At 42.5% G+C, this 72,089-nt stretch overlaps 1 long non-coding RNA gene across 1 annotated transcript; it reads right to left on the bottom strand.

Moving 5' to 3' along the window:
- Positions 1 to 31,049: 31,049 nt before the first annotated feature.
- LOC129049988 (uncharacterized) lies at positions 31,050 to 65,978 on the bottom strand. Its single transcript, XR_008513459.2, has 4 exons — positions 65,566 to 65,978; positions 61,829 to 61,947; positions 35,774 to 35,956; positions 31,050 to 34,094 (listed from the first exon to the last, which is right to left on the bottom strand). It is a non-coding gene; the product is annotated as an uncharacterized LOC129049988 (long non-coding RNA).
- Positions 65,979 to 72,089: the final 6,111 nt, after the last annotated feature.

The following is a 72,089-nucleotide window of genomic DNA, read 5'->3' as shown; positions in this document are numbered from 1 at the left end:
CCTCAAATATACTCTGTTTCACAAGAAAGGCACTTTGTCTGGTTATCCCCAGGTCCTAATGCTTGACACATAACTAGCACTTCACAAATATTTCTCAAAGGGATGAACTGATATTACTATTACTGCACTGCTTTCAAATACATTTGTCTTGTTCTGAAAAGAATTTAAGGGGGTTATAGAACTGAATAAAACGGAATAAGATTTGTAAAATACTAGCCTAGGAAATTAGGTTTTTTTAAGAAAGAGGGTAGGATACTTAGAAGAACTCTTAGCCTTGCATTGTCCCTGGGCTCAGCCCCGGGAGCGCCTCTTCTCCACCCTCATGCTACCCCCACCTAGCCTTTATTCTGTCATCTGCTCTAGGCCGTGGCTCCAAATACCAGCAATGTGTTTCTGTTCGGCCAGATGTCTACCTGAAACCCAAGCTCACTCATCTCCACTTGGGGTCTAACAGGCCCCTCACTCCTAGCGTGTTCAAATCTACTGCCCCAGAGTCCCTTCATGGGAGAGCATGTAGTTAAAGACACTCTATCCTTCCAATTTCTCAGGGTCATCCTTGGCCCCCTCCTGTCGTTCATACCCCACACTGTATCTGTCAACAAATCCTATTATCTAGGATGTGACCTCTTCTCATCTACTACCACACCAGCTCGGGACACCATCTCCTCTGAGTTCCTGCAGCGGTCTCCTGAGTGGTCTCCCAGGTTCTACCTTTGTCTCCTATGTCTGCTCTCAGCTCGTTAGCTAGAGGGACCCTTTGAAGTTATGCCACTCCTCTGCTCCAAACGCTCTAATGGCTTCTCATCTTACACAGTGTAAAGGCCCAAGTACAGCAAAGGCCTCCGAGGCTCGACAGGAGCTTGCTTCCGGTTACTTCTTGGACCCTATCGCTGCCTCACCCACTCCACTCCAGCCACGCCATCCTCCTTGCTGTTTCTTCAACATGCTGGGCACACTCCTGCCTCAGGGTTTTGAAATCCCTGTTTCCTATCTCTGGAATGCTTTTTTTTCCCCCAGGGATCTAGACAGCACAAGCCTCTCCTTCAGGCTTTGCTCAGATGACACCTTCTCAGTCAGTGCTTCTCAGACCTCTGCTCTATTTAAAATGTATTTTCAGAGTAGTATCTAGAACAGTGTTTGGTGGGTAGCAGGTACTCAGTAACCACTTGTTGCTTAATGAGTGCAGATGAAGAAGAGTGAGGCAAAGGCATGAAGCACACACTTCAAGGTCTTTATATTGCTTAGTGTTGAGCCACAAACTTGCTGCTCCACTTTCTAACAGTCAGCACACACATGAAAGCAGCTTCAGTTATGCGCATCACAGTACCCGTCTATAAAATCCAATCAAACTATTTGTTCAGGAAAAACATAATAACTCTTCCTGATACCGAGATCAGAGAGAAAGCTCTCCAATTGCTTTCTGAAGAGGTTGTAATATTGTGAGCAAAGTCCTCAGTTCAGAGCACTAGAAAGCTGCAGCAACAAGGAGCAGAGTGCTTCTAATTACATTTTCCAGTGTGGTTGATGCCTTATACCAGAGTATAATTAATGTAAAAGCAGGGCCAGAACAGTGTGGTGCCGAGATGCAGCTTTCTTTTGAACGGATCCAGGAACAGACCTAGAGTAGCAGGAACAGATCTATATTCCCAGAAACAAACCTGCAGTACCCAGGATCAGGCATGCTTTATGGCTCTTATCAGTGCCTCTCAATGAAGCTTGCATTTGCTGAGAAATTGGCAGGTAGTTTATGAGAATGGGTCATTCTTGGAGTGTCATGGAGATTGTACCAATATAGCTTTAGAAGCACGACCATGGTCCATGTACATGCATTCCCTGGAGTAATGCAGTGCACAACCTGTACAACTGAGCGAGGCATCCCCATTTATGACACTGGATAAGTGTAGAGACCTAGGCTTTAACTAGTAGCCAAAGCCAAAGGTGGCTTGCCACATATGTATAAAAGATGCAGTGCTAAAAAAGCATACATAATATCTCACGTACTGCAGAAATGGGCTAAAAGAACAGCAGTGGGCAGGGCCAAGATGCTCCATAGAAAGACCCTGGAGTTGGGCTATCAGAGAATGGCTACAAGAATACTGGGGTGAAAATGCTCAAAGCAGTTGAAACAAAATATACTCCCCCGTGCCAGCTATAAAAGATCTCAGCAGAGCTCCCGCTGACCCACTCACTTGAGCTGTGTGGTTTTTCTTCAGTGCACAATTGTGAAATAAACATTGAGGTAGGGCCGGGCACGGTGGCTCACGCCAGTAATTCCAAGACTTTGGGAGGCCAAGGCAAGCGGATCACGAGGTCAGGAGTTCCAGACCAGCCTGATAAACATGGTGAAATCCCTGTCTCTACTAAAAATACAAAAATTAACCAGGGGTGGTGGCGTACATCTGTAATCCCAGCTACTCAGGAGGCTGAGGCAGGAGAATTGCTTGAACCCGGGAGGCAGAGGTTGCAGTGAGCCAAGATTGCGCCACTGCACTCCAGGCTGGGCGACAGAATGAGACTCTATCTAAAAAAAAAAAAACCCAGGCACGGTGGCTCACACCTGTAATCCCAGCACTTTGGGAGGCCGAGGCGGGCAGATCACAGGGTCAGGAGATCAAGACCATCCTGGCTAACACAGTGAAACCCCGTCTCTACTGAAAATACAAAAAAAAAAATTAGCCAGGCGTGGTGGTGGGCACCTGTAGTCCCAGCTACTCGGGAGGCTAGGGCAGGAGAATGGTGTGAACCCAGGAGGCAGAGCTTGCAGTGAGCCGAGACTGCACCACTGCACTCCAGCCTGGGCGATAGAGCGAGACTCCGTCTCAAAAAACAAACAAACAAACAAAAAAAAAGCATCGAGGTAGATGGCTGAATTACATTGGTATTTGGGATTGCTAGCTGTAAACTATGAAATCAGGAGCAGTTACCAGAACTGATGACTGCAGTAAGGTTTCCCACTAGGAAATTTGATTCCATAAAATTTACAGTAATACAAATACAAATATTCACTCCACTGGGGTTCACACTCAGTTCTTCTGTCCAAGGGCTCCTAATTTGCACATAACAGGAAGATCAGTATTTCCCTGTGTCCATATGTAAGAAGTACATTTCTTGAATTTTTGTGGTAAGTCAAGGACTTCCATGAGAATTAATTTTCACATGCATACATCCCCCAAAGATATATTTTGTCTTTCGTTTATTGGAAGATATGAAGAAATTACATGATAATTAAGCTGAAAAATATGCAATGTGGCGATGACTAAGCAAACACCTCAGCTTTCATTATCACAGCTGACTGGAGTCCCCAGGAATGCATTCATTCAGAGTCAAACCCACGTTGAGAACCTACCATGTACCAAGCCCCATGCTAGGCATTTTTCTGAGGATGGGTTGGGAGTGGGGAGTGGAGATAAAGATCAAGAAGACATTACCCTTGACTTTAAGGAGATCCCAATTTAGTGGAGGAATCAAAACTTTCTCATCTGAAAGTTCATCTAGCCCTGCAAGGCAGTGCATGGTGAGCATGCATTTCAGGATGCACCTTGTATGATCTCTGTGGATGAGAGGGGTCTGGGGCCTCCAAGGGTGGTAGGCCTTGAGCTGGTCTTGAAGAAGATTAGAATATGGAAAACTGGGTCTCATAGAGGGGAGCCAATCACCAACCTCCTTCCTCTGATAGCTAATCAGAGAGAAATTAAATTTGTAGGGCTTGGTGGTACAGACCTGTAATCCTAGCACTCTGGGTAGCTGAGACAGGAGCCAGCCTTCCTTCCTTCCTTCCTTCCTTCCTTCCTTTCCTTCTCTCTCTCTCTCTCTCTTCTTACGAGACAGGGTTTTCCTCTGTTGCCCAAGCTGGAATGCAATGTTGCAATCATGGCTAACCGCAGTCTTGACTTCCAGGACTCCAACAACGCTCCCAACTCAGCCTCCCAAGTAGCTGGGACTACAGGCATGCACCTCCACACCTGACTAACTTAAATCATTATTATTATTATTTGTAGAGACAAGGTCTCACTATGTTGCCTAACTGATACACCTCTGGAGCAGCTCCTGGGGTTCCCTCCTCCTAACACATACAGCCCAACATGACTTAGCCAGCAAGAAGGAAGAAAAGGAGCCAATGACGAGAGCATGCTTATGATGAGCCAGGCATTCTTCTAATCACATTACCCACAACTCTAAACTCCCCCTGACTCTGCCAGGCAGGAGCAATTGCAATTGCTCACTTCTAGTAATGGTGGAGCAGAGGTGCAAAGATTTTCTAAGTCACACACAGTTAATAGGCAGCAAAGACCAACCACCCTGATAGGTCTGATGCTTTCTACTACTCACACACAACCAAGTGTGGACAAGGAGGGCCTCAGAGAACTGGATCAGGTGTCCTCATGGGTCTCTCTTCACTCCAGGAGGATAAGAGGAAGAATCTCCAGTGTTCTATTGAATCCAAGCAGGAGCAGATTATTTAGGGAAGCCTGGGGCGGCAGTCCTTTAGAACTGGAAGGAAACTTGAAAAATGTCCAGTTCAACCTTGTTTTACAGAAGAGGGAACTGAGGCCTAGAGAGGTAAAGTGATTTGTCCAAAGTTAAGTGATGCCTACATAGTTTATGGCTCTTCTCCCCGCAGTGTACTGCAAATCTTACATCCATGACCTTCATGGGCACCAGGCAAATTAGGATATGCCTTTTCTTGCAGGTCTTCTCTGTGTCTGTCTGGGTTCAAGAAGCAGGAAATGATGGGAAGTGCTCTGTGTTGACAAGGGACTTGTCCATTCTGGGTCCTTTGCTCTCCTCCAGGTCACAAACTCCCCACCTCATGTTCTCCCCTTTCATTCCCATTCTGCTTTCAGGAAAGGGTTGGACAGGTGACACCTTGGTAGGAATTTAAATCATATCATTGGGCACTATGTTCATTTAGGCTGTCTCTCCAATCATCAATGAAAAACTTCATCCTCATCAAAGAGACTTCAGGCTCAGCCACAGATTGGTTTTTTGGAAGGGTAGGGTGGGGAGGGGGCGGGTGGTGACAGCAAGGCTAGGAGGGAGGGGGTCATGGGTGAGATCTGATACGCTTAATAGAGCAGCAGTCACTCCAAGCAGCTTTGTACCCTGAGGATCCTATCCAAGTTGGTCTTCGTGTTGGAGCTCAACACTGCCTTACGGAAGATGTTTTGGTGATGAAATAAGAGCTTTCGTATCTGTTTAGGCAGCTCGCGCATTCCCGCAAGCCTCCTGACTTGAGCAGGCTGAGTCAGGGACAGGCCTATTTGTTAGATAAACTCAGAGAGTTACAGGTTTCTCAAGACTTTATAAATCCATCCCATGTGGGAGTACTTCCCTTTCCTTAAATGGATTATTAGAAAAGATTGGATGCAAATCAAGAATTCAATTTCTAACCAAGCAAATTTCCACCCACACAGAGAACTCATTTTAGCATAGCCAACTTCTAATAAATAAAAAGATTTTCTTCAACTCTGAGACTGACTTCTCATTAAAATGAGGTGAGACTCTACAGGGGTCCTTTAAGGGTCCCTGTCTGGGTGGTGAAATCCAACATGTCATAGTTTAAAAGCACCGTAGACACACCAAATGAACCTATGTACTCTCATTTGCTGCTCACACCTTCCCTGGGATGAAGGCTGCTGAGCGAGCTCTACGCTTGGCAAGGAAATGTGGAGCAGGTTGTACCCGAGAATGTCCATAATTCCCACCTCTGATCAGACAGGTGTGGCATCAAATCCTGGCCCAGACACAAAAGCTGTATGACTTTGGGCAACATACTTAATCTCCCTGAGCCTGGGACTCTTCTAGGTCTTGAAAACAGGGGCGCTAACACCCACCTCCCAGTGCTGCTGTGAAGACCACACAAGATACTTGTAAAGCCCCTGGATATAGAAATCAGTGTTTCTTGCTAGCAATTATTATGTAAGGAACTTTTCTAAACATGCTTTCTCTTTTCACATGAGGTTTTTTCCTGATCATGTGGAAAACTATGATGGTAGATGTTTTGGAAAACACAGAAAGCCATAAAAAGGAAAATAAAAATTGTCTGTGTTCCCAACACTCAAAAAGAATCACTATTAACATTTTGATATACTTTAATTTCATAACATCCACACACATGCACACGTACTTCTATATAGTCACACACATATAATTTTGTGGTTGAGAATGTATACTGTGTTTTCTTTTTTCACCTAACATTATATTTTGAGCATTTTCTTATATCATTAAAAATTCTTAAAAACATCATCTTCAACAGTTTCAAAATAATAATAGTTTTTTCTGTCTTAATTTCACTGTATACAATTCTCTGTGTTTCTGATTATTTCATATTTTTCTTTTTATTCCTAATTTTGCAGATGAATCAACTAATCAAAGCACATGAACTTTTTAAAAAAGAGTATCTAATAAATTTACTCACATAAAGAAAGCTTAAATTATACAGAACTGAAAATATTAGAAATCTATATCTAATTAAATGTGTATAAATTAGCCAACTCCATAGACATTTCTAGTTAAGCATTCGTAAAAATATATATTAATTCTTTCCTTTTATGTAGAGATAACACATGCCTACACGACATGATGACCCTGGCCAAAAAAAAATCAGATGCTAAATACATTCTCAAGTTGTAAAAATGATGTGAAAAACATTTCAGTGACAACATTCTTCATGAATATAAACCTCTGATTTAATTCCTCTGATTTACCTTTGAACATGCAGAAGCATGATGGTTTTAAATTTTTTTTTAATGTGGTGGTCAGGATTATCATCAAACAAATATTTTACAGATATTGATATCATAGCACCTCGGCTTATTAACATTTAAGGCTTTTTGCATGCACAATATCTCATTGTGAGAAAAACAATTTTAATATTGGTTATTTGCCATAATTTTTTAAACTTTCAAACCCTTTTCAACATAAGAGAATAGCTGCACACATTTTCTTATAAAACATAATCTTTAAAAAATTAACTAAGATTGGTTTTTATGGTTCCTAGTAATAAGCACTTGTCTTATTTTTTCATGTAGTATAAATTATACGCTTATGTAATATGCAGGACTGCATTAAGACCCAGTAGTTCCTAAACCATGTTACCAAATAACCACATAAATCCCAAATGCACCAAAGTTCAAGTATCTTCGTAGTATCCTTCCACCTAATTGAAGTTGAAGCTGTTCCTTTTGGGTATTTTTCTACTTCAGTATGAAGTATATTATTAGAATTTCATTAGTGGGTTCATTATGTGGCTTTTTAAAGACAAAAGTGGTTTTGATTTCTCCGATAGTTCACAATTCTGACGAGACATTTTCTTGGAAGTCACAAAGTCAAGAGATGTTTTGAATAACCAAACACTCTTTAGTAGCTGTAATCTCTCAATGCCACTGTTACAAATAAGTGTTTATATCCTTGGGTATAATAGCAATATTTCCCAGATGGTTTACCTGTTCCCACAATACACTTCATTGTTTTAAAATCTGAATATTTCCATTATTATAATTTGTTTGATTATAATCCTGACCACCATATTTTAATGACTGATTGAATCCAGTTTAAACCAATTATTACATATTTTCTTCAAATTTGCTTTTAAGTAGTGACTTTGCTAGTGGTACCAAATCTATACAGCAGCCATGTAAGGTGTATTGCTTTTCTTCCTGTAAACTATTGGTGAGCACAAGAAGGCAATCCACCAAACTCCAAGATCTCCTATCCTCACCAAATAAGGTACAAATTCACTCACACATCTTTTTCTGCAAAAAGTGAAAGCTACTTTTAATGTCAAATTCATGTTCAGCAGAACTTGTGCAACTGTTTCATGGTCCTGGGAAACCTTAGGGAAAGCCCGCCATATTTTGATAATAGGCTGTCTAAAAAATCAGAATCACTGGAGTTAACCAGATATATTTAACTATCATGGTGTAATTTTTCCAGCAGGTGGCCTGCACAAGCCAGTTAATTTTCTTTACTTGTCATGCCCATAGCCCCCACTTGAAGAGGAATGAAAGATTTGAGATTTGGAAAAAAATGATGAACTTTCTTTCTGCAATAGGTGCCCTTACATAGTTTATGTGGGCATTTCCTAGCTTGTCCAATTGTTCTAGTTACGTAAGCAGCCAACTGTCTTGGAAATTTCTTAAGCTCCTTCATGTTCTTATTAGTCAAAGTAGAGATCCTTTTTCTAAGACCATCAATGAAATGATCCTCAGTAATATTAGAAAATTCCCATTTTTAACATTGGGGTTTCAGATGCTGTAGTTCCTAAACATCAGTGCCTCAGGTTACCGCAGCTGTTCAGCCCAGTCCTGCATCCACCAGGCAGCTCTCTCAGGCCTGTGCAAGACCTGCTAGGAGAGCGCCCCTTGGGCAAGGTGGGGGCACTTCCCTTACTCCGCCCAGTGCTGGTTCTGCCCTTTTCCGGTGGGTCGGTGGGTCGTGAAGGACCTGAAGGCGGGGGAAGAGCTACAGTCTATGAGCTATTAAGGCAGTAGTGGAAATTTGCTGTCCAGAAAATTTGTACCAACTCAACTTCCATCAGCAGGGGAGAAAAGTAAAGCTTTGGGAACCTTTGCAACTTTCCCATGCCTGATCTTATTTGCTCCTATGGCAATTAACAGTGAAAGCCAAAAAGACAAGGGGGTCTGTGAAAGATGTCAGAGAACCAGAAAGGGGAGATTGGGAAGTTGGTCCTCATTTCCGGGCTCTGGAAAGCAATAGCAGGAAATTGAATAGATGATAAAAGTTTACAAAGGCCTGAGGGATAGAAGAAAGAGGGATGTGGGGATGGCAAGGAGGTGCCTCTTGGTGTATATTTTCACCCCTGGAGGACACAGAATGTCCTTGGGGCAAGGTGGCAGCCCTGCTCCTTTGCACTGAGTTCTAAGTGCAGTGCTGGGCACACTATGGAGCCCAGGAAGTACCATGTAATGATGGGCTCCCATGAGCCTGGAGGAGGACATGGAAAGTGAATTTTTTAAATGGTCATCTGCAAGAAAAATCCAGAGTAGAATTCTTGTGTCTGGTCAGCTCTATGGACAATTAGGAGCTAGTGTTGCGTGGAAGAGACATAGGTGCCTTTAGACCAGCTCTCTACCTCTGACTCACTCTTTTGGTTTGGTTTCATTTGGTTGGTTTAATTTTTATTTTATTTTTTAATTAACAAATAACAACTGTACATATTCACAGAGTATGTAGTGATGCTTCTATACATATAATAAATGGTGACAGATCAGGGTAATCAGCATGTCCATATCTCAAACATTTATCATTTCTTTGTGTTGGGAACATTCAATATCCTCCTTCTAGCTATTTGAAGCTATATAATGTGTACTGTTAGCTAGGTCATCCTACAGTGGTATTGAACACCAAAACTTATTCCTCCTAGCTAGCTATAATTTTGTACCTTTTAACAAATGTCTCCCAATCCCTCCTTTCCCCCTACCCTTTCCAGCCTCTACTATATGCTGTTCTACTTTTTACTCCTTTGAGACAGCTTTATTTATTTATTAAGCTTCCATATATGAATAAGCACATGTGGTGTTCAACTTTCTGGTCCTGGCTTACTTCACTTAACGTAATGTCCTGTAGCTCCATCCATGTTGCTGGGAATGACAGGACTTCATTCTTTTTTATGGCTGAATAGTATTCCATAGGGCTTGTTCTTAACAGACTATGTGCAGGAGGTGATCATCCAGGCTTTTTGGTCTTATAAAACTTAATCCGGCAGGGCACAGTGGCTCATGCCTGTAATCCCAGCACTTTGGGAGGCTGAGGTGGGTGGATCACGAGGTCAGGAGAGCGAGACCATCCTGGCTAACACGGTGAAACCCTGTCTCTACTAAAAATACAAAAAATTAGCCGGGTGTGGTGGTGTGTGCTTGTAGTCCCAGCTACTCGAGAGGCTGAGGCAGGAGAATGGTGTGAACCCGGGAGGCAGAGCTTGCAGGGAGCCAAGATAGCACCATTGCACTCCAGCCTGGGCGACAGAGCAAGACTCCCCCTCAAAAAAAAAAAAAAAAAAAAAAAACACACACACACAAAAATTAGCTGGGCTTGGTGGCATGTGTCTGTAATCCCAGCTATTCAGGAGGCTGAGGCAGGAGAATTGCTTCAACCCGGGAGGTGAAGGTTGCAGTGAGCTGAGATTGCACCACTGCAACTTGCTCAGCTCTGGCCTGGGCAACAGAGCAAGACTCTGTCTCAAAAAAACAAAAACCAAACAAACCTATCCCACTTTCCATCAATCCATCAACCAGCTTTCACCGAGCACCCCTTTAATGCTCTGCACTTTTGCACTTGGGCTGAGCCCTGCAGGGTCACACATGAAGTGGAAGCCATAGTACCTGCCTATGAGGATACGGTGTTGGTGAGGAGGCCAGACCAGCACCCATGAACGCATCACAAACCACAAAAGACCATAGAAAAGCAAGCATCAGACTGTGCATGGAGTGCAAGCTGGTGCAGTGGGAATCCCAAGGACAGGAGGTGGACAGGACAGGGGCTTCAGCACAGAGGTGAGGCTTGAGCTTTAGAGATCCCAGGGGTGGCCTTGAGATCTACATGCTCCCTCGAGTGTAAAGGGCTGATCCTTCTGAGAGGAGGAAAGGCAACACCCCTCACTTTCTGGGTTCTCTGCTCCTTGCAGGACCACCTGCACAACACCACGGTGCTCACGGGCTATCAGTGAAGGGAAAGGGAAGAAAGGAACAAATGGCCTGTGGCAGGGTAAAAAACAACTCCAGCTCTTCCTACCAGGCCAACTTTTGTGGCTGGCTCCCAGGCTGCCTTGCCTCTGGGGTTCAAGGGAGGCTTGTCTTCTGAGAGTCGGTAGGATTAGACAAAAACTCCAGCTCTGTTCCAAGGGTCTATCAATATCCTCATAGCTGGGTATGTTAAGTGCTGGCATATTTACCCTGTTTAATCATGGTTCCACCCCTCTGAGGAAAAAGCTGATTACAGCCACTTGAGGAGAGAGAAATAACAGTGACCTTCTGTAGAACCAACGATAACTTATTCCTTATAAGGAGTGGATAAACAAAATGCCCCACACTCATCACTCAGGAATGTGCACCTCTTTGTGTGTTCTTCCTAACAGTACCTAGTAATTGGGCTCAACACCTCAGTGCAGCATTTCCTGTCATCTCTGGGACAGCAGAGTGGAGGTGACCTCCCTTCCCACTCATTGGAGAGAACATTAATTGCTAGAGGTAATCCTAACCATAAAGTTTCTGGATCAGAGTTGCAATTGTATTGAATAGGAATAAAAGGCAGTTAAAAGGAAGATTTCTATTACCAGAGAAGTCAAACTTTCTAGCAGCTATAACACCTGTTCACAATGGGTTTTTATTCAACCCCCATTAAAAGAAGTCAAAAGTTACAGGAATCAAAGCCAAAGTCCCTCCAGAAGCTAACATAGTAATAAAACCATCAGTAATTTTAATGATTGTTTACATATAGTGCCTCCTCTAGGTCAGGCACTTTACTTATGATCTGTTAATTCCTGTATTAACCTAGTAATTATACCCAATTTTAGAAGAGCGAGTATTAAAGCTCAAGGAGAGATTACGTCATTTGCCAGAGTTCACACAGCTAACAAGTGGAAAAACAGAGATTTGAACCTGTTTTCCTGACTCCAAAGCCAGCAAAGTTCTTTCAACTGGAGCCAGAAATACCCTAATGCCCATGGGTGACCAGGGTCCCTTCTAGGCCATGTGGTGTGGAGAATGAGTCTGACCACTCCAACTTGTCTTGTTCCTCAAGAGGATTTCCCAGACCTTCAAGGAATAAAATAATGTTGCATTTTCTCCTAAACTAGTTTTCATCCAAATCTTGTGTTGCTCAGAAAAACATGGAGCCAGAAAGCCAAATTCCAGAGTCCTCTCTGTGCTCATCCTGGGAGGGGCCCAGGCAGCAGGGTTATCCTAGGCCTATTCATGAGATGCTCCAAGGTGAGCCTCCCTCTCCCCGGTTGGCCTGGCAGCCTGTTCACTGGCTGCTCTCACAAGCCACCTAGACTGCGTCCCTCCAGCTCCCATCGCTAGTCAGCTGGGCCAGACCCCACCCCTGTATTCAGTGTGGTTGCCAGACATGCAGCCCCACCATGATCCCCATTCTTCATTCAACCAATATTATGTACCCATTATACATGCAAGGCACAGTCATAAGCTCTTGGGGGACGAGACAGAGATAATCCATGACCTCGGCGAGTGGTCATTCAGGAATATGCAGTGAATACTCAACCAGTTACTCAACTAATTGCTTAATTACAATTGTATAAATCCTTCAGAAGTTGCCAAGTTGCTAAGGGAGTGTGCAACTGGGGTGGGGATGGGGGGCTTGACTAGGACTGAGGGATGAAGAAAAGCCTCTCCTAGGAAGAAGACAAGAGGGCTGAAGCACACAGAAAGAGGGGTCAGTGGTACAAAATGAGGCCAGAGTGGTCAGCAAGGCTCCATCTTGAGGGCCTTTATAGTGCTGGAATTTATCTTAAGAACAAGGAGACTCCACTGAAGGGTTCAGGTTGTGAATGCTACATGTGTATGGATCAGGGAAGAAAAGAATGATATGTATGCCAAAAAATTCTGAATTGTGCTGAGAATTAACAACTGTCTTTTTAGCCTTTGGTCTCCCTAAAATAGTAAGTTTCCAGTAACTCACAGGTTGACAATTAAAGGGGTTGTAATAGATGTCCTTTTAAAAATATAATTTTTTTATAGACAAGGTCTTGCCTGTTGCCCAGGCTGGAGTGCAGTGGCACAATCAAAGCTCTCTGCAGCCTCAAACTCCTGGGCTTAAGCAATCCTCCTGCCTCAGCCTCCTGAGTGGCCTGGACTAGAGGCGTGAACCACCACACCCGCTAATTTTATTTTTTGCAGAGACTTGTTCTCCCTGTGTTGCCCAGGCTGGTCTCAAACTACTAACCTCAAGCAATCCTCCTGTCTTAGCCTCCCAAAGTGCTGGGATTACAGGTGTGAGCCACCATGCCCGGCCCAATAAGTGTTCATGATAATGTGGATTTGTTCTTGACAATGAGGACTCAAGCCCAGGCAATCTTCTCCAAGTCAGAGTATTCACCCACCCCTGCATCAGTCTGAATCTGGAATCCTCTTCTGGCACAGCCACGTTTCAGTGAGTAGGCCCACCCTGCCGCATTCAGACGGGTGGATTTGAAAAGGCACTTAAGGCCAGTCTGGAGGAAAGAGACAAGGCAAAGAGTAGGATGGTGCCGAGACCTCAAGGACTGATTCCTTTTATCAGCGTTGTCCACATGGGTTGCTCTTCTGGGCCCTGGGAAAGCATTAGAGACCCCCAGACATGATTCTCAGAGTCTGCCCTGACATGTCACCCCAGAAGATCGAGGTCTTTGGTCCTTGAGCCCTTTACTTTGAACACGAGAAGTGTTTGCTCGCAGAGATCTACCCAAGTCTTTTTTTTTTTTTCTGGAGATGGAGTCTCGCTCTGTCACGCAGGCTGGAGTGCAATGGCACAATCTCAGCTCACTGCAAACTCTGACTCCCAGTTCAAGCGATTGTCCTGCTTCAGCCTCCCAAGTAGCTGGGATTACCGATGCCCGCCACCAGGCCTGGCTAATTTTTGTATTTTTAGTAGAGATGGGGTTTCACCAGTTTGGCCAGGCTAGTCTTGAACTCCTGACCTCAGGTGATCCACCCCCTCTGGCCTCCCAAAGTGCTGGGATTACAGGCATGAGCCACCGTGCCCAGTCTCAAGTCTTTTCTGATCCTAACATTCTGGGACCTAATCACTTCAAAGGGGACATGCCATTTCTGGCTGAGGCCCCAAGAAGAATGTTTTATGGTGGACAACTTTGAGGGCTGGCATGGGGCCTGGAGAGGGAATGGAAAGGAAGAAGGGAGCTGATGGGAGGTCCACAAGGACTTTTGTTGAATGGTGGGGAGGGGGCAAGGCAGAAAGCAACTTATGGCATGATTCTACCCAGCCTTTGAAAACTTGACTCGCCCAGAGTGAGAAAGATTTAAACAACACACACACACCCACACACAAACCCACATACGCCCCCCCTGCATCATATGTATATTCCATGCATTTCTTAATTAATGGAATGCTAAAATTTCTTTAAAGTACAATTCTTAAAATGATATTTGGAGACCACATTCTTTAACTTGTGAGAATATACCTCCAACCTCTTAATAAAATTGTGATTTAAAAAAAACTTTCTCAAATTGTGACTAAATTTGACATCACTGATTAAAATGTATGCCAATTTGCAACATTAATAACCTTGTTGTTATGCCTGTTCTGCCAAAACCCTTTTCCTAGTATTTCTTACATCACCACACATCTGAAAAAGTTTCCACTGGGCTTCTCCCCTCCAAAGAGTTCCTGGGATGGCGTTGGGAACCACATGGTGGGATCGGCCCACAGGTGGGGGAGGGGGAGGGGCTCTTCACCTGTGTTGCATCAGCAGTGTGAGCTGCTGCTATCATGTGTTGAAAAGAATGTGAGACAAAAAGAGATAATATTTGAAATGGAAAAAAAATAGTATTACTAAGCCAAGTGATCAAATATTGCCAATTTTGCTTGCCAGCTACCATGAACTGATAACAAATTAGCAAAAGGCCAAACTTACATGGACGAAGTTGTCCTGAGCAGTGGCCAGATCCAGACATAACACATGTCTCTAGATATCATTCATGGCTTACAAGCTTTGTAGTCTTTGCCCTGTGATGAGGCTATCCTCCCAGCGGGGTAGGAGGAAATGATTCCTTGCGCTCTAGCTGGATGTAGTGGCTTATACTCTGGCCAGGAGGTCAGAAAACTCACAGAACCAACTCTGCTCATTATTTGCTGTGTGCTTTGGCCAAGTCTCCTAACTCATTGGAGTCTGTATTTCTTTATCTCTGAAATGACAGCAACACTCAACACACGTTGATTGAGGACAGACTGTATGCTAGTCTGAACTATGTGTGAGTGAACACATAGTCATCACTTCCATGAGAGTGGAATAGTGGATATAAGACTAAGTACCACATGTGAGTGACTCCAAATATTACAGCATCCTCATTTGCTAAATGAACTCTTAAGAAAAGGTTTTTACTTTTATATTTATTGATATTAAAATATATCAGGATGTTAATGAAATAGACAAATGTCTGTGCATAATAATGTGTTATTTTAATTACTTACAGGTAAAATCACATGCTATTCATTAATTTGTAAATCTTGATTAAAATGTTGAGTTTTCATTATATATTTAAAAATCACAGCTGGGCACAGTGGCTCACGCCTGTAATCCCAGGACTTTGGGAGGCCAAAGCAGACGGGTCACCTGAGGTCAGGAGGTCGAGACCAGCCTGGCCAACATGGTGAAACCCCGTCTCTACTAAAAATATTTTTTTAAAAATTAGCCAGACATGGTGGTGGGGACCTGTAATCCCAGCTACTCAGGAGGCTGAGGCAGAAGAATTGCTTGAACCCAGGAGATGGAGGTTGCAGTGAGCTGACACAGTGCCACTGCACTCCAGTCTGGTTGACAGAGTGAGACTCCGTCACAAAAAAAAAAAAAAAAAATCATGTTTCTAATGCAGAAATACTGCCTTTACCCACTGACAATGCAATACTTTTAATCAAATTCTTCCAGTGCACTTTTGATATCAGTGTTTTGACGTTCCCCACGGCCAGTCTTCAAGCCCATTTTTCAGAACACAGCATCTTCATATTCATCTGGATTGCTTGAGATTCAGCACTTCTTGAATCTAAATATGACGTTGTCATTGAAAATTGTACCTCATGCCATGATAGTTTTTTCCCTGTTTGTGATCTCATAAGATAACTGTCAGGCCTCTGAGCCCGAGCTAAGCCATCATATCCCCAATGACCTGCACGTATACATCCAGATGGCCTGAAGCAACTGAAGATCCACAAAAGAAGTGAAAATAGCCTCAACTGATGACATTCCACCATTGTGATTTGTTTCTGCCCCACCCTAACTGATAAATGTACTTTGTAATCTCCCCAACCCTTAAGAAGATTCTTTGTAATTCTCCCCACCTTTAAGAAGGTTCTTTGTAATTCTCCCCACCCTTGAGAATGTACTTTGTGAGATCTACCCCGTGCCCCCAAAACACTGGTCTTAACTCCACCGCCTATCCCAAAACCTATAAAAACTAATGATAATCCCACCACTCTTTGCTGACTGTCTTTTCAGACTCAGCCCACCTGCACCCAGGTGAAATAAACAGCCTTTTTGCTCACACAAAGCCTGTTTCTATGCAGCCACAAAAAACAGTGAGTTCAGATCCTTTGTAGGGACATGGATGAAGCTGGAAACCATCATTCTCAGCAAACTATTGCAAGGACAAAAAACCAAACACCGCATGTTCTCACTCATAGGTGGGAATTGAACAATAAGAACACATGGACACAGGAAAGGGAACATCACACACCGGGGACTGTTGTGTGGGGTGGGGGGAGGGGGGAGGGATAGCATTAGGAGATATACCTAATGCTAAATGATGAGTTAATGGGTGCAGCACACCAACATGGCACATGTATACATATGTAACTATATGTAACTAACCTGCACGTTGTGCACATGTACCCTAAAACTTAAAGTATAATAATAATAAAATAAAATTTAAAAAAAAAGCCTGTTTGGTGGCCTCTTCACACGGACACATGAGACAATAACCACATATCCTTCAAGTATGGTATATTAGTAATGTTGACTTTTAATATGATCTTTATATGGTTTGTTTACCGTGACCTCCAACACTCAACAACTGAGAGGTCAGATCCTCAGGAATAATTGCCAAATGTGTGAGATTTCTTTGCCACTTTTTTTCCTGTATTACCAGTAGTCTTCCATAAGATTCCACATTAGCATTACTTTAGATGGTTTAAGACTAACATATGTTCATCAAAAAGAAGGTTGCTGTCTGAAATAAAGTGATTGAATGCTTTGTGTTCTGTAAAGACTCTACTATAAGATGACTCCAACAGATAATTTTGAGGAGAAAGGCATAATTATATGTGATAATTATAATAAAGGCTAGAGGGCATTAACAGCTCTAATGAAAAGTGTTCAGAGATAACAGAGGGTATAGACTAGCTATATGATTAATCATTGAGTTGTTCATTTTTCTTAACCTCTTTACCTAGAAAATAAGGCCAATCAACAATACCTCAAAATGTTGCTGGGAGGAGTAAATGAGTTTATAAATTCTAGCATAGTGCCTGGCTTGAAGGTGTACCTAGGGTGAGGGCCATCATTCCCTGAGTTCTTCCAGCTCTGCTCCCACTTGTGACTCTATGGGATGTTAAAGGAAAAGGAACAGGGGCAGGACAAGACAAGAACAAAGTATCTTTGCCCATTGTTCAGCTGAGACAGATTAGAGTTTTTCCAAAGGTGCTTTACCAAGAACCAAAGGAAAACTAAGAACTAAAGACACAAAGACTGTAGTTACAGAGCCCCTCCCCAGATCTCAGTGTCATTGTTCCTTTCTGCATCCTTCAGTCCTGTGGCATTTTCCTCTGCTAGTCTCGCTTGTACATGCAGCCACTATGGAATGCTGGGGCCGTGTGAGAGGAGGGGATTTGCATAACAGTAGAAAACCATTGAGATTTGGAGGAGGGTGAACTGGGTTTAAGTCAGCCTCTACCTTTCACTGGCTTTAAGATTTTGCAAATGTCCATTTGCCTCTCCAAGTCTCAGTTTCTTCATCCTTATGTAAACAAAAAAGTATCTGAGACAGGTCTCAATCAATTTATTTTGTCAAGGTTAAGGACATTTGCGGAAGAAATAAAGACAGAGTCACAGGCCTTTCTCCAAAGATGATTTTGAGGGCTTCAATATTTAAAGGGGAAAAGTGGGCTGGAGGGGAAAGAGAGAGGGTATGGTAATCCAAGGGAGGGTATGGTAATTCAAGAGAAAAGGAACAGATAGGGGGATAGTCAATTATGTATTTGTTTTTTGCTCAGTAAATTGGCACTTTTCATAAGACAAGGCTAACACAGAGTAACTCTGTGGAGATATTTAACCTCTTATCTGTAGCTATCTGCTTAGGAACAAAAGGAAAGTCAGCTTCTTTCATAACTCAGCTTTCAGCTTAATTTTTTTCCTTTGGCATACTGAATTGAGATCTCGAATTTTTATTTTCCTTTCACATTTCTCCACCCTTTTCTTTTTAAAAGCTTTCAGAGAAAGCATTTTAGAAGAAAGTGAGCCTCTGGTATTGGGTTTTATCTGATGTCTCATGGCAAGGACAGTTTATTCCCAGACGGATAGGTCCCAAGTTGTTAGGCAAGCTCACCTTTAGTAAGTTGTGAAGTCTTACATCCCACAGAGGAAAAAAAACACAGGAGAGGGAAGAGAGAAAGAAAACAACAAACAAACAAAAAAGGAGAACAATCCTGGAAACCTGATATAGGCCATATTACTCTGAAGTCCATACATCAGTAGGCAGGTATGAAAGTGTTTTATGTATATAAATAGGATGCTATTATTTTCTTCCAAAGTTTAAGTTGTCTGGCTTCAGTTTGTATGGCATTTAAAAAAGCACAGCTTAGATTTTCGTGATTTTCAAATCAGGAAAAATGAGGAAAAAAGGAAAAGAAGGAAACATTGAAAACATTATTTTGGAGACTTGTAGCCAGAAAAAATTTTAGAATTCAGTTCAAATTGTAGAAAATAATAAAAACTAAAAAGCCTTAGGCAAGGTTAGAATCTAATAACAGGTGTACACAGTTTATTTGGAAACATAACTTTTCTCTCTCCAATTCCCCAATTTTATTAAAGACAAAATCGTAGTAGGACCAATTTATTTGTAAAATAAGATTTAGTTCTATTATACTTGCCTTAATTATTTGCATAAATTGCAGCAAGAATAATCACTTGTCATATAGGCGGTCTCTCTCTCTTTTTTTAAATTGGCTTTGCTGAAACCTTTTTCATAAGGAGTCTAAGATTAGACCTTCTTAAAAGCCTTGAGCCCAGCCTGCAGATACCTGTGTGAATTGGGTGAATTTCTCTCTTTTTGAGGTGGCAAGAAAACTTGGGGTTCCTAGGCCTGCCAGAAAGTGATATTCTTCACTTACCACAGGTCAGGACCCTGTAAAGAACAATGTATAAAGCCAGTTTTTCAAGGGGCTTTTATCAGCTCTGTAGGTCAGCCTCCTTTTCTCAAGGCAATCTGAAAATGCCATTTCAGTCAAAGCCTTGGTAAAACAACCAGTATCTCCAATTATGCCCTCTTATAAAAGAAAACAGATCCTTATTGAACTTATGCAAATAATTATATTGTCATAAATTAAGAATACTCAAAAAATAGTTTCCAAATTTTGGAGAAATTAGGTTGAGAGAAAGGATATGTTTTTAATTTTGTTCATAAGTGCATACTTTACTCAGTTATTAAAAGCTACAAATAGCTTAAAAGAAGAGAACATTTTCTTGACTTTGAAAAACAAAACAAAAAGAATCAGCAAATGTTTTAAACAAAAAGTCGTAAAAGATTATTTCAATCTTCAGTTAGTTCAGTCCATTCAATTAACTCCTGTTCTGCTCGATATTGGATCAACAATCCTCATGAATACATCAGACCTCCCTGAGAGTCCTGGAAGTTTTTCTCTATTCCAATGGCACAATCTCTCAATTTACCAGAAGCCTATATCTAAGAGTACTCCTCAGAATTCTACAGCTGATTATAAACTGCCCTATAAAAGGATCAAAGTAGGCCGGGCATGGTGGCTCACACCTGTAATCCCAGCACTTCGGGAGGCCGAGGTGGGTGGATCGCCTGAGGTTGGGAGTTCGAGACCAGCCTGACCAATATGGAGAAACCCTGTCTCTACTAAAAATACAAAATTAGCCGGGCATGGTGGTGCATGCCTGTAATCCCAGCTACTTGGGAGGCTGAGGCAGGAGAAGCGCTTGAACCTGGGAGGCAGAGGTTGTGGTGAGCTGAGATCATGCCATTGCACTCCAGCCTGGGCAACAAGAGTGAACTCTGTCTCAAAAAAAAAAAAAAAAAAGGATCAAAGTAAAACAATCATAGATGACAAAAATCTTAGAATAGTCATGGTTAAAGACACAATTGGCAAAAAAATTGTTTACTTCTGTGGCATACAAAAGTTTTACATAATCATCATAATTACTACTACTGATAACATATACTAAGACATATCAGAATCACAGGATTCTCATATAATTTTGGAACAAACAATAATAGCACATTTATTTAAATATAATCCAGAGAAGATTAAATACCATTTTATATCTGACAATGCTTCCTTTATTATTTTATTGTACCAAATAAACCAAATACATTTCTTTTGGACTTCATGAGACCTAATATCAAAACATTAATAAGGTCAAAAGGACTGAATTTAGAATATGATTTTGGAAAGTTTGCCAAATATCTAAAGTTTAAACACTTGATATCACAAAATAGGATCACAGGTCATTATAAAATCAGTCATTCATTTAGCCAAAGTGATAACTCAAAGATTTCAAAAAAAGTCAAAAACCTTTATTATTTGAGAGAGGTGACTTACTTCCCCAAACAATAAGCCCTGATAAAGAGAGTATGAGGCCAATTAAATGTCTCACAAATCTTATAGACACATCTATTAAATTTTAATCACTTGACTATAACATATAATTTCTATAAACTTTTTTATAACATTTTACAATTTTTTAAATTAAAGTGTTAGTTAATACTCCAAGAAAATCTTGTTAATCTGACACAGGGGCCCTGATGCTGGTCTTGTATCCATGTAACGTTGATATTAATGTTTAATTCACAGAGAAACTTTAAACTAATTTTATTTCTCAAAATCAGCCCTACAATCTCATGTGCCTATCTCTTCTGTGGTAGTCCCGGGGCCTAGAAGGGTTAAATAGTTCTAATTTCTGGCTCTGCGTCTCATGAACAGTTTATTTTGATAGTCGTCTTCTCCTGGGTTGGCAAATGAGGCTTTAACTGCTGTCAGTGTTTAAGATTTAACAGGATCTGGAGTCCTCTCTAGATCCAAAAGTAAAAGCCCCGTAACTTAACAGCACAGGACTTCAAAAGCAACACAGTAAGTTACACGGATATAATAACCTTAATGTTTTTAAATCTCAGTTTTCCTAGGACTTGCATTAGTTAGACATAGGAAGAGTAGGTCCTGGGTCATAAGTGAAAGTTTTCAATTTCATAGAAGAATTTAAAGCCAAGAGCACAGAATGTTATATTGGAAGAAAATATTTCCTTTAGACCATTTAGATAAAACATTTTTAGTATCAGGACACAATGGAAGTTAGAACCTGAGGGAAAAAATTACAAGAGCTGATGAAAAAGTTGAAGGAGAACATTATTGTCTCAGGCCTTCTCAAAGGAGAGAGAAAACTGAAAACAATGACATGCAATAAAAGTTGAACTTTTGGGTTAAAAAAGTTAAAAGCTCTTATAATTTTATTAAGATTGAATCAATACCTTCAGATAAATTTGTTCCAACCAACCCTTTAGTTTATTAGTGTATTGTTAAATATCAAAGCCCAACCTCTAGAAAGAATATTATAATTTCCTTTTAATTATAGCCAATTTGATCACATAAAGTTCTTTTTCATAAATTCTCTTTTTATAACCCTTATTTCAACTTGCACAAACATTTATGACATGCTTAGGCTTCCTGTCTTATCCTAAATATCACTCTTTCTTAAATAACCAGTTATTTTATTTTAGGTCAAAACATTTACCATAAAAGATCCTTTCTCATATAAAATGATTTTCCTTTTAATCTTTCTTACCCCAAATATCTCTTTATATGTATAACTTTCTTTACAGCTCTCTTATTTACTGGTTCCTTTTAGCTTGTTTTATAAACAATCTTTAAATAACCTTTGAATTAGACAAAAATTGTTTCCTTTTAATAAGAACACATTGTTTTTTAGAAAAATGATTTTCTATAATTTTTATTTAAAAAATTGGAAATGACCCAGGTATTTAATTAATATATATTATTTAATTTAACTTTAGGTTCTAAATTATATGACAAGTTTATTTAAAAGCATTTATTCTATTACATTTGCCTATTTAATTTGTTTAAATAGTTGATCTAGATTACATATGAAAACTGTGATGGTCATCATTTAGAGTTACTTCCCTGTTAACAATTTTTATAGGCTATGAATTTCAGGTGTTTACTTAAGTAAGAATATTAAGGTTAAATAAATGTTTTGGGTTTTTTTTTTCAATAACTCAGGATTTAGCTATTTTCATTAAACCAACAATATTAAATGCTTTATTTATCGAAAAGTTACACAAAGATAATTCTCTTTTGGGCTACATTTATAGCTTTACAACCCTCATGCCAAATCTTGACACCTTATAGTATTTAAGAGAAAAAAATATAAAATTGCTTGACCAATAAATCTAAACAATAATGTATGTTGGTGATTCTGAAGACATTTCTAATTTTATTTTACCAATAATTTTAAAGCCAGTTTATTTATTAAAACTCTATTTAAGTCACATTAACTTGAAAAGCAACTGGGCTTATTTACTGAATTTGTGAGTTTTCCTTTATTTTTAAGCCAGTTTGGTACCTTGTGACCATAAACATAACAATACACATGTAGGTACACATAAACACACCTAAGCACACACACACTCATACAAATAAAGATCCTATAGCTTTTACTTCAGAACTCTAGCCATGAGATACCAATACAAACTTAACCAGTTTACCAAAAAACAGCTGGATGTGAACACGGTTTTTCTCTCAACATCAGTAGAAAGGTCCTCTGAACTAGAAAAAAAATTTACATTTTCTTAAGCAAAAACCACATCCTCATGTTTTTATAAACTTCACCAAAAACACATCATACTATCCTACTAATCTAACTTTTAGTAACTCTAATTCCCAGTAAAAAACTTAGGATTACTTAATTTAACTTAACATGACTTTAAGATTTTAAATTATTGGAGAGGATTTTGAGACTAAATTTACCAAATTAATCTTACCAAAGATTACTAAAGTCATGTGAACTGAAAAGCCTCTGAGCTAGCCTCTATTAAGTTAATGAACACTGACTTTTCTTTAAGCCAATTAATGAGAGCTCTTTCACATAATTGATAGTGAAATATTATTTCCACATGAGACATAGGAAAATATAGACATAATAGACACCCAGACAGAGGCAGATCTTACAGATTTAAAAGTTCTCATTTGCCTGTTTTCAAAACTTTTCTCTATTTTAGACTGTTAATCTCATGATTATCTGTTCTATGTCCTGAACAATTGTTAATGAGGCAACTGTAAATTTGCATCTCAAAGACATGACTTAGGCGAAACAAGGTAGAAAATGTACATCTCAAACGCACACACTTAGATCTAAACAAAGGCAATGTCTGTTATGTGAACTTCAAGCCATTGTAGGGACCCAGAAGCTCTTACTAAGTGGAGATTTCCTGTAAAGATGTAAATTTCCTTTGCAAAGAATTTTATTAAAGTGACTCGGTTTGATAGGTGTTATTTTCAATTTAGCTTGATTAGATTACTAGCTTTATGGTAGATCTCTTTAAGGAATAGGTCCAAGAAAGCATGTGCAATTTTCTTAATTTAAATGTACAAAGAAATAAGTAGCCCCCTGTAGTAATGACCATTTCTTATAAACTGTCCTTAGCCATCCCTAAGATTGTGGTTCTCTGCCACCATTACACACACCAAGGCCAAATTCTCTCACAGTACAAGGTAATCTCTGGTATCCCCACCAAAGACAAAGATGTCAGGTAATGCAATACAAGAAAGCAGAGCTTTAGACCTGAGAAAAATCTGCTCATGACTTTTGAAACTCCACAAAGAAAGCAGGACACCCCCAAAAAGGGTGAGTGGCACCTTTATTCTGAGTTCTTTAAGGGGTCTGATTAGAAGCCTTCTCTATGTTTTGTTTTGTTTTGAATTTGCTTGGTACCAAAGATGGCAAAAGGGGAAGGAGGAATAGAATGGAAGAAAAGTAAACAAAAGAATAATCTTTTAAGAAAGGAAGTGAACAGCGAACCTGTTTGAGTAGGTAGTTAGGCAGACATAAGCAAGGCAGGGCAGTGCCCTACTCCTCAACCAGGACTGCCAGGAGACCGTCCGGTGATGGTCAGGCAGTTATTAAACTGTCTGTCTAAAACAATTGGTCGCAGCCAGCACCAGGGAAAGGTGGTCTCCCAATAGATAGAAAACACCTGAAGCTGGTGATCAGCTGCTATCAGTAGATCTCAGGAGCTGGGCGAGTGGACTCAAGCATGCGCATGCTAAGAAGCAAAATGTCAGAGTTTAACTGGGATATGACCTTCCTCTAGGAACACTCTACTGGTAAGGGAACAACGCCTCAAGTGAGCATGCGCAAAACTTCGGCAAACACACTGTGCCTGGGGCCCCTCCCAAGTTCTGGGAGGCCACTGCACATGTGGACATCCCATCTCAAAGGAAGAATCAGGGCAGAAGAGACACAAGAGCCCGGAAGCATGCCAACATAAAAAACCCAAGTTTACATTTGGATCTCTCAAGTTGTCCTCTTGGCCCTCTTCCAAGTATACTTTACTTCCTTTCATTCCTGCTCTAATACTTTTTAATAAACTTTCACTCTTGCTCTATAACTTGCTGTGGTCTCTCATTCTGCTTTATGCCCCTCAGATGAATTCTTTCCTCTGAGGAGGCAAGAATCAAGTTGCTGCATACTCATGTAGATTTGCTGCTGCTAACAAAACCAAGAGTATGATTTTTTCTTCTTTTTCACAGCTGTGAGGAGTTTTAGCCAATTCAAAAACATTGTTCACCATAACTTGAAATTCTCATTTGGATTTGACCAAGTCAGGTAGAGTTGGTCAAATCCAATGTGAGAAAGACTAAAATAACAACAACGAAACAACAAAACAACAACAACAACAACAAAACCAATGCGATTACTGAGCACTTTAGTGTTAAGAGGAAATTAAGATCAGCTGGTTGTCAATCTTAACTCTTAGTCATTAAGCAGGATTTTCAAGACAAAACTCCAATTCAGCTACTTACCTAGGAGTGGTGCCCAGGCTCAATACTGCTCTCTGCCATTTTAGAAGCAGTAAAAGACTCAAACTCACCTTCCCTGTTGGATACAAGCTGAAACTCCAGAAAGGAGTTGCCTGCCATCCATTGTCATGGAAACAGGAAAACTTGCCTTTTTTGTTGGAAGTGAGTAAAACTCCAGAAAAGTAGTTGTACTTCAAAATAAACCTTAGATCTCAACCAAATTTGGGGTGATCAGGGATTCTCCAGAGGGAGGAGCTCCCAGACCTCAGAAAATTGTCTTATCTTTGAGCAACAAAGATAACTTAAGCTGGTACCAAGTACTCGTAGGAGATTTGTCAAAGGTCAGGGGCACCTCCTCTCAGAGTCCCTTCCGTTGGCCGCCAATTTGTAAGCTAAAAAGTATCTGAGACAGGTATCAATCAATTTAGAAGTTTATTTTGTCAAGGTTAAGGACATGCCCAGAAGAAATAAAGACAGAGCCACAGAAATAGTCTGTGGTCTGTGCCTTTCTCCAAAGATGATTTTGAGGACATCAATATTTAAAGGGAAAAAGTGGACTGGAGGGGAAAGAGGAAGGGTATGGTAATTCCTATGTTGCAAGAGAAAAGGAGGAGGTAGAGGAATAGTCAATTATGTATTCATCTTGTGCTCAGTAAATCGGCACTTTTCATAAGATAAAGTGAACATAGACTAACTGCCTGTGGAGATATTTAACCTCTTATCTGTAGCTATCTGCTTAGAAACAAAAAGAAAGGCAGCTTCTTGCATGACTCACCTTTTAGCTTAATTTTTTTTCCTTTGGCATAGTGAATTGAGATCCTGAGTTTTTCTTTTCCTTTCACACATACAATGGAGATAAATGTCTTGGAGAAATTTTGAAGATTCTCTCTGAAGATTAGATTGATCATATATCCAAAGTATTCAGTACAGAGACTGTTTGGCCAGTAAACAACTGTTAAGTCCTTTCTATTCTTTTGTGTATTTCCTAGAGTGGGCAAAGAATGGAGGGGACAGGTGGTCCGTTTCCCTTTTTCTAGGGTAGCTTAGCAAGACACTAGTCATAGCAATAACTCTGAACCACTCCATTTCCTTTTCTCAGTGAAGGTCAAAGTTTTGTTTGAATTTTACTAAAAGAAATGCCTTGTCAAGGATGACTTCCAGAACTAGGGTTGGCTGCTTTGATTAGCATCTGCTCTGGAAAGAGCACCCACCTCAGTTCAAAGTCATTCATTGCTCTTTGGAGAAGATAAAGTAAGCACATGACTTCTCTCACCAGCACAAGGAAAACTTCTCCAGGTAGAGGAAGGATGAAGACCTCATCCTTCAATCTTTGCTTCTTGTACCACCTTCACAGATTTCACAGGGGCTAAAAAAGTCTATCTCCTCCCAGGTCAGCAAAGAAAAGCAGCATCCTTTCTCTTCTGTAGACAACCTTCATTCAGGCTTAATGGAGTGAAAAAATTATAACCCTGTTCTCAGAGAGGACTGTCTTTGTTAAAGAAAAGACCCTGATAAATATCTGGGGTTAGAAGGTGAGACCCTGAATCATGACTTAGCTGAAGACAAGCTCATTAGAAGATAATTGAACTTTTCTGAATTGGAATTCAGTGGAACTTGAACAGAAAAGATTCATTGGGGAGTGATGGAGAAAGAAGAAAGATGGCAAGCCACGTGGTTGAGAGGCCAAAAAACTGCTAAGAACAAGGAGGTCTGCTTCAGATTCCAAAGTCATTTGCTCTGCTCTGATGTAACTATCTCCACAGCTTCTTTACCCCTTCAGGACAGTCTGCTTTACCGGCATTCACATTGAGTACAAGTGGCTTTTTTAGTGGAAGTCAAGTGAATAGGCCAAGTCCCGCATGTGGGTCACTTTGATGTAAAACAAAGACAACATCTACAGACTGAAGAGCTGAGTCAGAAACTGAACTAATTCAGTGGAAGCAGGAACTCAAAAGCGAAGGCTGACCGCAAGCAACTCTTTTTAGAATTTGTGGATATTGTAGGGGTGATTTTTCTTGTCCACAGGTCTTTGAATTGGCATTTGAGCCCATCTTTATGCATCTTATAGGACAAGGTAGGATTCTCTGGGTGCCATGTATGTGGCATATCCTAGACAAACTCAGCTAGTTTATCCCAGCATCTTTAGGATCTGCCTTGCCTCAGGAGTATCTGCTCCTAACGCAGTGAGGCTCTCTACTGTGTAAGTGTGAAAATAACCATTATCTTGTTATAGAACCAAACTGGGGTCCATTGGCTCAGCACAGTAAGACCGGATACCCACACCAAGGTTTGTAGCAGGAAAAAGGAAGGTGTTTATTTGCAGGGCACCAGGCAAGGAGGATCGAGCAGCTAATGCTTAAGTCCCAGCCTTCCCCATATGACTTGTAGGTGAAGATTTTTAAAGGCAGGCATAAATTTCAGTAAAGCAGAAGTTACAGACAAAACCATAAATCAATACATGGAGGTTACATATTGATTTTGGCCTAAAAGCATGGGAGATCTTGAAGCAGGGGGCTTACAGGTCATAGTTAGATTCAAAGATGTTCTGTAATTGGTTAAAGAAGAGAAGTTTTGTTTAAAAATTTGGGGTCAGTACAAAAGAATGTTACTCTGGTTGGGTATGACTTCCTCCAGGCCTCTCAGAAAGAAATTTAGAACAAAGAATAGTGCTGAGTTCAGTCCCCAGTTCCCCCCTATCTGAGGTCTGCATGCAAGAAGATCCATTTGGTGGGGGTCCCAGTTTCTGAGAAGCAACTCAGAGACATGGTAAGATGTTATCTTTAGTTTTTGTAGGGGACCCAAACATTCTGTGATTCTAGCTTCCTTGGCTATTGTTTTAAGCTATGGTTACCTTCTTGCTTATCAAGTTGCTTATTTACTTATGGGAACTAGCTAGGTGCCTAGAATTTCCCTTGAAGGAAATCAGGATCTTCCTTTCTTTCCATGTTTGGGGGCGGGGGTAGGGAAGAGGCCCTTAAGAGGAATTCTCTAATCCATCTCAATCTTCTCCCATAGCCTGTCTCTCTCCCAGTTCAGAGTTTTAGGACCAGAAGGAGGAATTCTTCTCCAATTTCTCTTTCCTTCTTTCTGGGTCCCCAATCTTCCTCAGACTTTATGCCACCACTAGAGATGAAGGTAGCTCACCCCAGGTGGTGGTTCTCACTGCTGTCCACAGTGGGTGTTCAGAGACTTAGCTTCCACCTTCAAGATATACAGAAAGAGTCCCAGAGATGTTTAATGGCAGATCCCACTGAGGTGGCCCCAGGGCCTTTGCTGCCCATCTTTGGTGGGACCCACTCACCTCCACCCATTCTGTTCATGCTTCCCAGAGCCTCTCCCAGGATTGGATAGATCCTCCTGTTGACCACAGCATTCTCCCTTACCAGTTGGCCAAAAAAGCCTGTGGGATGTCTATAGGGCGGTCACCACTCTCCCCTGCCAGGGACAGTATCATCTGGCCTCTCCATATCAGATCGTATCTCCAATCAGATGCCTGATTCCTGACTAGGGCCTCTATTTCTTCCAGACATTCCAGTGGGTTGGCAGAAGTCACTATGTTGATTGTAGGAACTTCCGTCTTAGGCCCAGCCTTTGTCTTTTCTGTGGCCACTCCTGACCTCCCTTTATCAGTTGCTTTCTTTGAGGAATATTTAATAGAGAAGAGCCAGGGCCCCTCAGGCTCAGGGGCTCCATTTGCCTTGTCTCTCAGAGCCTTAGCTACCTCTCTTGGCTGCCAGTTTGGCCCCTTGTCAGTATCCTGCAGAATTTCTGCCTCCAAGGTCTTCTGACCTCCCCCGCTCTATTTTTCTGGGGTGTCTCCCAACCCCTGGCTTTCCTCATCAGGGCCTTTTGTTTTTTGGCTACACTATTGGTCTGAGCCATTGCTGGACTTAATGGGAACAAGAAGACAACAGGCGAGAAAGCCCTAGGTTTTAACTTCCCCCAGCAATGTATTCCCTCCATGCCAAGCCACCGGGCATTTGTAAAGTACCCAGAGCCTGGTCATGCCCTGGAACGCAACTTTCTGTCCTATATCCCATTTAGAAAAAAAAATCTGCAGCTAGCTCACTGCCAGCACTCATTTAATTTTACATAAACACGCTCCTTGAAGCTGAAGCAAATCTGACTGATTTTTCAATGTGAAAACAAAATATAAAAACTGTTCTTGGAGTTATTTCTAAACAGAACTTGTCTCTAATCCTAATATAACAGAAATGTATATGATGATCAGTATTTAATTTTATTTTTCATGTGGTAAATTTCAAAGCATGGGACAAAGGCAGAACATCACATTCTGCACAAAAATATTGTGTTTCTCTCCAGACCTTCTTGCCATCTTTATCATTGTGCACCAGCAAACTTTGCAGTGACCAGCTGGATTCCGTTTCCCTGATGTTGGTGGTATGCTCTTGGGGAAATGTCTTCCAGACAGGGAAGAAGTGTGACAGCATCAGAGCACGGACGACCTTGAAGATGTTGCTGCCCTGGCCTGTGATGCTTTTCCAGCATTCTTTCACTCAACGTCAGTCTGAAGTTTATATGGCTCATCGTGTGCTCAGGATTGTCCTTCCAGAACAGGTTGTAGGAGCTTAGCACTGCAATGTTTAGAGGGTGGCAAAAGAATCCCTTAGACCAGCTGGGCACAATGGCTCATGCCTGTAATCCCAGCACTTTGGGAGGCCTAGGCGGGTGGATCACCTGAGGTCAGGAGTTCGAGACCAACCTGACCAACATTGTAAAACCTGTCTCTACTGAAAATACAAAAATTGGCTGGGTGTGGTGGCGCACGCCTGTGGTCCAGCTATTCAGGAGGCTGAGGCAGGAGAATTACTTGAACCCGGAAGGTGGAGGTTGCAGTGAGCCGAGATTGCACCACTGCACTTCAGCCTGGGCGACAGAGCAAGACCCCCATCTCAAAAATAAAAAAAAGTATACGTATAATTAAGGCCAGGCGTGGTGGCTTACGCCTGTAATCCCAGCACTTTGGGAGGCCAAGGCAGGTGGATCACCTGAGGTCCGGAGTTAGAGACCAGCCTGACCAATGTGGAGAAACCACGTCTCTACTAAAAATACAAAAATTAGCTGGGCATGGTGGCACATGCCTGTAATTCCAACTACTCGGGAGGCTGAGGCAGCAGAACCACTTAAACCCAGGAGGCGGAGGTTGCGGTGAGCCAAGATCATGCCATTGCACTCCAGCCTGGGCGACAAAGCGAGATTCCATCTCAAAATAAATAAATAAATAAACAAAAAAGAATTTCTTAGACCAAAACTTGTGCCTTTTGTGCTCAGTTGGATAGGAAGTGAGCATCTGATCAGCCAGTCCACTGCTCCCACATTCTCGTGATAATCCACAATGACACATGACTTCTTAGTCTTCTTTCCATTTCTGTTGTTTACTTCAATCACAGTATCATTGTGGAACATTGACAACATTGTCACCTCCTTCTTGTCACACCATTTCAGTGCCATAAGCTCACCACAGAATTAACATCATGCGTAGAAATGCTACATTTTCTAGGATTTGACATTTTCAGTGATCAAGAATGACTATATTTTATAGATGGAAATACCACTACTAAAAACAGAATGCTATAAATAGAATGATGTATTTTGTTTCCAAAGTCAATATACTACAGCAATGCAAAAATAATAATAAAAGCGAAATATTCTGTGGCAAACTTTGGGGGTAAAGTTAGGACTGTAATCTGTGAGTTATCTTGGGGTAAACTCTGCAGCTGAAAGTGTTCCGGGGCAAATGGGAAATGGGTTAAGAAACCCCCTTCCCACTGCCTCTTTAGATTACATAATTCACTCTGGTTCTCCAGATGTCCTACTTTTAATAACACAAGCTAAAATTCATTGAGCACATCATATGGGCCAGGCACTGTGCTAAGCACTTAGCTTTCATTGAATCATTTAATTCCTACCATGACCCTGTAAAGCAGGAACTATTATTCCTTCACCTCAGAACTGAGGTGCTGAGAAGTTAGGTAACTTCCCTGCATAGCAAGAAAGTGACGGACTCATAATGAAGCCTGTGTTTTTTATCTCTATGCTCTACTGCATCTTACTGGGCCTTATTATGTCTGTCAGCCATTTCCTTTACCAAAGAGAATACCCTACTTCCTGCCCACCCAGTGAATAGATAAGTATGTTTGATCAGCTGTCCTTAGCTTGGCACATGTAATGGGTATCAAGTAGTGTTTGGGGGATGGATGGAGAGGTAGATGGGTAGGGGGATAGGTAGGGGGGATGGGTGGGTAGATAATGGGCAGACAGTTGGATGAATAAGTGAATGTATGGGTGGATGAATGGATGATGGGTGGATAGATGGGTGGATGAATAGATACATGGGTGAGTGGATCATAGGTGAATAGATGAGTGGATAGATGGATAGATTAATGAATAATTGGATGATAAATGGAGAGACGGGTAGATGAGTAGATGCGTGGATGAATGGATGATGAATGAATAGATGGAAGGATGAGTGGATGGATAGATTGATGGGCAGATGGACGGGTAGATGGACTGCCACATGATCAAGGGTCTTTTGTGAAGAAAAACATTTAGGAACACAAGAAGCCCAACTAATCTAGATCTACATATTCTCTGGCTGATTTGTTTCCTCTTTTCTCCAGATCCTATTGTCTATTCTGTTTGCAGGAGGAGGGCTTCCTCTAGGTATCTAGCCCCCACAGAAAAAATAGAGCAACTGTGTTCCCTCTAACAGTTGCTTCTGCCTATGTTTATTTTCATAGGTGCTTCACATTAACTTTGGAATTCAAAATGGATTTGCTCAGGGTGGCTTGGTTTTCAGTAAGGCTGGCTGTTCCTTGATTCTGGTGGGATCCTGTGGCCCAAACCTGACTCAGAAGCATTGGCCTGCGGGATGCATTGTTTATGTCTGGAGGTCTGAGGCACCCCTATTGTGCAGAAACAAGGAAATCCACATTTCCCAACACTTCAGCTACAAAACAGAGGCTAGGACTGAATATAGTGTGCTTTTTTAACTCTGAAAAAGTTCATGAAAAAGTCGAGCTTGCAGGATGGGGACAAACTCCCTTATCAGGCCTTTCCCCTTCACTTCCAGATTCCTGTCGACCCTCATCCTAACTCCCACACAACTCCCAGACTTCTCCTCTTGTTCCCCTGATTCCAGATGACAAACTCACTGTTGCTAAGGTGTTAGTGATTTACTTCTTTCTTTAGCATTAGAAAAAAATTTCTTCAATAAAAGCCATATTAAACTCAAAGCCAGAGTCACTCAAATTGCCCAAGCAAGTCATATCCACTGGGTCTGTCATTCACGCTATTAGTTTTATGTATTCTTTTTATTAACATTATATTTAAATCAAATTGATCAGAAAATAACTCAAGCCCCAGTTCATTTCCCATTGACTTTAGTGTTTCTAGAGAGGTTCTTCCTGTCCTCCTCAGGCTGAAGGTTTGGGGCACAAACATGCTAACCTTTCTCACCAATCCCGGGACCCTCAGCCCATGTCTCACTGCAAGGTATGCAATTCACCAGAAGTGGCCTGCCCTGCTCCTTACATAGGGCCTATTTGCCCCTTCGGAGTGACCAAGATGCTCTGGCCACGAGGCTGGGGCTGCAGTGCTCCTCTGGCAGTGTTCTATCATCGTCCTCAAGTACTAGGTTGGTGCAAATTTAATTACGGTGTTTGCCTTTTTTTTTTTTTTTAAAGACAAAAACTGCAATTACTTTTGCACCTACCTAATTGTTGTAGTACAGGAAGGTAGTACAGGATGGTAGAAGAAGCCGGGCATGAAGGTACAGGAAGGTAGAGTTACCTCCGCTGGAGAGTTTTCAAGATGTTGACCAATGCGTGCATTTTGACATGGGCATAAAAGAAAGGAAAGAAAAAATTGCATTTGCCCTCCTTTGGTCTCCCTCTAAGCTTTTTGATAAGCTCTACATGCCCAGCTCTAATCTTTTTGTCTGATTGTGAGCTAAGATTACAGGTAAACTCTGTGAACTTTCTGCATGAAAAGTTGTATATACAAAAAAGTTCCTTCTCTTGTGCTCTAAATCCTGTTTGCCATTCAAATAACAGTGGGAAATTGTTGTCGTATCCGATCAGCCTATTTAATGTGAAAGCAGATTAAGTCTTTATGTGCTGTGAACTCTGGACAAACCTGCCCATGACAGGTGTGTCCCAGCCCCTGGCAATCGTTCATGCTGAGGCCCCAAGCTCCTTTTATTTCTTCAGTTGGAGGGAAGGTGTGCTTTTGGCAGGGAGGAAGTAGTCACCGTGAAATTGGAGAAAGGCATCCAGTCTTCCAAGTGGACACAGTGTCCCAGCGCACGGCTAGCAAGCAGAGTGCAGGCTGATTTCAGCCCCCTCGGCCCCTCAGGGATAGTGTGTAAGGTGCCCCTGGCGCCTGGGGTTACCTGGCTTTGCTATGAGGATCTCTGGCTGCTCTGGAGAGAGTTAAAAGTGTCTTAACTTTTGGAATGCTTGCTACAGATTTGCCCGTAATAGACCTAAAAAGAGCAAGCGTGTCAGCGTTGGAGCAATGAGAGTATCTACAGTTGGCAGGCTGGCCAGGGGGCTGCATCACCCCTGCGAGTTCAGAGGCATTTCTCATCAATGCCCACTCAGCAAAAAGACGTTGAATCTCAACCCTGGCACATTGACAATTTCTTTGAAATTCTCAAGTCCAAACAGCTCTTAGATGTGCAAAGCATAATTGACAGAAACTTGAAGCTAGAAGCCTCCTTGAAAGGCCACCTATGCCAACCCCCAGGTTTTAGACAAAATCACCCTTTAACTATTCTAGAAAATACTCCTGGCAGCTGATGGAAAGATAGCTGGCTTGAAATTTCCTTTTGAAAATATGATAGATGAACTCCGAGGGCATCCCGAATCCTTGTCTTTTTATTTTTTAATTTTATTGTGTGATGAAAGAAAAATTCTCTGAAGTCAGACGTCAACAACCCACCCCCACCACTATTCACCTCCTCCTCCTCTTTGGTTGGTTCCCTGGGAGACCACCGTGAGACAAGATAAATGAGCAGCAAGGTTTTTGAAGCCAGTGCTCAGGAACAACACCTGTAAGAAAATAAAGGAAGCAGGACTGAGCTGCAGTACAACTGTCATGCAATCTGGGCAGCCTCAGTGTACCAACCCGGGCAGAAAGTACTTCTCTTTCTCTGCATCAAGGGATCAGTCTCAGGAAAGGACCGGGATTGGTGCAGATTGGGTCCCGTGCCCACTCCCTGGTCCAATCACTGTGGCCAGGGGATGAGTGATTATGATTGGCCAGCCCCAGGTCACATGGCCACAAATATCAGGGGAACGGAAAAGCTTTGTGGACAGACAAAAACAATAGGTACCACACACCTCTAAAACTACCTGTCAAAATTGTGAAAAGACGAGTGGAAGTATATATAACTGTTTGGGAGGCCCAGGCGGGCGGATCACCTGAGGTCAGGAGTTCAAGACCAGCCTGGGCAAAGTGGTGAAACCCCGTTCTACAAAAATACAAAAATTAGCCGGGCATGATGGCGGGTGCCTGCAATCCCAGCTACTCGGGAGGCTGAGGCGGGAGAATCGCTTAACCCTGGGAAGCAGAGGTTGCAGTAAGCCTAGATTGCGCCACTGCACTCCAGCCTGGGCGACAGAGCAAGACTCTGTCTCAATTAAAAAAAAAAAAAAAGTATACATAAATGCCTAACAGAGGATGTAATAGGACACACCCAATAAATGGTCATTGTTGTTTCCTCCAGCAGCACCATAAGAAGGAATACAAACAATCTTTCTTCTGCAGTCTTGGAGCAAACAGGTGCTGATAAAATCAACATTAGATCAAGCCTCACCCCCAAAGTTGAACTGAGCCTGAACCTTTCTGAAGAATGAAGAATGTTTAGCAAACATCCCCCTCCAGTGTGCCTAATCTTCATGTATCTTTGTACTTCCTCTGCCAGATGGGCCTGGACCACCAGAAACGTCCTAAGGATGTTTATCTCCCTGAAAACTTCGATGGTCCAAAAGTATTTCCGAAGAAAGACAGTCCCCAGTGTTTTTCTGACCTCTTCACAGAGCCAGAGCCAGGGCATTTGGATGAAGTGGGGAAAATTCCTGCGTCCGAACTGAATATCAGCGTCCTGCAACGTCTTGTTGCCAAGAATGGGTCATGTATGTCCTTCTCCTCCTCAAAACTATAAACCTCTCCAGAACCTCCTGAAGAATTAAGGACAGAGAGTTCTGGGCCCTCGGTGACAAGCCCACCACCCTGCTCCCCTGCTCCAATGCTATTCTGTGGCCAATCAGACGTCCCAAAGTTCCCCAAACTCCAGGGTCACCTGCCCTCTGCCTCCTTATCATGCTCACTGTTCCCTCTACGAGAACATGATCTTCCCATCTACCGCTCCCCTAACCCAACCTTCAAAATCCCACTCATTTTCAAGTCCCACCCCAAAGCCTTTCCTACCCTTTCAACCAACTATGGTCTTGACTACCTTTAGTCTCCTTATGGCATATATATTTTGCCTTATGCTATGTTAACTTGAATGATGATCTTCATAATTTATTTAAAGAACATTTATCAAGAACCTACTATGTATCTGTACTAGGCACTGGTGAGGAGATGCATGAGATAAAACGAACCCAGCCAATCTGGGGCTCTTAGCAGCCCAGGTGCAATGTATTTCAACTGATGATTTTCCAGCATTTTAAAATTCATTTGCTTGTCCTACCTAGCTCATGCATTAGATAATTCAGTCACTAACCTGCTCTGAGTTTTGGTGTCCCTCGATGACAAAATGAGAGCTTCAGGCTACATGGTCACTGAAGATCTCTTCCCACACAGCAGTGAATCTCTCATGTTCTGTTGTTGCCTTGTCGGCACTTCGTCGCTTTGCTCCTGTTTTTATCATCCAGCAATACAAGGTGTCCCTCTGAGCTTCAGAAAACTGGGAGCAGAAGTTTGGAATTAATACATAATAGCATATCTATGTCTGCTGAACATACACAGTGTGGTGGTCAAGTTGGTGAAAAGCCATAACCTCTTATCTGGACCACAATCTCTTCATCTGCAAAATGGGACAGTGGGAGTAAAGGTCACTAAGGCCCCTTCCAACTCTGATACTCTGTGATTCATAATCATCCCTTCTTTTGCTCCCACAAGAGCACATCATGTTCTGCAAGGAGATGGCTGCCAAACTACCTGGAAGAGGGAAGCAAACACTCATCCACCCCGAGCCTCACCCCAGGGAGACCAGCTGAGTTTGAAGAAAAGGCTGCAGTGGAGTCCAGAAGGCTTGGGTTTTAGCTGCTGGCCCCCATTCTCTGCATAAATTTGCTGTGGGAACCATTTGAACAACTTTAATCTCTGGAAAGAGCAACAGCCAACATTACTTGATTAAGTAACTCGCCCTCCTTAACTCATCTCCCAGCTCCCTTTTCCCAGGTTTGGTGCCTCCTGGGTCCTGACCACAGTCCCGTGGGTAGAATGAACCACTGTCTGCAGCACCATGTTGAAGACTCCAGCTTCAATCAAAGAAGTTGTTGGCCAGCTACCTGTCACTCAAATAACTTGATGGAAGATGAAAAATTTAGTCAACTAACACTGTTCCAAGCAGAGAAGAAGCTTTTTAAATGGATCTCCTTTTAGCCTACTATATTCTGTCTTTGTCCATTCTTGCAGCTGTAACAAAATACCTTAGACTGGGTGATTTATAAATAATAGAAATTTATTTCCCACAGTCTGAAGGCTGGGAAGCTCAAGACCATGGTGCCAGCAGATTTGGTGTTTGGTGAGATACTGTTCTCTGCTTCCAGGGTGGCTCCTGGTTGCTGTGTCTTCACATGGCAGAGGGACAAAAGGGGTGGTCTCTCTCCCTCAAGCTCTTTTATAAGGGTTCTAATCCCATCTGTGAGCACTCTGCCAAAGGTGCCACTTTTTAATACTATCTTAATTTGGGGGGCTAAGTTCTAACACATAAATTTTGGAGGGACATATACATTCAAACCATAGTATTTTTCATCTCCCTGTAAAATGTGCTGGCCAATGCCTCTCAGCATGAAGCCCACACCCTATGCTTTAGCTCCCACCAGCTGAGCTATATGAGCTATATGCTTACCAGGGAACAGCTGCACTTGTCCCCAAGCCTGTTTATGGCAACAGTCCTTTAATTGTAACCATGTAATTTACTTGAGTATCAAATAAACCAATGAAATACAAGTGCAAAAAGAGATCTATTGGTTATATAAAAAGAAAACTAAATTAAGGGGCAAATGAAGGTAAATTTCTAAAAATATTTGCAGTCAGTTTTGATGTTTGAAGTAAGTGGTGGTGTTTGATGAAAAATAATAAAAAACGTAGAAAGATTCTACACTCAGTCCTATAGTGTCTATATATTCTTATTTCCCTTTGAAGAAGCCAAAACAAAAAATTATAAATAAGACAGTGTATCTGTAGTTTATAAAACCCAAAAACAAAACACAAATGCCAATCAGAAGGACTCACACTGAAAGAAAAAAAGTCTTAACATCAAAACATTGACTAATCTTTTTTTTCTTTTTTTGAGATGAATTCTCACTCTGTTGTCCAGGCTGGAGTGCACTGGTGCAATCTCAGCTCACTGCAACCTCTGTCTACCAGGTTCAAGTGATTCTCCTGCCTCAGCCTCTCCAGTAGCTGGGATTAGGGGCATGCACCACTATGCCCAGCTAATTTTTTTGTATTTTTAGTATAAACGTGGTTTCACCATGTTGGCCAGGCTGGTCTCAAACTCCTGACCTCAAATGATCTGCCTGCCTTGGCCTCCCAAAGTGCTTCAATTACAGGCATGAGCCACTGTGCCCAGCCACGAACAATCTTTTAAGTTAAAATACAATATATAAGATATGTTTGAATCAGTTTTGTTACTTTTTAAGTACAAACCTAAAAATATTTTAACTGAATGTAAATGAATGACATTCTGTAGCCTGGGACCCAGATATTTTGTAGTTTTTCAACTTACGTTAAAATTTTAGGATTGTCTCCATAGTTATTATTATTATGACAAATTTCAAGCATATATGAAATAGAGAGAAAAGTAGAGTGAACCTCCATATCCCATTGTTCAAACTGTACCATCTATGCTTCATCTTTTTCCTTTGCTGATGTAGTTTAAAACAAACTTCAGACATGTCATTTTATCTCTACTTCAGGGATATCAGTAGATATCTCTTAAAATATGGAGATTTTCTTATATAATTGCAACACCATCATACCTAACATAATTAGCGACAGTTCTTTAGTATCATCTAATACTTTTGCCTTTTCTTAGATTGCCCCCAAAATGTCTTTTCACTGTCAGTTTGCTCAAATCATGATATAACTACAGTGTACACATTACATTAGTTTGTGTCTCTAATGCCTTTTTAAATTTAGAACAGTACCCCCTTTTTATGCTATTAATTTATTGAAAAATCCCTTTTGTAAATAGATACGTGAAAATCTCAAAGAGTTCAGAGAATTTCAAAGAATAGTAGTTGACAAGGTTTTATTGGTGAGAAATCTCAAAAAATGCCAAAACAGACCCCAGATTTCTCAGGGTGCTCAGGGAGCTAATGTCATGGCCCAGGGAAGAGTTTCCACCTCTTTCAGACTGACAAAATGAGCAAAGAACTGGAGACTGGGTTGAAAGATGAAAGGTTTAAAGTTCTGAAAAACAAAGATTCAAGCCGTCAAGAAAATGCAAATCAAAAACACAATGAGATACCACATCACACCCACTAGGATGACTATAATCAGAAAAAGATGATAAACAAGTGTTATTGAGGCTGTGAAGAAATTGGAACCCCCATACGTTGCTACTGGGAACATATTTTGAAAAACAGGTTGACGGTTCCTCAGAAATTAAACAGGGTGAGCAATGATCCTGAAATTCCACTCCTAGATATACACTCAAGAGAGATGAAAACATATGTCCACACAAAAACTTGTATGTGAATGTTCATAAAAAATTATTCATAATAGCCAAAAAGTCAACACAATCCAAATGTCCATGATGAATGGATAAATTGACTGATAGAACCACACACTGGAATATTATTCAGTCATAAAAAGGAATGAAGAACTGCTATGTGCTACAACATGGGTAAAGCTTGAAGATATTAGGCTAAGTAAAAGAAGCCAGCCTTCTAAAGGACACATGTTGTACGATTCCATTTATGTGAAATACTCATAATTGATAACTGCAGAGACAGAAAGTAGATTAGTGATTGCCTAGGGCTTGGGAATTGGGAGGATTGGGGGAAGGATGACTAAGGAAATTCTTTTTGGAGTGATGAAAATGTTTGGAATTAGTAGTGGTAGTTGCACAATTCTGTGAATATACTAAAAGTCATTGAATGTACACTTTAAATGGGTGTATTGCATGGTATATGAATTATATCTCAATAAAGCTGTTAAAACACACACACACACACACACACTGGGTTTAGGGGTCCTTTATTAGCCAGGCTTGAGTGTAGAGGGGCCCTGCCCAGCAGGGGTTCACCTCCGCAGAGGATAGAAGGGAGCCTGCTTGGTGGCTGTTGGAAAGAGTGACTCAACATCGCCAGTGGGGGTCACCAAGGGAGAGCACGTGGTCACCCTCCCGGGTCCCTACACTCTTCTGAAGTGGGTTGTTCTGGGTTAGGAACAAGATGGCCTCTTGACCCTGATTTCAGTAATGCCATGAAAGGAAACCCAAGGGGAACATGAAGGAGAACTGATTCTCCTTTTCATTACTGGCTGCCTCGCTTCTTCTCAGGCCTGCACTCACCTTTATTTTCCTGCCTGCCTTCCTGGAGGGCAATGAGACGCAGGCCCAGATGCTTCATACAGGGGAGTGGGAAGAGAGGGAGGAAGAGGTTGCCCATCAACATTGCCACCATGGCAGCCTCCTGCCCCTGAGAAAGTGGAAATGCCCAGGTATGACACGAAAACAGGTTTTCCCAGGCAGCCAGGGGAAGCTAAGATCCCCTGACCCCGTGGCTTCAGGTGGAATGTGCTGTGGTGGGTGGGCTGTCAGGCAACATCCAGGCCTGAGGTCACAGAAGAGAACAGTGGGATGGTGGTGCAGAAGTTTCCTTGCCTGATTTTGAAAGTCTTATTCAGGCTGTTCAAGCTGCTGGTCTTATCAGAAATGGGTTTCTGCCTGACCCACACATTTCCAATTATCCCTCTGGCCACAGGATCCTGTGCCCATTTGGCAAAGGAATGGGTCTCAGAAGAAGCATGTGATCTCATGGAAATTATAGAGCTCAATTGGATCTACAGAAAGGGCTCCGGGCCAGCTGTTAAAATGAAAAGATTCCATTTGTGGAAGGACAGTGGTGGGTGGGCCAAATTCCCATGAGGCTTTGAAGATGCTCCTGGGCATCAGCCGGCCTTCCAGCCCCCTCCCTCCTCACTCCCACTGCTTCCAACTGCTGGTCCCACTCAGAGGAAAAGTGGCCACAGGCCACAGCCCTTCCTGGTAGCTCCAAGGGAATAGGTAAATAAACAGAAATAAGACAAACATAAATAAGAGTGTAACTTACAAAGCATGTGCTCCCAGGGAGAAGAATCCAGACAAAACACAAAAAGTTGTCTAGAAGCTCCAGCCTAGATGCTAAAGAAGAGCTGTTTTCAACCCTGTAGAAACTGATACTCCACCACCTTGTTCTTTCTGCATCCAGTCCTGTGACCCCAGGAACCATCCTCTTTCCCTAGGACTATGAGCCAGCATCTCTCCTCTGTCCCCTCCAACCTGCCCTCTTCCCGCTCCACCCAGCACACCTGCAGGCAGGAGTGAGAATCATTGCTATGTGGAGTGGGCAAGTCTCTTGACCACTGTCCTTCCCATTTACATCATGCCTGTCCTAGGGGTAATAAGAGTACTCACCTCACTGGGTGTGCTGAAGGTTAAATGAGAAAATGTATGCATCCAGCACAGAAAGCATAATATGTTTTCTTTTCTTTTCTCTCTCCTCCTCCTTTTTCATTCTTTCCACAATCTTTCCTTCCTTCCCCAAAACTTACACTTTTCCAAGCTTAAAGCTCCATCTTGGCATCAACTGTAACCTGAGTATATGCCATTCACAGCTGATTTGCAGGGTGCTGTGCCACACAGTTCTGAATCCCAGTGAGGGATCAATCCACACCCAGTCCCCAGCTCTACCAGTCTCTGGAGCACTCTGCACTGCTCTCTCCAGCCCTACCTCATGCACAGGAAAGGGGACTTGGCCAAGTTTAGCATGTCATCACTGGCAGCCACACTCTCACCTGCAGTAACTTCTGCACTGATTGACATTCACCGTGTTGAACATAGAAACAAGAGGCTCCTTGTAGCTGCTGCCTTTTGTGGGCTTTGCCATCGTCCTCCTGAGCAGGTTGGTTCCTGTGAGGGACGCAGCTCTAATGTGCTTCCTCTTTTACTTCTTTGGGCCCTAGCTGCACCAACAGTATGCGGATGTTCTGTGACTGCTACAAGGACCCATGTTAGGTGTCACTGAAGCAACCTAAGCAAGCATGAAGGGATGGGAGGTGTTTTTTGGTCAATTCTACAACCCAGTAAATAAGACTCCAGCCCTTCACTTTGGGGCCCACACATCACAGTGAAACAGCCAGGCCCATCAGTTTTCTCCAGTGGAAAGCAGTGTCCAGAGAGAGGGTGATCGTCCTCTTCAGATAACTAGAAACTGCCCAGGAAGCCTCAGCTGTGCAAGAGAACACTCATCAGCCATGTTCCATGCACTGAGGCTGCTGCCCTTCATCCTGAGGTCTCCTGACTACATGGCGATCCCTGGTGGCTGGTGCAAGATGACCCGCCCTGCCTTGGCCCCATTCCTGCAGCATGGACCTCAGTGGGCGATGGAAGTCACCCTTTTCCTGAGCTTCTAGAGTGACTTTCCCCCAAAAGTGGGCTGTGTGGAGTCTTGTGCATGTGCTGCATAGTCTTGAGAAATGCTCCACCAAAGAGAGAGAGAGAGACAGAGAGAGAGAGAAAGAGAGAGAGATTCTATGGGCAATATATTTCGAAAATATATTTATAATTAGAAAGTATGGTATAATATATTCCTCTTCAACTGCTGTTACCCCCATCTTGGAGGTTCTTAAGGTGTATGAGCTGATGAAGAGAAGGGAGAGGTCTTGCAATCAAGATGTCTGTTTAACATCATAGGGCCCAGTAGCTCCCAGATCAATGGAACACAGCTTGGGAAATGTGGCTCCAAGAGAGGTTCAGAAACCTGTTTGGACATCCAAGCCACATTTGGAGCCTCTTAAATACCACTTCCCACGCTCTGACTCACTTAGGGTCTGGAAATCTATATCCCTAAAAGCTCCCCACTCTCTCCTTTGCCCTGCATGTGGGTGGTGCTGGGAACCACTCTTCTAGGACTTGGGGGCAGGGAGGAGGTTGGGTCGAAGTCCTGGGTTGCTGCTTTCTTTAGCAGTTATCCCATTCACTTAGGGCTTTCCAGTGAAGGAGACTGCTGCCAATTAAACAGAACACCCCTCTCCTTGGTAAGGGCAGCGTTAGGAATGCCCCTTTCTGGAATCAGCCTCTGTTTTCATCCTAAGTAAATCTGAGAAGGCTCTTTGCATACATTTGGAACCTGTTCTAGGCTACAGGGAAGCAGCAGGATTAAGAAGAATGAATAAATGGGCTGGGGCTGCACATCCAGGGTGTCATCCATGGTGGTGGGTCTAAGGCCTTGCCTGGCCCCCTAGGTCCTGCTGGGTCCTACAATCCTCTTTCTGTCCTGGTGTATTAGTCTATTTTCATGCGCTAATAAAGACATACCCAAGACTGGGAAGAAAAGAGGTTTAATTGGATTTATATTTCCACATGGCTGGGCAGGCCTCAGAATCATGGTGGGAGGCAGAAGGCACTTCTTACATGGTGGCGGCAAGAGAAAAAATGAGGAAGAAGCAAAAGCAGAAACCCCTGATAAACCCATCAGATCTCATGAGACTTATTCACTATCACAAGAATAGCATGAGAAAGACTGGCCCTCATGATTCAATTGCTTCCCCTTGGGTCCCTCCCACAACAAGTGGGAATTCTGGGAGATATAATTCAAATTGAGATTTGGGTGGGGACACAGAGCCAAACCATATCACCTGGGCACAAAATTGCATTTAATTGTCTCACACACTACATTGCTTCACACCTTTGTGCTTTGCTCTTGGGATTCCCTCTGTTGACACTTGTTTACTCAATGCTTACTTTACTTGGATAAGTCTTTTACCAAAGATCGGCCCAGGTATCATTTTCTTCAGGAAATCTTCCCAAATATCAGGTTGGACCCAGTGCTCCTCCTCTGTCTTCCCAAGATGCCAGGACAAAATCCCATTTTAACACTTAGTTCATAGGTGCTGAAAGGATGGGTTCATGAGTCCATGTGTTACTAAGCAATCAATGGGCTCGGTACCCGATGCACATAGAAGGCAATACTATGGCACAAGCTTTTGAGAAAAGAAAAGTTTTATTGCTAGTCAATGGCAAGGAGGTGTTATCTGACTGGATCCTGCAATTAGGTGTTGCCAGGAGGCATGATCTGCCTAGACCCTGCCGTAGAGTGATGCCAGAGCTTGATCTGATTGGAGCCTGAATCCTGCCGTGCAGTGTCTGCTTCTTTTATCAGTCCCCCTCCTCAGTCCACTCCTCGGTTCTAGCCCTTAGGAGCCCCCTGCGATTGCACACTTGCTTAATCCGGGCATGCTCAGGTTATGTGACCTTCAACCTGGGGGTCCATGGCAATTGAAAAACAACTCACAACTTTGTTCCATAAAAGTTGAGCCAGATTGGTCTGGTGCTGTTACACATACTTTCCCTGACCCCAGCTCCACTCACTTCTACTTTTAAACTCTGTGTGTGTATAAAATACGAGGTCTCATTTGTGAAAATTCTTGCTAAAATCTTGTGTCATTTTAAAATGCAAATTGCCCACCTATCCTTAATTCCTCAGTGGCCCTGGCAGAGCTCCTCTACATTCATGATTTTCAATTTACTGTCCTCTCCTCTCCCTTGTGAAGGGTTAGAACACCTCGATTGCACCTTAAATTTTTTAAGGTCAGAGAGTGTGTTTTATACATCTTTGAGCCCCTGAAGCCTAAATATTACCAGCTCATCTGTTGATAATCTCTTGGGAGACAGGTTTCATTTATGTGATTATTATTTTTTTGGTTTCACATCCAGAAATCTAAGCTAATGATTTTTTTTTTCTTTCGCAGGCTTCCACATTAAGGACTCAGAAATTTCTAACACTTTACAAGGGGGAGGAGTGAACAGCAAATGGTTTGGAAATCACAAATTTGTAGGAGCTCAGCAAGTGCTACTTAGGTCTAAGGGACACAGGGCAGGTTTGGATTAAGAAATGACACCAGTTTGGGGCCGGGCGCGGTGGCTCACGCCTGTAATCAATCCCAGCACTTTGGGAGGCCGAGGCAGACGGATCATGAGGTCTGGAGATCAAGACCATCCTGGCTAACATGGTGAAACTCCATCTCTACTAAAAATACAAAAACAAAATTAGCCAGGCATGGTGTCAGGCACCTGTAGTCCCAGCTACTCTCAAGACTGAGGCAGGAGAATGGCGTGAACCGGGGAGGCAGAGGTTGCAGTGAGCTGAGATCGCAGCACTGCACTCCAGCCTGGGCGACAGAGAAAGACTCCATCTCAAAGAAAAAAAAAGAAAGAAAGAAAGAAAAAAAAGAAATGACACCAGTTTTGGCCAAAAAGTTCTTAAAACAAGACCTCACATTTTACAGAAATAACAATAATAACTAAAGAAAAAAAAATCCTTTCCCCTATAGATTAAATCTATTTTCTTTGCTTGTGCAATCCACTTATTTTCATGTGGAACCTGGACATCTGAACTAGAAACAACAGCACCAGTCAGGGCTCAGTGGGAGACTAGTGGTACCTGTGAGAGGGAAAACTGAGCTGAGGTCAAGAAATTGACTATCTACAAAGATGCGTGGGATTAAGAGAAATTAGTAAGGGATGATGAGGCGCCCAGGAACTAGCAACAGTCGGAAGCCATTACCTATGTTTCCTAGGTAACCCGGAAGGAGTTCCCAGAATCTGGAAAGAATGTAACAGCAGGGGAGCATTGTTCAACAGGGGCTGTGCCTTTGGTAGAAGAATGGAGCCACAGCCACCCATAGCCCACAGGAAGCTGGGGAAAGAAAGTCCCAACCTCACTCTCCTCCCACCTCCAGTCTCCTCCCTTGGCCAAACCCAACAGAGGTCAGACATCAAAGGAGCCTATTGATGCAGATCCTCAACCTTCTGGAACACAGAGGATGGTGGAGAGGGAGGAAAGGGGATCTAAAGGGACAAGTGTAGAATATCCAGTGCAGCAGCTTTTGATTAGAAAAGAAAGTCACATTTACTTAATACCCAAATCACAGCAACTCTGAGCCCCTACCTCCCACAAATTAGTCTTTTCCCCTCAAGCCCTGAAGAGGGTGTTGCACCCAACTTCCCTTACTGGTAGAACACAAGCCCCCAGACCCTCACCTGCCACTGGCTTTTGGCAGGATCTGTGACATTAAAATTACATCCGCTCTTTTCTAATCCTAGCTAATATGGGCTAAGAGAGGATAGTCTTAGGATTCTGGGAAATTCCTGTCCAGCTGATTCACAAAAGTCACAGACCAGCTGTCTTCTAAAGTAAAACTACCTCCTGGACATGACTGTAATATGCTAGATTTCTGGAGCCCTTTAGAAAAATGGGTTCCTGCCGGGCATGGTGGCTCACGCCTGTAATCCCAGCACTTTGGGAGGCTGAGGTGGGCAGATCACAAGGTCAGGAGTTTGAGACCAGCCCGGCCAATATGGTGAAACACCAACTCTACTGAAAATACAAAAATTAGCTGAGCATGGTGGCAGGCGCCTGTAATCCCAGCTAGTCGGGAGGCTGAGGCAGGAGAATCACTTGAACTCGGGAGGCAGAGGTTGCAGTGAGCCGAGATCGTGCCACTGCACTTCCAGCCTGGGCAACAGAGCAAGACTCTGTCTCAAAAAAAAAAAAAAGAAAGAAAGAAAAAGAAAAAGAAAAATGGGCTCCTTCTGGGTGCTTTTACTAAAAACTAAATTAGAAAACATGTCTTTATCTTGCAGTCAGGAGATGATGATGTATCGGATGTCTGCTCCATATGAATTAAATAAAGGAGATGTGGAAGTAAACAAAAAAATTGACTCTAAGTCATGAGAGAAACTTTTGCTTTCAAAATTTCATGACCATTTTGGACAAAAGCATGGGTTATTTCTTATGCAAAATGGCATTGTCTGTCCTTCAGTGGCACTGGTTTTGTGATTTTCTGAGCTTCAGAGCCTCATTATCCACTTACCATCTATTATTACTAATGTTGTCTTGAACTGAGACAACATGTTGTAATGAACTGGTTGTGAAATTTACTGGCAACTTCCAGGCATGCCCACCCATCCTAGAGCAGGATAAATAGGGGCCTGGAAACATTTGGTATGCTACAGATTATCATTCTTAAAGGCTTACCACAAACATTTCAAGTTTAGAGCCCAGAAACACGATTTGAAGAATTCTGGCTAAATAGGCATTGGCAACAATTCTCAGAACCACTTTGGCTGACTTGGGAGCGTGCATGACTCAACTTTCACCTCTTTTACCTCCAATCAGTTATGGTAAAATCCTGTTTAATTTGTATTCATAACCAGGATGCCTTTTAGAATGTTTCCCCTGAAGAAGGAGGAGATACGCTGGATTCTAGTGCAGATCAGAAACTTTGAGTATGAAAACACTGGGGGACTGGTATTAGGATGTTCTTGGCTACAAGTAACTAAAAATCCAATAAAAAAACCTGACATAATGGAGAAAAATTCTGATTTCACACAACAAAAAACACTACCCGGATATGATAGGCTGACTCCCAAGTTAGTGACATCATCAAAATCCCAACTTCTCTCCACTTTCTTGCTTGGCCATCCTCAGTGCAAATCTATTGGCCTGTCCTCAGGTTATTGAACTCATGGTTATAAAATGGCATTCACTATTGTATCACATGAAAACACAAAAATGTCCAAATTAAAAAGTTTCTGCATTTCTTTTTAAGAGGGATGTAATCTTTTCTTAGAATCCCCTAGGAAACTCCTGTTTGTTTTCTTTTTCTTTCTTTCTTTCTTTTTTTAATGAGATGGAGTCTCACTCTGTCACCCAGGCTGGAGTGCAGTGGTGCGATCTCAGCTCACTGCAACCTCCGCCTCTCAGGTTCAAGTGATTCTCGTGTCTCAGCCTCCTGAGTAGCTGGGACTACAGGTGCGTGCCACCACACCCAGCTAATTTTTGTATTTTTAGTAGAGATGGGGTTTTGCCATGTTGGCCAGGCTGGTCTTGATCTCCTGACCTCAGGTGGTCCACCTGCTTCAGTCTCCCAAAGTGCTCGGATTACAGGTGTGAGCCACCATGCTCAGGCGACTCCTGTTATTTCTTATTGGCCTGAATTGCGTCACTGTTCAGGCCGAACCTGTTACTAGCAATAACAACAAGGTCACTCTGATTGACATGCTCTTTGATAATCACTGACAGCCCCTTTTTAGCCCACTCTTGTCTCTTCTATCACCTGAGGGAGAACTATAAACCTTACATTGCTGTTTTAAGAGTGGGTTTGTACAATAGTTAGATACAGGTTAGTAATTTTCCAGAAACACAGGTTACTGAGACAAATGAGCAATTTCCCTAGCAAAACTGTCAGTCCCGTCAGGAGTAAAGGGAATGTTTTCTCAGTCAAGGGGCAGTCGGCTGGCTTAAGAGGCCAGCAAGCAAATTCTATGTTTAAAAGATCAACAATGGGGCTCCTGGAGTCAGAGATGAAATCTCACTATGAAACATCTTAGCTGCATCCAAGGTCACTAACAGGGGACATTATTGTTAATTGGAGGCCCATGTGATGGCATTTGTTAAATAAATGAATCTGTCTACCAGTAGCATACACCTTTTCACTGGTAGTGTAGCAGTCTTCCTGCTCCTTAGCTCAACTGGGTCCAAGTTATTGTCTCAAGACCAGGAAGAATGAGGCAAACAGATACCAGAGAGTGAGTGGAGTAGAATTCATTAAGCGAAAAAAAAAATTGTCAGGAGAGAGGGGATGTGGGGGGTCGTTTCCCTCCCCAAAGGGAGGAAAGTCCCCCGTGTGGCTGGGTCCAGGGCTTTTTATGGACTCAGAACGGGGAATGTGTGCTGATTGGTTTGTTACTATGCAAAAAAGGCTAAAGTAAAGACACCACTCAAAGGTGGGCACAACCTTTGGTGTAGAAAACCAATTAGGAAAGTGTAGGTATATGTAAAATAGGTGAAGGGTGGGGATCAGTCAGAGGAAAGTAGACCAAATAGGAAGGCAAGTTCTCAATTTTGTCAATTTAAATTAGAGGATTTAACTTGTAGCTTGGCTTTCAGGCTTTAAACCATCTTCAGCTTGGAGGTGAGATTTCACCAGGGACGCTCCCTTATCTGCCTAGGCATTTAGCTGCCTCCTGTCACTATCAGTAACATATGGCCCTTTGGGTTAAAGTCCTGCTCATGGACCTAACAGGTCCCACACTGCTACAATCATTTCTTCCCTACTCTCCCAGCTTACATCAGTCTCCCCACCTATTTTCTATCCCTAAAATCCTACAGCACGTTCAGGTTATATACTTTAATTTATTATAATAGTGATTTGTCTTAACCAGGGAGACAGTGTCATATAAGAGTTCCTGTGTTCAAATCCTTGTTCTGCGACTTACCTGCCATGGGATCTTGGGTAAGTTATTTAATGTCTGCATTCATGTGTCCTTATCTGCAAATGGTATAGTAAGGGTGTCTAGTTTATAAAAGTGTTATTATTGTTACAGCTAAAATAATTGGCATACAGCAAGTGCTCAATAACTGGCAGCTACTATTATTTTTAAAATATGTATGCCCTTTAGCCCAGAAATTCTGCTTCTAGAATAAAGAACAAGTAATCATGAATTTTTATAAAAACTATATCTTCAGCATTTTTTATAATATCAAAAACTGGATATAGTCTCAGCATACAAGAATAGACGATTGGTTAAATACATTATAATATATCCATAAAATGGAACACTATTCAGTAATTAAATGTCAATATCTCTCTATATATGACATGAATATTCAAAAAATATGGTTACGTGAGAAAAATAAAAATAGAAAACAATATGGTAGTGAAGACCATACTCCTAAAATGATGAGCCTCTCTGGAAGGGAATTATGCCAGGACACTCACCAACATGTTAATGGTGATTAGGATTCTAGGCTATGTTTTTCTTATCTATACTTTCAATTTTTCTATAATCCATTTTTTAAAATAATTTTCTGTAATTATAAGAAGTCCATGTAGAAATTCAGACTCTCAAACTGTCTTATACTATTTATGTCCTGGCCTTGGCTGACTGTCTTGCACCAAGCTCCCTACTCTGGGACCTAGAGTGAGGCTGTTCTAAGAGGGGGTACTTAGCCAAGGGCAGCCCACCTTGGGTGGGCTCAGAGACCCACGAGTTGTGAGGAGCTCTGTCCAGCAGGGAGATGGTGAGCACAAGGCTGAGCAGCTCCCTTTGGGATCTAGACAAGAGCATGAGGGATGAAGTGGACGTCCTGGTAGGTGATAAGAACAAACCAGGACTTGGGAGAAGGAAAGGAATAGAGATCCCACAAGACCGAGAAACTGTGTAAGTAAGAAAACGAAGGAGGTTTCCAACATTGTCTCAAGTTCCCAAAGGCTTGCTGGTTTCTGGGCCAATTTTAGTCCACTGGTATCCTTAAAGTCAATGCTAATTTCTGAGAGTATTTTTGAGTGAGTCTGTGTGTCTCACAATAAAAACAACAGAACCATCAACTCTCTTAGCATTTTCTTCCCAAATGGATTATGAATCTCTTTAGGGCATGCAGCATGCCTTTCACATCAAGCACATGGGGTTCAGGGCTGTGCACATGTTAGCTGACCACTTAATGCTTCATTCATTCACTCATTTATTCACTCAACAACTATCGAATGTATGTTTACGGGGTGCCAAGTGTATTTCTAAGCACTGGGGAAACAACAGTGAATAAGACAAATCAAAAAATCACTGCCTTCATGGGACAGGGAAACATGGGAAATACAATAAATAAAATATATAGTAAGTCAGGATGTGAAAAGTGCCAATGACAAAATTCAAGAAAGGGAGTACTAAGAGTGAAAAGAGGGTGGACAGGAGTTGCAATTATAAACAGCATAGTCAGAGAGGCCTCCCTAAGAAAGAAATATTTGAGCAGAGTCCTAAAGGAGTTGGGGTAGCATGCCATTCAGTTATCTGGGGAAAAAGCATTCCCAGCAGAGAGAAGAGCAAGTGTAAATGCCCCGAGGCAATGAGAGCTGGTGTGTTTGAGAAAGACAGTGACACCAATGTGGCTAGAGTAGAGTGAACAAGGAGGATAGGGAGGCCAATGGAAACGGGTCCATTGCCTATAAGCCTATAACTGATATAAGTCGTGCTGAACTTGACAAGACTGGAGGACAGGGAGGCCCAAGAAAGGCCAATGGTTGTCACAGAGAGGGACTTGTTGAGGTGAAGCCTTGACCTCTAACCACCTAACACTGGAAAGTGGAGGCTGAGTCATTGTTTGGGGTCCTATCTTTAAGGAGGAGAGAAGATCAGGGAGAGAAGAGAGGAGAGTCTGGATTGCATGTGGTCAGATCAGGGGGACATAGAAGGACTGTGGCTTTTACTCTGAGTGATGTGGGAAGACACAGGAAGCTTTTGAACAGAGTCGAGACACAGTGTGACTTGGGTTGTCACAGATCACCAGGCTGCTGTGTGGAGAACAGACTGCAGGAGAAAGAAACAGGCTTTTGCAGCTACCCAGGGGAGAGATGATGGTAGTTCAGATGAGGATGGTAGTAATAGAGGCTGTGGGAAGAGGCAAAGCCACATTCCAGATGTGATTTGGAGGTGTAACACCACAGCAGACACGGTATCTTGAAGTAATATGACTCAAAACAAAGCTTCTGGCTTCACTTTCCAGTTTTAGATTGGAGGGTAAGCCCATCCCTCAATACATCCCTCCCAAAACCAACCTTCCACCTTTCTGGCACAGTATGACTCATGTCGCTTTTAGACAATAGGGCATTTCCATGGGCCATTGCCTGGATGAATCTTCTTTCCTAAGCTACTCCCACATTTCCTTCTTTCTGGCTATTCATCACCAATTGTCTAAAATAATTGGATGAACCACATTGTCCTTTTTGAGATCTCCTTATCAAGTCTTTGGTGAGCTCAGACAAAATAGCCAGACTGCCCTTTAAAATTAATTCACACACATCATAGTGAGTGGTGAAAAGCTAAAAGCTTTTCCTTGAGGATCAGGAAAAGACAAGGATGCCCACTTTCACCACTTCTATCCAACATAGTGCTAGAAGTCCTAGCCAGATCAATTAGGCAAGAGAAAGAAATAGAAGGCATCTAAAGTTTAGAGAAGGAAGTCAAGTTGTCCCTGTTTGCAGATGTCATGATTGCATACACAGAAAACCCTAAAGACTCTACCAAAAAAAGAAAAAAAAAGGACTAAAAAACAAATTCAGTAAAATTGCAGCATACAAAATCTACATATAAAAATCAATAGTGTTTCTACATGCTAATAATGAACTATATGAAAAAGAAATCAGGAAAACAATTGCATTTACAATAGCTAGAAAAAATATATACCTAGGAATAAAGTCAACCAAGAAGGTGAAAGATCTCTATGCTGAAAATTGTAAAGCACTGAAGAAAGAAATTGAAAAGGACACAAATAAATGAAAAGATACTCTGTGTTCATGGATTGGAAGAATTAATATTGTTAAAATGGCCATACTGCCGAAAGCAATCTGTCAATCTGTGGATCTATTAAAACAATGGAATCCCTATGAAAATACCATGACATTCTTCACAGAAATAGAAAAAAAATCCTAAAATTCATATGGAACCACAAAAGATCCCCTAATAGCCAAAGCAATCCTAAGCAAAAAGAACAAAGCTGGAGGCATCACACTACTTGACTTCAAAATATATTACAATGCAATAGTAACCATAATAGCGTGGTACTGGCAAAAAAACAGCACATAGACAAACGGCACAGAATAAGAGCTCAGAAATAAATTCATGCACCCACAGCCAACTGATTTTCTACCAAGTTGTTAAGAACACACACTGGGGAAAAGACAGTCTTTTCAATAAATGGTGGAAAATTAGATATCCACATGTAGAAGAATGAGACTAGATCCCTATCTCTCGCCAATAAAAAAATCAACTCAAAATGGATTAAAGACTTAAATGTAAAACTTAAGATATGAAACTACTAGAAGAAAACATGGGGGATACACTTCACAACACTGTACTGGGCAAAAATTTGTTTAAATAAGACCTCAAAAGCACAAGCAACAATAGCAAAGATAGACAAACAGGATTATATCAAACTAAAAATCCTTTTGCACAGCAAAGGAAACTATTAACAGAATGAAGAGATTATCTACAGAATGTGAGAAAATATTTGCAAACTATACATCTGACAAGGGGTTAATTTCCAGAATACATAAAGAACTTAAACAGCTCAACAGAAAACAAAAACAAATGACCAGACTAAAAAAAATGGGCAAAATACCCTAATAGACATTTTTCAAAAGAAGACTACAAATGGCCAGCAGGTATATAAAAAAATACTTAACATCACTAATCATCAGGGAAATACAATCAACGCCATAATGGGATACCACCTCATTCTAGTTAGAATGGCTGTTAACAAAAAGACAAAAGAGGCCAGGCACAGTGGCTCATGCCTGTAATCCCAGCACTTTGGGAGGCCGAGGCAGGTGGATCACCTGAAGTCAGGAATTTGAGACCAGCCTGGCCAACATAGTGAAACCCTGCTGCTACTAAAAATACAAAAATTAGCCAGACGTGGTGGTGGGTGGCTCTAATCCCAGCTACTCGGGAGACTGAGGTGGGAGAATTGCTGGAACCCAGGAGGCGGAGGTTGCAGTGAGCCGAGATCGAGCCACTGCACTCCAGCTTGGGAGACAGAGCAAGACTCCAACAATAGATGAACAGATAAAGAAAATGAGGTCTATATATACAATGGAATACTATTCAGCCATAAAAAATAAAATCCTGTCATTTGTGACAACATGGATGAGCCTGGAGGACATCATGTCAAGTGAAATAAGCCAAACACAGAAAGACAAAAAAATAAGACAAAACACATGGTTTTACACATAGGTGCAACTTTTAAAAAGTTGATATAATAGAAGCAGAGAGTAGAATAGTGGTTACCAGAGACTGGGGAAGGAAAGAGAAGGTTAGAGAAAATTTGGTTTGTGGGTACAAAGTTACTGTTAGATAGGAGGATTCGGTTCTGATGTTCTGTTGCACAGTAGGGTGACTATGATTAACAGTAAAGTACTGTAAATTATGAAATAGCTAGAAGAGAGGCTTTTTTTTTTTTTGACAGAGTATTATTCTGTCACCCAGGCTAGACTGTGGTGGCATGATCTTGGCTCACTACAAACTCTGCCTCCCAAGTTCAAGCGATTCTCATGCCTCAGCCTCCCAAGTAGCTGGGACTGCAGGCATTTGCGAACACACCAGCTAATTTTTGTATTTTTAGTAGAGATGAGGCTTTGCCATGTTGGCCAGGCTGGTCTCAAACTCCTGGCCTCAAATGATCCACTGCCTCGGCCTTCCAAAGTGCTGGGATTACAGGCGTGAGCCACTGCAACCGGCCGAGAGGCTTTTGAAGGTTCTCACCAAAAATAGACAATAAACGCATGAGATGATGAATGCACTAACTACCCCACTTGGATCATTATGAAACATATATATATGTGTGTGTGTGATATATATATATGTGATATATATAAATATATATGTGTGATATATATAAATAAATATATATTTTTTGAAAAATCAAATTGTAGAATGAGGTGGTATCCCATTATGGTGTTGATTATATTTCCCTGATGGTTAGTGAGGTTGAGTATTTTTTTGACTATTGTGTGAGGTATTGCTCCTCACACAAGGGCATTAGCTGTAGGGGTCTGCCCGCAGACCCTGACCCAAACGACAGATGAATAAAACGTACACTGACACACAGATATTCTGCTTTGCCAGTCCAGCTGAGTGTCCGACCGCTTGCACACCAAGAGAGGTTTGTCACTGTGGCTGGCCCTGAGCAGCTTGCACTCCAGGCATTTATTTATTATACAATTAATAATAGAAGCTTTGAGTAAACACACTTGTGGATAATTAACATGTTTAAGAGAGTAGTTCTACGAATGATTAAAGCTCAGGTACCATGGTCTAAAGTAAATACCATTAGGGGGCAATTTCCCTGGTCGACCTCCCTCACAGAGGGCCATCTGGCTCAAAGGTTGGTTAAAGGAGGTAGGGTAAACAGACTTAACTGGGGAAGCCTCTATTGTTACTAGTATTTACCCTATGACTTAATGCTCCAAGGTAACAGACTGCCTTCAGCCTGTTCAATTATTACAAGCTATGTAACCTTTCAGCCTTCCAAAAGATTTGTGACTATTTCCTATGACTTTCCCTAATATTTACCTTTAATATTTCTGCCATCATCCTGAGTGAATCCCAACACCCCATTAATATGTACAATGACAATGTGTCAATAAATAAATCATCTACACATTTTCTTTGACGATAAAAAACAGTTTCTCCATAGCCTTGGGAAGGAGCAGAGAAGGGAGGGAAGAAAAACAGTAAGGAATGCTCAAGTCCAGGGCTCCTGGTGTAAAGCTGTCCCTAAGTTAAAAGTTGGGAAGAACCTCAAAGAGTAATTAAGGTATCTTTCTATGTCATGAGTCACCACTGAGAAACATCAAGTGGTGCCTTGAGACCTCCAAGACTTAACATGCTTCCATATATAGCTAATAAATTACTAGGAAGAGACTTAGCCCCTTGATAAATGTCTTACTGAGACTGGACAACATAATTTCTGTGAAATCAATAACCAGCCCTTCTTCCTCACCAATACCCTTCCTAGCTAAACATTGTTCATTAAAAGAGATGAAGCAGCTTTGAAACATACATTATCCCCCATCTTTTTAGCTATTGCTGAGAAATTTTGAGTATGAATTAATAACAGGGAAAAAATTGTACTTAAAAGCATGCCATAAATGGGGCTGTTGAATTTTTGAGTCAACCAGAACCAGAACTAATGTCTGCCAATATGCATAATTTAATTGCTCAAGGTCACTTTCAAGAAGCTGTGCTAAATGCTGACAGACTTTGTTGGAATTATCAGAATTTTTTCAGGCTCAGTCATCTTGGCCTACCTCAGGGAGAAGTCAGATAAAATGTCAGAGGTCTGACTACCCAAACTCCAAGTCACATATTTTCTTCCTTGCCTGTGCTCACTAGCTTCTTCTAAAGTCCATTGGTTTTAGAGTCAAATGATCTGCTTTTGAAATCTAACTTCACCACTTACTAGAGGCTTAAAATCATTTAACAAATATTTATTGAATACCTACTGTATTACAGGCACTGTAAACATTGATGAGCACACAGCTCTTTGAGCCTTGGTTTCTTCACATATAGATGGCACTAATAACACTTCCCTTGACAGTAAACTCAGTAGGGGGTAGGATTAGTGATAGGATTAAGTGACATGGTGGGGCACAGTGGCTCACACCTGTAATCCCAGCACTTTTGAGAGTCTGAGGCAGGCAGATCACTTGAGGTCAGAAGTTCAATACCAGCCTGGGCAATATAGCGAGACCCCATCTCTCTCTCAAAAAAAAAAAAAAAAAAATTAGCCAGGTGTGATAATGCACACCTGTAGTCACAGCTACTCAGGAGGCTGAGGCAGGGCAATCCCTTGAGCCCAAGAGTTCAAGGCTGCAACAAGCTAGGATCATGCTACTGCACTCCAGGCTGGGCAAGAGTGAGACCCAGTTTCAAAAAATAAATAAATAAATAAAAAGGATTAAGTGAGATGTTTGCTGAACAGCCAGCACATAGTAGGTACACAGTAAGTGGTAGCCATTATTGTAAGAAAATATTCAGATTGTAAAAACGGGTAAGAAACATTTCCTCAGCATACCACCCCTTGAACTAGCAGGTAAGAAACTTGATCCTCTTTGAGAAAGTAATCACAATTGGCCCCAGAACATTACACTCTTTTGAAATGGCCTCTTACTGCTCCATGCCTATGATTCCATGATGGTTAACTTATACATCAACTTGACTGGACCATGGGGTGCCCAGATATTTGGACAAACATCATTCGGGTATTTCTGCGAGGGTGATTTGGATGAGATAAGCATTTAAATTGGTAGACTATGTAAAGCAGATTGCCCTCTCTAACGTGGATGGGCCTCATCCAATCAGCCGAAGGACCAAATAGAACAAAAGGCTAATCCTTCTCTGAGTAGAGGGAAATTCTTTCTGCCTAATTGCCTTTGAACTGGAACATCAGCTTTTTTCCTGCCTTCAGTCTTGAACTGAAACATCAGCTCTTCCTTGGTCTCAAGCCTGTTGGCTTTCAGATATGAACAAACACTGTCAGCTTTCCTGCTTCTCAGGCCTTTGAACACAGACTGGAACTAAACCATAGTCTTTCCTGGGTCTCTAGCTTGCAGACTCACCCTGCAGATCTTGGGACTTGCCAATCTCCATAGTTGCATAAGCCAGTTTCATCCTATTCCTTCTAGTTCTCTGGAGAACCCTAACACATTTCCAACCTCTTTTTCCACGCCCCATAATTTACTCTGTACTCTAGCTGGGCTGGACCCAGAATGCTGCTTGGACTGCCATGCTCTTATGTGTCTTCCTGCCTTTGCACAAACGTTTCCTCTGCCCCCAAAGCCTTCCTCTACCCTAATCTTCAGGGTCAACTCCTGCTCACCTGTTAGAACTCAATTTTTGTATCACTTAACTCAGGATCTTATCCTTTTGAGTTTGGGCCTTCTCTCATGTTAGCCAATGCTTACATCATTTTCATATACTCTTTTGAAATCACCTCTTACTGGTCCTGAAAAGAATGACCATGATTAACTTTTACAAATGAAGGTTTATAAGCCCCAACCAAAAAAAAAAAAAAGGAAAGGAACGTCAGATCCACCATTGAACATGAGATTTCTTCCAGATTACGTGCTTATTACTGTGGCCAGCTTGCCTTTAAAAGCTCTTTCACAATTAGAGATGAAAACTCCATCCTTCTGCAGAGGCAGCCCTAGCTGTAGAGGGCTGGAGATATGGCCCAGGCAAAGGATATCAAAGGTATGTGTCAATCAAACCTCCCACAGGCCAGTGCTCTTCATCATGAAATGCAAAGGGAGATGTTGGCAGACCCAGGTTATGTGGGATCCTCTGAGCTGAGATTCAGAGGGCAGTTGCAGCTCCTTCTTACCTCAGAAGCACTGCAAATGGCATCACAGACAAGGGAGAATTTCCTATTGGTTCCTAGGATGGTTCAGGGAATATGAGAAACCAAAAAGAAAAAAGATAACAGAAGATGCAAAGATAAAAGTTGGGGCAGGGACTCCTGGGCATGGAGAAAAAGAGTGCAGGAATGCCGGGCAGTTCAGGCTGACCTAAGGAAGAGCCCTGGATCAAGAGAAGACTGCCTTCTCCTCCTAGACATCTGGAGTCCCTGTACCTCATCCTGATATCTGGTGACTCATGGAGGTTTTCCTGGAGACAGCGGGGAGTGTCTACTTGACATCCAAAGGTCAGTATTGGGGTGAACAGTGAGAGGGGGTTAGTGTGCTGTGGACACCAGTGAATGGAGACCTAGAAGGGACGGAAATCCACATGCAGTGTAGGAGATGAGGCTTGCACTCCATGAAGCTAAGGCACCAACTGCATTTTCCTTGAAAAGTCTCATACTGCCAGGATCTGGATTTCAGATAAAACTCTCTTGGCTACACCCATCAGTGGAGTTACTTCTGAAGTTGTTAAAACAGTGTTGTTATAACACTGCTAGAATGGCTATTAAGTTGTGTATGGCATGGGATAGACCAGAGAAACCATAGGAACTTATTACACCAATTAACTAAATTTTACCTTTAAGGTTTCTTCCAAGTTGCCATTTTCAAGACAGTCTTAACTTTAAAAATAAAAAGAAAGTATTTTCACCTCTTGCTTTACAGAAAGTAGATGAAAATATTATTCTAGATGAAATAAGTGTCTCCACAGCCAAGGATGTATCAGGGAGAATTGCATTCCCCTTGTTTCAGCTTCTTTAAACATATCTGCCTTTAACAAATGTGCTGAACATGTGTTGCATACAGTATAATGTTTCAGTATATTCCAGTCGTGAATTGCCCAGCACCTCATCATAAAAAGTGCCCAGCACTTTTATCACTTTATCATAAAAGTAAACAGTACTGTGATTTTTAAAACTCTCAGTAGTTTGGGTACATAGAGATTTAATTATACTGGATCCCTTCACTCACACAGCATTGCTTATACATCTCCATAGATAACTTGGGTCCACACACATAGCCTTGGTTTGGTTTTTCTTTTTGAAATATATGGTATATTACTGTTTCTTCAGTTTCATGTATCTAGCTAGATGAAAGACAACTAAATAAAACTGAAGGCATTATCCTCCCTCCGATTCTTAGTCCCTGCTGTGTCCCTGGTGGTGTCAAGGACACAGTTCTCCTTGCACTTCCCAGTGTTGTTACTGCTGGGAAGCAGGGCAGGTAAACCACACCTAAACCCACATCCTGCAGGACCCCTAGGAGCTGATTTCTCAGCTCAGAGGCAAAAGAAGCAGCAATGGCCCACACTCACCCACTGAAAACCCCTCTAAATGCTCCCCAGCTTTCAGAAGGCCTCATCTCATTCTTTCCTCAGACCCAGCGGGGGTCAGTCCTTGTTCCCAGCCTACCTCAGGAGGCCCTGACCTCGGCCAGTGCTGAAAAAGGAGTCACTCATTGCCCTGGCTGGGCTTTGAGAAGGTCAGGCCTGAGGCCTGAGTGGCCTCACCTAAGGGAACAAACAGTACACAGAGTCACCCTTCACTGACCCTTGCTCATGGAGGAGGCGTGATGTGAAAAGTCCCTGATCCTCCCTCCTTTGCTCTGGAATGTATGTTATTCCTTCCAGATGTTTTCCCTAATAATAGCTGCTTGATCTAATGTAAGAGTGAGTCTGTATTCCCCAAGTGCACTGTGGACAATGGGAAAATAATCCAGAAATGAGTGGGGAAAGAGTACTTGGGGGTTAAATAATCTTTTTTTCCTGGATGGTCCTCAGAGTTGATAACCCATAATGGCCTAAAGTTTGAAAGGAAGAAATAAAACTGTTTATTTGCCAATGACATAATGTCTTGTGTAAAAAATCCCAAAGAATCTAAAAACCAAAAATCAAGCAAAGAAAACCCTCATAGAACTAATAGTTGGGTTTACCACAGTTGCAGAATACAAGATCAATATACAAAAATCAATTGTATTTCTGTATACTATCAATGACCATGTGGAAAACAAAATTTAAAACACAGTGTTCATTTACATTATCATCCCCTCAAAATAAAAAATATGTAAGTATAACTCCAACAAAACTTGTACAGGACTGCTGAAAACTTCAAAATGATGATGAAAGAAATTAAAGAAGATGTAAATAAATGGAAAAACATATTGTGTTTATGGATTGGCAGACTCAACATAGTGAAGATGCCAATTCTCCTGAAATTGATTTATTAGTTTAACACAATTCTCCTGAAATTGACTTATTAGTTTAACATAATTCTTATCAAAATTCCAGCAAGGTTTTTTTGAAGACTTAGACAAGATTATTGTAAAAGTTACGTGGAAAGGCAATGGATTAGAATAATTGAAACAATTTCCTGAAAGAATTAAATGGGAGGAATCACTCTATCTGATTAAGATTTACTTCATAGCAACAGACAATAGACACAATGTATATTAGTGAAGGAACAGATAGATCAAAGAAATCGAATAGAAAAGCCAGAAGTAAATCCACGAAAGTACAGTCAACTGATCATCAATGGAGGAAGAATAGCCTTTTAAACAGACAATGATGGAAAAGTTGGACATCCTTAGGTAAAAAGAAAGAAAAAAATTAACTTCAATCTATATCTCCTATCTTATACAAAAGTAACTCAAAATTCTTTATAGATTTAAATGTAAAATGTAAAACTATAAAACTTTTAGAAAACGTAAGAGAAAATCTTTAGGACCTAGGGCAAAGTGAAGAGTTCTTAGACATGACACTAAAAGCACAATCCACAAAAGAAAAAATCCATTAAGTTGTACTTCATTTAAATTTAAAAATTTTGCTCTGTGAAAGACTATAAAAGAGATGAAAAGACATGCTATAGACTACTAGAAAATATTTGGAAAACACACATATGACAAAGGACTCATATATAAAATACATGAACTCTCAACACTCAACAGTAGCCAGGAGCTAGGGAGTAGGGGATTGGGGGTGTGACTACAAAGGCATAGCATGAGGAGTACCTCTGTAGTGCTAGAACAGTTCTGTGTCTTGATTATGGTGGTTGTTACATTAATTTACATGTGATAAGAATGTATAAAATCAGATGCAAAACTAGTGAACTTTAAATAAGGTGTGTGTATTATGCTACTGTCAACTTTCTGGCTGTGATATTGAGGGAAATTGGGTGAAGAGTACACAGTCCCCCTCTAAACTACTTTTTGTACCTTCCTTTGAATCTATAATTATTTATTGCCTGGATAGTCATCACGTTGTTAATCCACTCACAATAACTGAGATTTAACTCTATTCTCCCATTGTAGACAGCAAATCTTTACAGGGACTGGGGCTTATATCTCTTTATGACCTCCATATTCTGGCCACAGCCGAGTGCTCAGTATGTTTCTAAATGATAGCTGTCCTTGATCTCCTTCGGTGCTTGCCTCCAATTGGAATCTTTGCCCCTGTGTCTTTACCTAAAACTGCCTGATGCTTCCATCAGCCAGGCCCTGAGGAGCCCCACTTGTTCCAGATTCTTCAGATCCTCCTGGCAGCAGCAGGCCAATCCAAATGAACATTCCACTCTGTACTTTCCAAGAAAGTGGAAGCTCCTTGGGACAGGATCTCCTTCTGTCATGTGCACCACTGCATCCCCATCCCCTAGAGTAGTGTCCAATATATAGTAGGGACTCAGAAAATATTTGTGGACTGACTGACTATCCATTAAAAAGAGAGAGAGAGAGAGAGAAAGTAATGAGCAAAACAATCTTGCATGCAATCTAGCATGCAAAAAAGTCATAGGTCAACAAGGCTCGCTCTTCTAATAAGAAGAAGGAAGCAATCTTTATATGTGTGTCTCTTATAGAAGGCCCATCTAAAAACACCTTCATGAGCCACCCTATATGCAGTGATTTTTCCTTCTTCAGAATTTGTACAAACACCTCAAAGAATTGTTACTGTGTGGTGCACTCAGTTGAGTTCTATCGAGGCATTCACTAAGCCATACTGTGTGCTGGGCACTGTACCAGCAATGGGGGTTCAGAGATTAGCAAAGTCTGCTTCCTGTCCCAAAGAAGCTTCCAGCACAATGGGGGGAGATGGACCAGCAGATCATTCCTATGTGTGTGCCTAGGGTGCTAGGATAGCACAGAAGAGAGGAATCCCGGTATAGTCTAGGAACACTGGGGTGGGCTCCCAAGTTATCAGACAGATGGGGAGATGGACAGGCAGGCAGATGACCACTACTGAGTTCTGTGCCAGACACCATGCTGAATATTATACACATCCTCTCACTGAGGCTTCTACAACTCCATAAGGACAGTTTTATTCTTTCCAACTCACCTGAATCTGGGAGGACAAGTAGGATCGGGCAGGTAAGAGGAAGGGGAAAGGTGATCCCAGGTTCAGAGAACATCATGAACAGAAGCAGGGTAGTGTGCACACCGGGATTGTCTGGGGACCTGCAAGCACAAGTCATTTGTATTACTGGGGCAAAAACTTGACTGAGATCAAAATGGAAAAGGAACCAGAAGTAATCAAAGGAGTCAAACCCAGAAGGTTTTGTTTGCCATGCCAAAAATGACAACGGTCTTCAGACCAGTCTCTATGGAAGCCTGGCATTCATGGCGCTGGGCCATGAGTTACTGCACATGTTTGGTGCTAATTTCATTAAAATGTGTTTCAGATAATATTGTAGTAGATGCTGTTTGTACCCTGCCCATACTTCCTGCTCCTTGACATTGCATTACACACCAGCCCACTTCAAACTGCCAGCCCTTGCATTGCTTTGACTGAGAGTTTTCTTTGACGGACAGAGTCCACTGTGCCTGACCACATGGCTGGTTGCCCACACCCCACGGCTCTCAGACAACGGAGTTGGTTATAAAATTCCAGCTCCATTTCCCCTTGGGAGAAATAACTCTGAGCCACAGGTCCTATGCTGGCTCTCAGAGCTCCCTAGTGGGGTTAGCTCTGGTTGTCCACAGTGGTAATCCATTTGATCAATTTTCCTCCATTGGCTACCTTCCCTTTCCCATCTTTCATCCTCACCTTCCTACAAGGTGTTTCCTGAGAGCACCTCTTAGATGAGCTGCTTGCATTTAAACCCTGTGTCAAAGTCTGTTCCTGGGGTAACCCAAGCTAAGACACACACACACACAGAGGCATAGACTATCTCTGGTAGGATTCAAAGAAACTGATAAATGTGGTGTGGCTTCTGGGAAGAAAAACATTTCTTGGGAACAGGGCTGAGGGAGGAGACTTATTTGTCACAAAATATACTTTTTTTTTGTTTTCACCTTTTGACTTTTGCACCATTTCCATGAATTTTCTATTTAAAAAAATAAAATAACTTCCAAAGCTTGACCAGAGGCAATCAAAGAAAACCTATAAATCCTGTTAAAATTAAATAAATAAACACTTTTTAAAAAGCTACCCAAAATATGTACTTTAAATCATTTTAAAAATCAACTGTGATTTTACAACAACATAGTCACATGTGCTTTGTATCAAAACATTGTAACATATTGGAGACCACCAATGTATTAACTCATGCTGCCAGGAAAATTCTCTTTGAGATAGTCTGAAAAATTTATCTTTTCTGCTAGTTTCGTTTATAACTTTGAATGTTTAACAGAGGTGTCACTGATTAGTAAGACCGTAGCTCTATATAGGTAATTTCTTAAAATCCAGGTCCATGCATGTTCTCTCAATTTGTACAAGCATACTACTATGGTAAACTGAGTCACACTCAACCAAATTCACGCAGGCAAAACCTAGGTGATCACGATCCCTCCCATTGCATAATGGTGGGTTGTGCAGTCAGGATCATATCACACGAGCACCTGTCCTGAGGCTGGGTTGCTTTTGATTTGACTTTTACATTTAACACAGGGAGTAAAAGCACTTAGATATTGTTAATGATTCAACTTAGAATTAAATTTTCCTCCTACTCCACATTTAAAGTATTGAGTCTGTTTAATTGAGGGCATCCTGAGGTTTCAAGGCAAGCTGTTTAAAAATTAAAAATAAAGTAAAGCAAAACAATTTTATGACTTACTTCTGTGAATCAAACTTTCTCAACATTGGACAATAGAAACAAATGCAGGAATAAATTGAATACCAAGGCTGACATAAAACTGCAACTATACCCATGACCATGAATGTCAAATGTTTACACTTCTTAAAATACATTGTTCAGAGTGACTGGCTTTATAACAATGTGTGCCTATAAAGTACATATCTACCAATAAGATAACTTTTCATGTGTTTCTTCTATTGGTGTTGAATATAATATTTATTTGAAAAACAAGTTACATTTCCAAATGTTTGTGATCTCTGACGTGGATGACGGTGACCAGGGCCAGCTCCTACGCGGGCGTGGGCGAGTGCTGTGGCCAGACACGTGTGTTTGAGGCAGGCCACCCTGGCTGCTGTTGGAAAGGCAACCGGAGCCAGCCAGCCTCCACTCTGGGCAGACAACTGGAAGGTGCTGGGAGTCAGGCTAGAGATAAAGATTTGGCATTGCAAGCCTGGTGGGAGGTGGTTGATGTCTTGGGTGTTGAGGCTGGAGCCCAGGGCGAGTGTGAAGTAAGAGGAGGGGGTCAAGATGAAAGCCTGAGAAGCCATCTTCAGCCGCTCTTTCCACAGGCATCAGCATCAACCTCATGACTAGAGGACACCCCTTGAGGAGTGAGACTTTGGAATCAACATTCTTGAACACCCCACGAGACCTAAAATAAAACCCTGCATATAGCAGCTGCTCTGTAAATGTTTCTAGACTGACTTATTTCTTCCAGACAGCAAGGGATTGTATTATAATGAGAATCTCACTTAAACAAATTCATCAAAATTCCTGTATTATAGCCAAACTTGTTTAAATGTCTCTACCTAGGTGGAATTAGCAGCTGGCATCTTTTTAAAAAAATTATCACAATTTTTAAAAAATATGCATACTCTGAATTTCAAGTCAAGGCTAAATTTTAAAAAAAGAAAAAGAGAGTGTGTGCACACACTGGGCACTTTTGAATGGCATGTTTTCTCCCTAAAGTAGAAAAGAAACAAGGAAGGAAGAGAGGAAGAGAGGGAAGGAAGGAAGGAAGGAAGGGAGGGAGGGAAAAAATGTATGGTTTGTAGTTAACCAGGCCCTCAGCAGACATCCTATAGAGAAAGTACATGATGAAACATGCCTAGCCTGAGTTTCCTACCTACTCTTAGTTTCTTTCCCCTCTGCTGATATTTAATAACTGGGCTCAGAGGATAATTCCTTTTATTTCCTCTCTCTGTCTGCTCCACTCCCCTCCCAACTCCTTCCAGGTTTCTGAAGCAGAGTCTGGGCCTCCCTGAGTGGAACTCACCCAGCCAGATTGAGAGAGATTCTCACTGCTCATCTCCCTGGGGCCCCAGTGCTTTGAAGTTCCTCCCTGAAGGACCATGTGGGGACCTGAGAGAGGACGCTGAGCCTGCTTTCATGGTAAATGTGTGCCTTGCCCTGTTAGTTTCTTTCCCTGGGTGGGAACAGAACCACCAAGAAGGGAGAAATGTCCTCTGTGGAGGCATGATTCCAACCCTTCCCCTCCCAGGAGGAACTTCTTCCTGGCCACCCCACTGTCCGCATTGTCCCTGAGGGCTGGAGGCTGACCAATGTGGGCCTGGGCTGGACCTCACTGTGGTCCCTCACCTCCTCCCTCTGTCCCCATGTCCATCTGTGCAGACTCTGGTTGAGATGACTGTCACAGGAAGTCTGGAGGGAGGAAAGAAGTCACAGAAGGGCAACATCGGAGGGGAAGGAGGGAGAGAAGGAGGCTCTGCAGTGAGTGGGACCCTCCCAGCATGGTCCTCAGGTCCAGGGCTCCACTAGAGGGAAGCGAAGGAACATAGGTTTCAGGGACCCTCGCCTGCCTTTTCGGAGCGCTGTGCCTAATTTCGTTTTTGTAACTTTACATTCTTAAAGAAAGTGTCCCCAAATTCTGTAGGCTTCAAGGCCCCGAAACCAAATCCAGATGGTACCACCAGGTGACTTTAAGCCACTTTTCTCCTGCTGCCACCTCCTAGAACCACCCTCTACATCCCTGACTCACTCAGCTCAGCCGCTGGCATGGGTCTCCTTGTTCTCCAGGCGGTGGCCAAGGCATTAGGGCCTTGGCATTGGCTGTTCCCTCTGCCTAGAAGGCTCTTCCCCCAGGTGAAGGCTTTTCCCACCTCCTTCATGCAAGTGGTGCTTTCTCAGTGAGGCCTGCCCTGAGCTCCCTAGTCAAGGTGGAATCCCCGGCTTCTTTGACCTTGTGTTGCCTTCTACCTGCTAAGTTCCCACATCGGTTATCATCTGCTAACACAATTCGTAATCTAGTTATTTACTGTTTTCTGTCCTCCTCCCACCACTAGAACATAAGTTCCATGAAGGAAGGGAAATTCAAATCTGTTTTGTTTACTGATGCATTCTGAGCACCTAGTACATAGCAGTCACTTGGTTCATATTTGTCTGATAAATGCATGAAATTGCAGGTCCTAAGGCAAGGATACTGCCTGCTGCAGATTGAGGACAGCTCTGGCCAATAAGCATCCAAATGAGAGAAAGAAAAGTTGCTTCTTAGGGGCAACTGGCTTTGCAGGCTATCATGGGCCAAGGCCATGGACACCAGTGCATCCCGTCCCTGCCTGTCTGTCTCAGGATGCATCATTTGGCTCTGGGAATGTGCTACCATCTAAGAACTTGCCAGAACCGCTGAGGCTGGGACAGGAGAGGGGCTGAAGCCTGCCCAGGCCGTGACTGTCTCACTGGTACTGGGGATCGTGGGACTTGTCATATGTGGTGTCTAGTCCTGGAAAAGTGTAGCTAATTACTAACATAGCAAAGTGCTGAGTTAAAGAACAGAGATGTTTACTCAGAGCTGGTGCTAATTTCCTGCCTTTGCAGTGACTGCTGGACTGGGAGGTGCACATCTGGCAGCACTTGCTGGCCTGACCCAAGGATGCAGAGCTAGAGCTCCAGAGGGTGATCATCTTGTGTCATTTGAGCCCCACAGGGACACGTCACTGATTGGTATTTTACCCCGGCGCCGAGAAGAGGGCGTGGAGGACACCAAGATGTCCATGGGGTTGGCGATCCATAGTCGGCCAGCCAAGACCACCCCCTGCAGACAATGCTGATGACATCATGACAATCCTAAGCTTTATATAGTAGTTCACAGTTGCCAAAGCTCTTTGTCATACCCTATTTAATTTTATGGTCATCCAAACCTGTAAGAAAGACAGAGCAGGAATTGTCATCCCATTTTCCACAGGAAGAATGTGAGGTCTAAAGGTGAGGCTGTGTATCACAGAGCTAGCAAACGTCATGCCGGACTGGCTTCAGCACTAACAACTACACCCTGTCCTGTGTGCTCAGAGACATGGGCCCTTGACACCCCTGGGTTTAACACTTGCAGCTTCAACTATATCCTAGAAACCTCAAAGGCCCCTGAATGTAGTGACTTATCCCTGCACTGCGGCTGAATTTGAATCCTTGCTCGATGAGGCCAGCTTGGGAGTCACATGGCTCACAGTGTACTTGGCTTGACATTTTTTAATCACCATGTGGGCACCCTAAACCTCCTGTGACAATTTAAAAGCAAAACAAAAACAAAAAAATTGTTTGCTTTTGAAAAATAGCCATCAGCTGCAAGTCAGCTAAAATCAAAGAGGCAATGGATGAGTGTGAATTTCATCATTAGGAGTGTGGTTGTCAATGAGACGTACTCGCGGCTGCTTTCTGATACGCACTTGCCAAGTGTCAGATGTTTTGTTAGGTGCTTTACAAATGTTGAGTCTGGGTTGTCAAAGCCTGTGCTTTGAAATTCTACATCGTACGCTTCTCCTTGGAGATGCGATCTAGCAACCTGTGTAGAGGCCTATATTTCTGAGCTCACATACCTTCAGACTCAGAAAGGTCTCAGAAAGTAGCTTGTCTCTTTGTCTGTCTCTCTCTCTCCTTTACCATTGTCCTTCCTCTCTTCCCCCAGTAATTTTATAGCCTTCTTCTCCAACCTTCTCTTTCTTGGGCTGACCTGGAAACTCCAAATTCTTCTCTCTTCATCTTGCAGAATAATCCATTCATTCGACAAATAGTTTTTGGATGCCTATTTTATGCCAGGCCCTATGAGCCACTAGGGAAATGGCAGTGAACAAAACAGATGTGAATCCCTGCCTTCCTGAGGAGTCCATGCTAGTGGAGGACAAACAAACAAACAAAAACTAGGTAAAGTCAGGCAGGATAAAGCAGTGAGGGAAATAAGACAAGAGGAAGGAGAATGGGGAGTGATGGGGCTCCCATTTGAGATGTGAGATCAGGGAAGGCCTTCCTGAAGAAAAGGTATTTGGGCAGAGGCCAGAGTCAAAGAGAGGAGAAAATCATGTCATCGTCAGAGGAGGAACATTCCTAGTATGGGAATGAGCTAAGCCTAGAGTTGCAGAGTTAACAAAGAGGAGGAGGAGGACGAGAAACAAGAGGAGATGAACAAGAAAAGGGATGGTTTAGTATATGTCCCATTCAAAATTTGGAACATACTTGTCTTAGTCTAACCACGTGTGCTGCTGTAACACAAAACCACAGACTGGTTCATCTATAAAGAACAGAAATTAGCTGGGATTGGTGTCCAGTGAGGGCCCAGTCTCTGCTTCCAAGACGGCACCTTGCTGCTGCGTCCTCTGCAGGGGAGGAACAGTGTGTCTCACAGAACAGAAGAGCAGAAGGGCAAACCCACTCTCTCAAGCCCTTCTATGAGGCCCCAGTCCCATCCATGAGGGCTCCACCTTCATTACTTAATCACCTAAAGCAGGGTTCCCAAGCCCTGGACCACCAACCGATACAGGTCCGTGTCCTGTTAGGAACCAGGCCACACAGCAGGAGGTGGGGGCAAGCAAGCAAGCGAAGCTTCATTTGTATTTATAGCCACTTCCCATTCCTCACATTAGAGCCTGAGCTCCACCCTCTGTCAGATCAGCAGCAGCATTAGATTCTCTGTAGGAGTAGGAACCCTATTGGAACTATGCATGTGAGGGATCTAGGTTGTGCTCTTCTTTGAGAATTTAACTTATGAGAATTTAACTAATCTAGCATGGAACAGTTTCATCCCCAAACCATCCCCACCCCTCCAACCTGTTGAAAAATTGTCTTCCACAAAACTGGTCCCTGGTGCCAAAAAGCCTGGGGACCACTGACCTAAAGGACTCACTCCTTAATGCTATTACATTAGAAATTAAGTTTCAACATGAATTGTGGACGAGACACACATTCAAACCATAACAATACTTATACTAAAATAATTACATGTTGTTTATATGAAATTCAAATTTAACTTGGAATCCCGTATTTTATCTGGCAACCCTAGATTTTGGCTTAAGGAGTGGAAAGGAGACCGATGTGGCCACAATGGAGGAAGCAAGGAGAAGATGGAGGGAGATAAGGTTGGGGAAATTTGGAGAGGAGAGGGCGGTTGACATTTCAAACACAGAGAAGCCATCTAGGTATGCTTCCAGCTCTTCCAGTGGAATTGTCTCCTGCCTGTCCAAGAGAGAAACACATGCTGAGGGCTGTGAAAGAGGAAATAGGAAAGAACATAGCACAGGGAACTCAATCTAGACTGAGTCCTAAAGTGGTTCAAGTCTGCAGCACCCCTTCTTCGAATGAGGTAAGATTCTTTGGAAACCCTGGGGCATCAACTAGGTCTTGGCTCCTTCACCCAGCAGAGCGGCTGGGTCCTGAGCAGACAAACTGAGGGAGGTGGAATGGGGGCATGACCTGGGAGCCCAGAGGCTAGATTATCTCAAGACAGGTAAAGTGAGGGGATAGAGTCAGCAAATTCTCAGGGATCCATAATCCTTGTTGGTTGGCTGTGGGCATCCTGGGAGGGGACAGATCAGCCCAGGGAGTCAAGCATTTGCCATTGGCCAGGACAGTTTATTTGAGAATCTGAACTGGAAGCAAACCTTGGTGACAGATGTGAGCTGTAAGTATTAAGGTTGAAACAGAAAACACCCTTTGAGGTTAAGATGTATATAACCCAATGGGCCTCATGCTGGCTGACTTTGGGATCTGGGGAAAAGCAAGATAAACCTAGGTAGACATTTCAAGGAAATTCTGCTTTAGCCCCTGACGCCTACTTCATAGTAGGCATTTAGTCCCCGAGGATTAAATGAGATGATGTATGTAAATCACCATGCTTGGTACATTGGTAAGTATGACATTAAATGGTAAATGTCCCTTCTTCATTATACTGCTGTTGCCAAATCTGGGACCTGAAGGGAGCTTAAGACACCCCCTACCCCCTTGGCCTACACACATATATACACACACACACACACACACACACACACACAGACACACACACACACACACACACACACATATATGAGAGAAACTGCATTGTTAGATCTGAGCACTACAATTGAATCTCTTCCCTTTATTGTAGATAGTGAGCTGGTAAGATTAAAATGCCTGGCACATAGCAGCTGCCCAATAAATATTGCTATATGAGTAAAAAGGAAATAAGTGGCCTTATTCTCTCTGTTCTCCCAGAGTTCAATTTTTCACTTTCAACCCGACAGAAAAGGAAGTAGGGCTGCCCGAGTGGGGCTATGGAGAATCAGGAGCAAACTGCTCCCTGCCCTTCCCAGTTCAGGAGTGTTGCTTCATCGCCCGACTGACACGCAGGCCAGAGAAGCAGCTGACTCCCCACAGAGCGGCTGCCTTATAAGGACATTGGCCAGGCCTGCCAGGTGTGTCATCCCAAAGCCCTGTGATGGCCCCAGTGAGTCAAGGCCAGGGTGGATAAAAAAAAAACTCAGAAAAGCCATATGGGCAGCAAGTGAGAGTTTTCTCACTTCCTTTCCTCCTCACATGTTTCCATATGTTTTAAATTATTATCCCGTTTACCACTTACCTCTGCAATTGGGAAAACAGAGAATAGAATTTTTGATTTAGAAAAGAGGTACTCATAAGCTATTACTCCAGTAACAAAGGAAATTCTCTCTCTGATTTTCTGGTGGGTTGGTGGCAGGGAGTGAGCTGATGAAATGAAGAAAGTATAGCCTGCGGAGAAGTCCCCTTAAGAATGAATATGTGGTGGCCCCTCCAGGACAAGGCAGGATCCAGCAGCATAGAGAGCTGCCTCCATCCCAGGGCAGTGTGGGGAGACCCAGTCACCCTCTGCTGAGGGGGGACTTGATGCTCACAAAGGCAAGCCAGCAATGGGCAGGGAGACTTGGAGAAAAGTGGTCCTTTTGAAAGATATGAAGGCCCAAGAAGGGGCAGTGGTACTGACCAGAAGTGGCATAGAATCATGGCCAAGATATTAGGCTTTGAAATCTTACAGACCTGGATTTGAGCCCCAACTTTGCCAACTTTAGCTGGGTGAACTAGAGCAAGTTAGTTCATTTTTTTTTTTTTTTTTGAGACAGGGTCTTGCTCTGTTGCCCAGGCTGGAATGATCTGCAGGCTCACTGCAGCCTCGACCTGAGTAGCTGGGACCATAGGCACACCCCACCATGCCCAGCTAATTCATTTTTATTTTTTGTAGAGACGGGGTCTTTCTATGTTGCCCAGGCTGATATTGAACTCCTGGGCTCAAGCGATCCTCTCACACTGGCTTTCCAAAGTGCTGAGATTACACCATGCCTGGCCTTCATCTTTGTAAATCTCCATGGCCTGCTGTGTGAAGTATTTGTTCATTTAGGAAATACCTACAGAGCATTTCAATGCCTTGCTCACTTTAGCTCATCAGAGCAAACCAGTGAAGTAGATTCTATTATTATCCCCATTTTACAGGTGAGGAAAGTAAGTGACTTGCCCAAGGCCACACAGCTAGTAACTAGGAGAACCGAAATTTGACCCCGGGCAGTCAGGCACCAGGGTCTGCAGTCCCAAGTCTAAACTATGCCAAGAGGCTATAATTGCACCTGCTTTGCCTGATGGAATTCTGGAGGACTAAGTGGACCAGGGCATGAAAAAAGCTCTTATTACAGTGCCTGAAACATGGTCAAACTCAGTGAATGCTACCTATTATCATTTGTCTGTTATTTGTGAGGATTGCCCAGAAGTGGATCCTGAGAGGAAGGGTCCTGTGCAAGTGACTTAGTAAAGACAAGCTCCCGAAGAAACAGGTCTGGTACGGGAATGGTGCAAGTAGGCAGGGGACTGAGAAGAAGCCAAACAAGGGTGCAACTGCATGCAAGGTCTCACAAGGGAGTGTGTGAGATTTCTGAGTTTGTCCCCATGGAGACAAGGGAGCTGGGCTTTGTGGTGTTAAACTGTTGGTCTCTGGCTAAGGGATGCCCTAAAAAGATGGAAACTTCCTGGCATGTCTGGGCTCTGCACCTGTGGGCAAAGCAGTGTAGTAACCAGATGGCAGTCTTCCAAAGACAGTCACGGGTATGGGGCTGTTTGAAGCAAAAGCACCAAAAAGCACTGGCGGAGTTCACAGAAACAGCAAAAATAGATCCAAAAGCCTCTGAGGGAGCAGGAACTGAGCCCACCCAAGACCACCCCTTGCATCACTCAGACCAGCTCACATCTTTCGTTCTGTGAACTTCATTCTGCCATTGCACCTTCAAGAGGGTGGACACTCAC

The sequence above is a fragment of the Pongo abelii genome, chromosome 1 (assembly GCF_028885655.2).
Source record: "Pongo abelii isolate AG06213 chromosome 1, NHGRI_mPonAbe1-v2.0_pri, whole genome shotgun sequence".
Lineage (NCBI taxonomy): Eukaryota > Metazoa > Chordata > Mammalia > Primates > Hominidae > Pongo > Pongo abelii.
The sequence above is the reverse complement of the archived record's forward strand: the minus strand, read 5'-3'. Positions and strand labels throughout refer to the sequence as shown.